General features: G+C 39.6%; 7 gene segments (V, D, J or C); all 7 read right to left on the bottom strand.

The window, feature by feature from the left end:
• Positions 1-2,100: 2,100 nt before the first annotated feature.
• Positions 2,101-2,945, bottom strand: LOC102396860. The segment is given in 2 exon segments: positions 2,101-2,658; positions 2,854-2,945. Coding segments are annotated over 2 exon segments (462 nt in total).
• Positions 2,946-13,625: 10,680 nt separating this feature from the next.
• On the bottom strand, positions 13,626-14,263 carry LOC102397563. The segment is given in 2 exon segments: positions 13,626-13,984; positions 14,151-14,263. Coding segments are annotated over 2 exon segments (414 nt in total).
• Positions 14,264-19,629: 5,366 nt separating this feature from the next.
• LOC112588021 lies at positions 19,630-20,316 on the bottom strand. The segment is given in 2 exon segments: positions 19,630-19,982; positions 20,202-20,316. Coding segments are annotated over 2 exon segments (378 nt in total).
• An 11,909-nt stretch (positions 20,317-32,225) lies between these two features.
• On the bottom strand, positions 32,226-33,549 carry LOC112588020. The segment is given in 2 exon segments: positions 32,226-33,342; positions 33,457-33,549. Coding segments are annotated over 2 exon segments (573 nt in total).
• A 10,107-nt stretch (positions 33,550-43,656) lies between these two features.
• Positions 43,657-45,161, bottom strand: LOC112577821. The segment is given in 2 exon segments: positions 43,657-44,072; positions 45,026-45,161. Coding segments are annotated over 2 exon segments (456 nt in total).
• A 17,210-nt stretch (positions 45,162-62,371) lies between these two features.
• LOC112577820 lies at positions 62,372-63,196 on the bottom strand. The segment is given in 2 exon segments: positions 62,372-62,957; positions 63,100-63,196. Coding segments are annotated over 2 exon segments (606 nt in total).
• An 8,782-nt stretch (positions 63,197-71,978) lies between these two features.
• LOC112577819 overlaps positions 71,979-72,089 on the bottom strand; it is a 534-nt gene continuing 423 nt past the window's right edge. Inside the window, 1 exon segment of the V gene segment in view lies at positions 71,979-72,089. This exon segment is cut by the window's right edge and continues 209 nt beyond it. Within this exon segment, the coding sequence occupies positions 71,979-72,089 (111 nt within the window).

Here is a 72,089-nt window from a genome sequence, read left to right as displayed (position 1 = left end):
TGAACTCATCCTCTGTTGTCCCCTTTTTTTCCTGCCCTCAATCTTTCCCAGCATCAGGGTCTTTATCAATGAATCAGTTTCTTTGCATCAGGTGGCCCAAGTATTGGAGTTTCAGCTTCAGCATTAGTCCTTCAAATGAATATTCAAGACTAACTTCCTTTAGAACTGAATTAAGTTAAGAAACTTAATTCAACAATTTATTAAAGAATGATATATCATGGCCAAGTGGGATATAGTCTAGGTGTACAAGGATGGTTCAGTATTTGCAAATCAATCAACATGATATACATTAATAGCATAAAGGATAAAAACTTATATAATTATCTCAATAGACAAAGAAAAAGTATTTGACAAAATACAGCATCCATTCATGTTTAAAACTCTTAATAAACTTGCTATAATGGGAACACATCTCAAAATAATACAGGCCATTTACAACAAACACACAATTAATATCATATTTGATGGTAAAAACTGAAAGCTTTTCTCCAAGATGAGGAACAAGACAAGGATGCCTACTCTCACCATTTCCGTTTAACATAGTACTTGAAGTCCTTGTCACAGCAGTCACATAGGAAAAAGAAATAGAAGGCATCCAAATTGGAATAAAACTATTAAAATGCAAAAAGCCTATCAAACAGAAGATACTTGCAAATAATTAGTCAATAAGGGGTTAATGTCCAAAATATATAAAGAAATTTATATGCAATATGAAAACTGTAAATAAACTGATTTTTAAAAAGGCAGAGGCCCTAAATAAACATTTTTCCAAAGAAACATACGGATGGGCAACAGACACATGAAAAGACATTCAACATCTCTAATCATCAGGTAAATGCAAATCAAAACCCAATGAGATCTCACCTCACCCCAATCAGAAAACTATCATCAAAAGCCAAGAAGTAATGAGTGTTGCTGAGGATGTGAAGAAAAGGGACCCTTTGGGCACCCTTGTTGGGAAAGTAAACTGGTGCAGCCACTATTTAAAACAGCATAAAAGTTCTTCAAAAATTAAAAATATAAATACTATATCATTCAGCAATTCCATTCCTGGATATCTATCAGAAGAAAACAAAAACACTAATTTGAAAATATATATGCACCCTAATATTCACAGAAGCATTATTTCTAATCACCAAGATATGGAAGCAATCAGTATTCATCCATATGAATAGATAGAGAATATATGTACATATATATATATATACACACACACAATGAAATATTACTTAATCATAAAAAGGATAAAATCTCATCATATGAGACAACATGGAAAACCTGGAGGGTATTATACTTAGCAAAATAAGTCAGACAGAGAAAGACAGATGCTGTATGTTTTCACTTATATATGGATTCTAAAATGCAAAACTAACAGAACAGAAACAGACTCATAGATATAGGGAATAAACTACCGGTTACTACAGGGGAAAGGGGTGGGTGTAGGAGTGAAATCGGTGAAGAGGATTAAGAGGTACAAAAATTATGTGTATTTTTCCATACTTATAAAATAAATAAAATTATGTAATGCACAGTAAGGAAAGGAATCGACCCTGCCAATACCTTAACTGTAGCCTGTGAAACTGATTTCAGACTTCTTGCATCCAGAATTGAAAGAGGATAAATTTGTTTTAATTAAACGACCAAGTTCATATTAACCATTGAGCATATGTGTGTTTTTTGTTTGCGCTGCTGCAAGAGTAGGATGAGATGTATCTGCAGTTGTCCATTGGGATGCATCATGGTGAGGCAGGTTTGGATGGACATTCTTGGAACAGCCAACTTAGCTGAATAACATCTTCCTGGAGTCACTTTTCTCTTCTTTTAGTTCCTTTCACTTCTTCCCATTTTGAAGTAGAGCATATTGTAGCTAAATATTTATTTTGATAGGGCTTCCCTCATAGGTGAGTTGGTAAGGAATCCGCCGGTAATGCAGGAGACCCCGGTTCCATTTGTGGGTCGGGAAGATTCCCTGGAGAAGGGAAAGGCTACCCACTCCAGTATTCTTGGGCTTCCCTTGTGGGTCAGCTGGTTAAAAAGATCCCCTGGAGAAGGGAAAGGCTACCCACTTCAGTGATCTGGCCTGGAGAACTCCATGGGCTCTATAGTCCATGGGGTCGCAAAGAGTCGGACCCGACTGAGCGCCTTTCACTTTCACTTTCTTATCTATCAATAGACCTCTCCTAGCTACAAGTTTGAGACTCTAGCGCAGAAGAAGATACAGATTGAGAGGAAGATAAAGACCAAAGTCTCAAATCTGTAAGGCCAATAAGAAGCACTGCAAATGCCCTGTGGTGGCCTCACAGTGTGACTGTGGCTGGAGGAGGGGCTGAGCCCCGCGGAGGGTTTGAGTACAGGCTGCAGGTGCCCGGGGAGCACAGTGCTGCACAGCACAGAAGTAAGTGCCTGAGTCTGTGGTCCGCAAAGAGGAAACGTGCAGTGAGCTGCGGCGTTCTTTAAGGACTGTCGTGGCATTTAATCTTCCTTCCTGCCTCGTTCCTGAAGGAATGTAAATGAGGTGGATGAGGCGGCCCCGGGGCTTCTGAAGATACCACCGCACACTGTCTGCCAAGGTGGAGAAATTACACCACAGTGTAGAGCTGGCTCCCTCCTGTGGAGTCAGGGCTGGGGGACTCTGCTCCACATCCACCCCTCTCACACCTGATGAGAAAGAGACAGACAGTCACAGGTGAGGCTCACTGTAACTCTGAAAAAACCCTGAACTTATCCCTCCATCTCCCATCGATGTTGAGGATAGGAAGTGTGCAGGACTTGTCAACTCTTTCTACTCCCTCCCTCAACAGTACAGCAGCTGCTCATTTCTTCAGATTCCCCTGCAGGGCAGCCCCAACTCACAGCAAACCCAGGCAAACCAAAGCCCCAGCACAGTGCCCACCAGCCTCTTCATGATGCCTTGACTTGCTGCTGAGAAATTTTCACCTTAAAATACACAGCTAAACCCGTAAGTGGTGTGTCACTTCTTGTCTGGAAATGTTCCTGCTCCTGCAACCAATCAGCTCACCCAACAAACCCTGCTCAGGTGACACTCTGTGACAGGAAGCCCCACCAAACAGTCAACTCCACCAAGAACACTGAACTTGAGAAAACAAATCCTTTCTTTGCAAATTGAAAAAGAAAAAATCTAAGATGCCCATAGGAATGAAACATTTGCAATACTCTATATTTTCTGTACTATTTGCCTTCACAGAACATGCCAACTTCCTGAAAATAACACAGGCTGAAACTGTAAGTCCTTTAAGCTACCAGATCTCAGGGGTTTGCAGATAGCTCCCCCTACAGTCCTAGTCACCATGTCACTCAGAGCATAGAAGTACTTGGTCAAATTACTTCAGTGGGCTTTTTCCTCAGGTGAAAGGAAGTTTCACTCTTCCTAAATTCAGATGAAAAACTTTGATGCCTGAAACAAGATTGTTTCCAGACATGTACTTCAGGAGAAGCTGCAGTCCTTGGTTGGGGTACTGCACATACCAGTAGAGATTAGGTTGAAGAGAAAATGAGTAGTTGCACCTCAGCCCCAGAGGGGCTCCTTCAGAGACAGTGATGTGGCCATGGGGCTGGGTCACTGACTGGGCTCCTGAACCATTAATACTGAATCAGTGAACTCAGCTAAACAAAAGTCTCTCTTCAAAGTCAAACCAGAGCAATGTTCCATGTGTGGACAAGAGAGTAAAATGGAACAGTACTCATTCAGCAGCAGGAGTGCCTCAAGCATCAAGGTGAACACCAAGGTCATGGTGGAGCAGTGAAGAGGCAGTGAGCTGCTTTCCAGGTGATTCCCCACAGACAGAAGTCTCATGACTGGGGGGACTGAATCCAAGTTGCTCTGCGGTTGAGGAGGAATGACAGGTGATATTGATTTCTTATTCTGATGGAGACTGTAGAGGGAGCTAGGAAGAGAGGCTGTCTTAAAACTTCCTATCTCTAGTGTCTGAGATGCTTTACATGTCATTGTGTAAAAAATGGTGTCAGAATATCTCTTTAAATTGTAAGGAAGGAAGGGTTTTTTTGAGTTTATTCTGATCTTTCCCAATTTTCACAACAGTGCCCTCCAGGAGTCAGATAGAGAAATAAAGACAAATTCATAATTTTTGTTCACCCCCTTGCTGGCTTTGTATGGTTGAATTTTAAAGCATTATAATTATGTACAGAGAGGGAGGAGCCAAGATGGCAGAGGAGTAGGACCGGGAGAACACTTTCTCCCCCACAAATTCATCAAAAGAGCATTTAAACGTCGAGTAAATTCCACAAAACAACTTCTGAATGCCGGCAGAGGACATCAGGCACCCAGAAAAGCAACCCAACTCTTCTAAAGGAGGTAGGAAAAAATATAAAAGACAAAAAAAGAGACAAAAGAGGGAGGGATGGAGTTCTGTCCTGGGAAGGGAGTCTTGAAAAGAGAGAAGTTTCCAAACACCAGGAAACTTTCTCACTGCCGAATCTGTGCCGAGCCTTGGAAGCACAGAGGGCAACATAACAGGGAGAAAAAATAAATAAACAATTAAAACTCTCAGATTGTGAGCCCTACGGTAACTCCCCCAGCGGAGAAGCAGTGCAGACGCCTGCACACGCCATTAGCAAGCGGGGGCTGGGCAGGGAGGCGCCGCACGGGCTGCATCGCTTTGAGTAAGAACCTGGCCTGAATACCCTGAGCGCTATCTGAGCAAAATAATTTGGGCTAGCAAACCAGACTGTGGGATATCTACCACGCGAAAAGCCAGCCCTAACCTAAGACACCACCAGGCCCGCGCACAGAACAAAGGACTGAACAGAGATAGCCGGCTGCAGACCTTCCCCCTCTGGTGACAGGCAGCCAGAGCCGTAAGGGGGCAATCGCAGCCCCAGAGAGACATTATCTATAAAACTGTAAGCTGGTTTCTTTGCTAACTAAAACTTCTTGGGGGTCTGGACAGTCAACATCTGCCTGAGAAGGTGTACCGGTTTTACACCCAGATAACTGAGTGGTGGGGAGGTGATAAGTCGCAGCAATGGCGCTCGCCAAAACCTCAACACCTGAGCTGCTCGGACCTGGGAAGAGCACAAAATGCAGGCCCAACTGAGTCTGCGCCTCTGAGGACTACCCGAGTGCCTGAACCTGAGCGGCTTGGACCTGGGAGGTGCATGCAGCCCAGGGCCGGCCTCGGATGATTCCCGGCAGAACAACCTAGAGCCCGAGCAGTGTGGGCAGGGAGGCTACACGTGCCGTGAGCGGGGCAGACCCAGTGTGGCTGAGGCACTGCGAGCGCACGCCAGTGTTATTTGTTTGCAGCATCCCTCCCTTCCTCCCCACAGCAGGACTGAACAAGTGAGCCTAAAAAAAAAAAAAAAAAAAAAAGTGTCCTCCACCATCCCCTTTGTGTCAGGGCGGAAACCAGACACTGAAGAGACCAGCAAACAGAAGAAGCTATAACAGAGGGAAACGCCTTGGAAGCTACAGGCAATAGATTAAAACCCTGTGGTTACTACGGACTACATAGGAAGGGGCCTATAGATCTTGAGAAATATAAGTCAGACCAAGGAACTAGCCAAAAATGAACTGAACCCACAATACTCACAACAAAACCAGAGAAAGTCCTAGATATATTTTTACTATTTTTACAATCATTCTTTCTTATTTTTTAATTTTTTAAAATAAAAATTAAAAAAAAATAAAAATAAAAATAAAAAAAAAAATTTTAAGTCCTTTATTGTTCCTTTAATTTTCACTTTTATAACCTATTACTTTGCAAAAAAAAAAAAAAAAAAAAAAAACCCTATTTTTTTCTTCTTCAGCAAACTTCATATATATATTTTTGATAATTTTTTGATCTTGTTTTTTTTTCTTCTTCTTCTTCTTTTCTTTAACATTGTATTTTTGAAATTCCAAACTCTACTCTAGATTTTTAATTTTAGCTTTTTGGTATATGTTATCAATTTTGTACCTATAGTTTTTTTATAATTTCTGTGACTTTTTTTTTCTCTGTTTCTTTCTCTTCTTCTTTTATATAACATTGTATATCTGAAATTCCAAACTCTACTCTAGATTTTTAATTTGTGCTTTTTGGTATTTGATATCAATTATGTATCTGTGTTTTCTTTATAACTTTTGCTACATTGTTTGTTTTTGTTTGTTTGTTTGTTTTCTCTCTTTATTTTTCTTCTCCTTTTTTTAACATTGCATTTTTGAAATTCCAAACTCTACTCTAGATTTTTAACTTTTGCTTTTTGGTATTAGTTATCAATTTTGTACATATATTTTCTTTATAATTTTCGCAACCTTGTTTGTTTTTGTTTGTTCATTTTTTCTCTTTCTTTTCCTTCTTCTTGTCTTTAACATTGTAGTTTTGAAATTCCAAACTCTACTCTAGATTTTTAATTTTTGCTTTTATGTATTTGTTACCAATTTTGTACCTTTAGGAACCCAATCTTCAGTACCCATTTTTCACTAGGGAGCAAGATTACTGGCTTGACTGCTCTCTCTCCCTTTGGACTCTCCTTTTTCTCCACCAGGTCGCCTGTGTCTCCTCCCTAACCCCTCTCTACTCTACCCAACTCTGTGAATTTCTGTGTGTTCCAGACAGTGGAGAACACTTAGGGAACTGATTACTGGCTGGATCTGTCTCGCTCCTTTTCATTCCCCTCTTTTATCCTTCTGGCCACCTCTGTCTCCTTCCTCCTTCTTCTCTTCTATGTATAACTCCGTGAACATCTCTGAGCGGTCCAATTGTGGAGTGCACATAAGGAAGTGATTACTGGCTAGCCCACTCTCTCCTCTATTGATTCCACCTCATCTCATTTGGGTCACCTCTAACTCCCTCCTCCCTCTTCTCTTCTCCATGTAATGCTGTGAACCTCTCTGAGTGACCCTCACAGTAGAGAAACTTTTCATCTTTAACATAGATGTTTTATCAATGGTGCTGTATAGAAGGAGAAGTTTTGAAACTACTGTAAAAATAAGACCAATAACTGGAAGCAGGAGGCTTAAGTCCAAACCCTGACTCCAAGGAACTCCTGACTCCAAGGAACATTAATTGACAGGAGCTCATCAAACGCCTCCATACCGACACTGAAACCAAGCACCACACAAGGGCCAACAAGTTCCAGGGCAAGACATACCAAGCAAATTCTCCAGCAACAAAGGAACACAGCCCTGAGCTTCAAGATACAGGCGGCCCAAAGTCACCCCAAAACCATAGACATCTCATAACTCATTACTGAACATTTCATTGCACTCCAGAGAGAAGATATACAGCTCCACCCACCAGAACACCGACACAAGCTTCCCTAACCAGGAAACCTTGACAAGCCATCTGTACAAACCCACACACAGCAAGGAAACGCCACAATAAAGAGAACTTCACAAACTGCCAGAATACAGAAAGGACACCCCAAACTCAGCAATTTAAACAAGATGAAGAGACAGAGGAATACCCAGCAGATAAAGGAACAGGATAAATGCCCACTAAACCAAACAAAAGAGGAAGAGATAGGGAATCTACCTGATAAAGAATTCCGAATAATGATAGGGAAATTGATCCAAAATCTTGAAATCAAAATGGAATCACAGATAAATAGCCTGGAGACAAGGATTGAGAAGATGCAAGAAAGGTTTAACAAGGACCTATAAGAAATAAAAAAGAGTCAATAAAAAATGAATAATGCAATAAATGAAATTAAAAACATGCTGGAGGCAACAAATAGTAGAACAACAGAGGCAGAAGATAGGATTAGTGAATTAGAAGATAGAATGGTAGAAATACATGAATCAGAGAGGATAAAAGAAAAACGAATTAAAAGAAATTAGGACAATCTCAGAGACCTCCAGGACAATATTAAATGCTACAACATTTGAATCATAGGTGTCCCAGAAGAAGAAGACAAAAAGAAAGACCATGAGAAAATATTTGAGGAGATAATAGTTGAAAACTTCCCTAAAATGGGGAAGGAAATAATCACCTAAGTCCAAGAAACCCAGAGAGTCCCAAACAGGATAAACCCAAGGCGAAACACCCCAAGACACATATTAATCAAATTAACAAAGATCAAACACAAAGAACAAATATTAAAAGCAGCAAGGGAAAAACAACAAATTTTTTTTTGTTGTTTTGTTGAAAAAAACAAAAAACAAGGGAATTCCCATAAAGATAACAGCTGATCTTTCAATAGAAACTCTTCAAGCCAGGAGGGAATGGCAAGACATACTTAAAATGATGAAAGAAAATAACCTACAGCCCAGATTATTATACCCAGCAAGGATCTCATTCAAGTATGAAGGAGAAATCAAAAGCTTTTCAGACAAGCAAAAGCCGAGAGAATTCAGCACCACCAAACCAGCTCTCCAACAAATACTAAAGGATATTCTCTAGACAAGAAACACAAAAATGGTGTATAAATTTGAACCCAAAACAATAAAGTAAATGGCAACAGGATCATACTTATCAGCAATTACCTTAAATGTAAATGGGTTGAATGCCCCAACCAAAAGACAAAGACTGGCTGAATGGATACAAAAACAAGACCCCTACATATGTTGTCTACAAGAGACCTACCTCAAAACAGGGGACACATACAGACTGAAAGTGAAGGGCTGGAAAAAGATTTTCCATGCAAATACGGACCAAAAGAAAGCAGGAGTAGCAATACTCATATCAGAGAAAATAGACTTTAAAACAAAGGCTGTGAAAAGAGACAAAGAAGGTCACTACATAATGATCAAAGGATCAATCCAAGAAGAAGAGATAACAATTATAAATATATATGCACCCAACACGGGAGCACCACAGTATGTAAGACAAATGCTAACAAGTATGAAAGGAGAAATTAACAATAACACAATAATAGTGGGAGACTTTAATACCCCACTCACACCTATGGATAGATCAACTAAACAGAAAATTAACAAAGAAACACAAACTTTAAACGATACAATAGACCAGTTAGACCTAATTGATATCTATAGGACATTTCATCCCAAAACAATGAATTTCACCTTTTTCTCAAGTGCACATGGAACCTTCTCCAGGATAGATCACATCCTGGGCCATAAAGCTAGCCTAGGTAAATTAAAAAAAAAAAAAAAATAGAAATCATTCCAAGCATCTTTTCTGACCACAATGCAGTAAGATTAGATCTCAATTACAGGAGAAAAACTATTAAAAATTCCAACCTATGGAGGCTGAACAACACGTTGCTGAATAACCAACAAATCACAGAAGAAATCAAAAAAGAAATCAAAATTTGCATGGAAACGAATGAAAATGAAAACACAACAACCCAAAACCTGTGGGACACTCTAAAAGCAGTTCTAAGGGGAAAGTTCATAGCAATACAGGCACACCTCAAGAAACAAGAAAAAAGTCAAATAAATAACCTAATTCTACACCTAAAGCAACTAGAAAAGGAAGAAATGAAGAACCCCAGGGTTAGTAGAAGGAAAGAAATCTTAAAAATTAGAGCAGAAATAAATGCAAAAGAAACAAAAGAGACAATAGCAAAAATCAACAAAGCCAAAAGCTGGTTCTTTGAAAGGATAAATAAAATTGACAAACCATTAGCCAGACTCATCAAGAAACAAAGGGAGAAAAATCAAATCAATAAAATTAGAAATGAAAATGGAGAGATCACAACAGACAACACAGAAATACAAAGGATCATAAGAGACTACTATCAACAATTATATGCCAATAAAATGGACAACGTGGAAGAAATGGACAAATTCTTAGAAAAGTACAACTTTCCAAAACTCGACCAGGAAGAAATAGAAAATCTTAACAGACCCATCACAAGCTCGGAAATTGAAACTGTAATCAGAAATCTTCCAGCAAACAAAAGCCCAGGTCCAGATGGCTTCACAGCTGAATTCTACCAAAAATTTAGAGAAGAGCTAACACCTATCCTGCTCAAACTCTTCCAGAAAATTGCAGAGGAAGATAAACTTCCAAACTCATTCTGAGGCCACCATCACCCTAATACCAAAACCTGACAAAGATCCCACAAAAAAAGAAAACTACAGGCCAATATCACTGATAAACATAGATGCAAAAATCCTTAACAAATTCTAGCAATCAGAATCCAACAACACATTAAAAAGATCATACACCATGACCAAGTGGGCTTTATCCCAGGGATGCAAGGATTCTTCAGTATCCACAAATCGATCAATGTAATACACCACATTAACAAATTGAAAAATAAAAACCATATGATTATCTCAATAGATGCAGAGAAAGCCTTTGACAAAATTCAACATCCATTTATGATAAAAACTCTCCAGAAAGCAGGAATAGAAGGAACATACCTCAACATAATAAAAGCTATATATGACAAAACCACAGCAAACATTATCCTCAGTGGTGAAAAATTGAAAGCATTTCCCCTAAAGTCAGGAACAAGACAAGGGTGCCCACTTTCACCATTACTATTCAACATAGTTTTGGAAGTTTGGGCCACAGCAGTCAGAGCAGAAAAAGAAATAAAAGGAATCCACATTGGAAAAGAAGAAGTAAAACTCTCAGTATTTGCAGATGACATGATCCTCTACATAGAAAACCCTAAAGACTCCACCAGAAAATTACTAGAACTAATCAATGACTATAGTAAAGTTGCAGGATATAAAATCAACACCCAGAAATCCCTTGCATTCCTATACATTAATAATGAGAAAACAGAAAGAGAAATTAAGGAAACAATTCCATTCACCATTGCAACGGAAAGAATAAAATACTTAGGAATATATCTACCTAAAGAAACTAAAGACCTATATATAGAAAACTATAAAACACTAGTGAAAGAAATCAAAGAGGACACTAATAGATGGAGAAAAATACCATGTTCATGGACTGGAAGTATCAATATAGTGAAGATGAGTATACTACCCAAAGCAATTTATAGATTCAATTCAATCCCTATCAAGCTACCAATAGTATTCTTCACAGAGCTAGAACAAATAATTTCACAATTTGTATGGAAATACAAAAAGACCTCGAATAGCCACAGCCATCTTGAGAAAGAAGAATGGAACAGGAGGAATCAACCTACCTGACTTCAGGCTCTACTACAAAGCCACAGTTATCAAGACAGTATGGTACTGGCACAAAGACAGAAATATAGATCAATGGAACAAAATAGAAAGCCCAGAGATAAATCCACACACATATGGACACCTTATCTTTGACAAAGGAGGCAAGAATATACAATCGAGAAAAGACAATCTCTTTAACAAGTGGTGCTGGGAAACCTGGTCAACCACTTGTAAAAGAATGAAACTAGAACACTTTCTAACACCATACACAAAAATAAACTCAAAATGGATTAAAGATCTAAATGTAAGACCAGAAACTATAAAACTCCTAGAGGAGAACATAGGCAAAACACTCTCTGACACACATCACAGCAGGATCCTCTATGACCCACCTCCCAGAATATTGTAAATAAAAGCAGAAATAAACAAATGGGACCTAATTAACCTTAAAAGCTTCTGCACATCAAAGGAAACTATTAGCAAGGTGAAAAGACAGCCTTCAGAATGGGAGAGAATAATAGCAAATGAAGCAACTGACAAACAACAAATCTCAAAAATATACAAGCAACTCCTACAGCTCAACTCCAGAAAAATAAATGACCCAATCAAAAAATGGGCCAAAGAACTAAATAGACATTTCTCCAAAGAAGACATACAGATGGGTAACAAACACATGAAAAGATGCTCAACATCACTCATTATCAGAGAAATGCAAATCAAAACCACTATGAGGTACCATTTCACGCCAGTCAGAATGGCTGTGATCCAAAATTCTACAAGCAATAAATGCTAGAGAGGGTGTGGAGAAAAGGGAACCCTCTTACACTGTTGGTGGGAATGCAAACTAGTACAGCCACTATGGAGAACAGTGTGGAGATTCCTTAAAAAACTGGAAATAGAACTGCCTTATGATCCAGCAATCCCACTGCTGGGCATACACACTGAGGAAACCAGAAGGGAAAGAGACACATGTACCCCAATGTTCATCGCGGCACTGTTTATAATAGCCAGGACATGGAAGCAACCTAGATGTCCATCAGCAGATGAATGGATAAGAAAGCAGTGGTACATATACACAATGGAGTATTATTCATCCATTAAAAAGAATACATTTGAATCAGTTCTAATGAGGTGGATGAAACTGGAGCCTATTATACAGAGTGAAGTAAGCCAGAAAGAAAAACACCAATACAGTATACTAACGCATATATATGGAATTTAGAAAGATGGTAACAATAACCCTGTGTACGAGACAGCAAAAGAGACACTGATGTATAGAACAGTCTTATGGACTCTGTGAGAGAGGGAGAGGGTGGGAAGATTTGGGAGAATGGCATTGAAACATGTAAAATATCATGTATGAAACGAGTTGCCAGTCCAGGTTGGATGCACGATACTGGATGCTTGGGACTGGTGCACTGGGACGACCCAGAGGGATGGAATGGGGAGGGAGGAGGGAGGAGGGTTCAGGATGGGGAACACGTGTATACCTGTGGCAGATTCATTTTGATATTTGGCAAAACTAATACAGTTATGTAATGTTTAAAAATAAAATTAAATTAAAATTTTCCAGGAAAAAAAAAAAAAAAACTCTGGGCTATGCTTTGTAATATTAGTCTCTGTAGATAATAAAAATTCAAAGTAGAAGAATTGAAAAAAAAATAAAAAAAATAAAGTGTTAGTCACTCAGTCGTGTCCAACTCTTTGTGACCCCATGGACTATAGCCCACCAGGCTCCTCTGTCCATGGAATTATCCAGGCAAGCATATGGGTAGCCATTCCCTCCTCCAGAGGATCTTCCTGACCCAGGGATCAAACATGGCTCTCTTGCATTGTAGGCAGATTCTTTACCATCTGAGCCATCAGAGAAGCCCAATATGGTATTAAACTGGTGGGTTATTTGGAAATATGCAAAATGAGACAGGATCAGATAATTGATCAGCTTCATATACCTGGAAATTACTAAGTAAGAAACTCAGATCCTAGAGTTCGCTTACTTATTCATTAATCACAATTACAATATAAACTGGAGGAGAGACCAAGTTTAGTAGTGAATTTCCCCTATCAATGCTTCTTCCAGATATCACAGCAATTTTTAAAAATGCAAACAGCCACATAGTAAAGAAATGACATACAGAAGTCCATGTAGTGGGAAGTTTGAACTAAAACAAAACCAAAATCTCCAATGAGTTAAATGAGACAGAATTGACTGTTCTGGTATAAAACATGCAGACTTCCATGCCAGGTGTGTGAGACAGCATATCCCCGTATTACATTCATGCACATAAGGAAATACCATAAAGACTAGTTCTTAGGATGTAGCAATAGTGAGGGGTAAATATTACCCAGGTATAACCACCTTATTTTAGATAGGTTTGAAAACTATCTAGTTTACTTGGAATCACAGGGAAAGAGGAGGCTAGGAACTGGAATTAATGATATGGCCAGTATACTGGTGGCAGTGGAGATTAGTGATGTTTAGGAACTGTCCAGTTGGTTGAGGGAGCTACAGTGATTGGAATGCCTGTTTATCTATGTCTGCATTTCCCCCTGATTACAAAAACACTGTCATTCATTGAATTTCCCTTTTCCTCCTGACAATGGCTCTTCGTCAATGCCAGTCCCAGAGCAGCAGCAGGCACGTGTTTGGGTATGGGCTGCAGAGGGCTGAGGGGCACTGTGTGGAGGCACAGAGGTATGTAGCCGAGTCTTCAGGCTGGGATCCTCTGATGCACATGGAGCTGTAGTCCTCCTTAGTATTCAGAGTGACTCTCACTCGTCCTTGCTTCTTTTCATCCCCATTTACACTTATTACAAACAAGTTTTTGGTGCTCTTTGCAGGTTCCCATCTGTACCCGTGTAAAGCATAGAAAGAGCTGGAAGGGAAACTGCAGGTGAAATTGGTGCTGTCTTCTTCCTGAACCCACAGCAAGGGAGGACGCTGTTCCACAGTCAAGAGGCTGCTCACTCCTGTTCAGAAAGACAAGGTCACACATAGAAACTGATTTCTCTACAGAGTGTTCATTGCCTTCACACATTCCCAAATATTAGAATCTTGAGGTGCCTGACTGCATCTCCCTCCTTCCCCATCACCACCCAGACTGTTCAGAATGTCTTCAGCAGCCCCAGGACTTACGGCCAAGATGAAGCCACAGGATCAGCCATGAGGCTGGCAAAGTGTTCCTCTCCATTTATCCTGATCAAGTATCCTCAGCAGAGGAACAATCTGCAGCCTAGATCTGTGAAACATGCTGCTTCAAAAAATAGGTTTCTGTACCTGGTTGCCCAACCAATCAGAGACAAGACCACATACGTGTGCTAGAAACACACCAACCATCTCTGCCCTAGAATCAGTTTCCTGTGATTCAAAATGAGGGATCAAACACTGCTTTCTTGAGACCAACTTCACAAACATTGAGATGAGCAAAAACTTTCCAATTCCCCAAATAGAAATGTTCACCCACGTAATGTGCTGAATTTTCTTTTGCTTCATGTACATTATTCTAATATGAAAGTAACACAATACAGTTACTATTATTCCTAATTTACAAATAACAAATAGCTCAAAGAGTTTGGGTGATTAACTCAAGGTGAAATATCAGGGAAGTGGCATAGTAAGAATTAGAACACTTATCTATCTGGTATGGAGCATATCGTGTTTGGAATTTGTCATGCCCCTACGTTAATGATATTCTGTAAATGTTTTCAATGTCAGAGGTTATATGTTTTAAAAATAATAGGAGTCTACTTGTTGATTTTCTTTGTTTTTTTAAAAAGAATTTTCTTGATGTCAATCATTTTTAAAGACTTTATTGAATTTGTTATAATATTGCTTCTGGATTTTTTTTAATTTTGGGGGGTGGGTGGGGACAAGGCATGTGGGATCTTGGCTCCCCGATCAAGAATCAAACCAGCACAGCACCCACTGCACTGGATAAGCACTTCAAGGACAACACAATACTGTATTAAGATAGAGAGTTACTCTTGGGATGAGGAAAGGCCTGTGCTCTAAGTAAGGTATGGAGGGAGGGCTCCACTCTGACCCTTACTCTGCAACACCAGGCAAGGTATTGAACCTCTCTCATGTTCAATTTCCATTTCTGTGAATAGTCAGCATCCTTCTGCTGGGCACTGGGCTCACATTGGCATTAATCATCTCATTCACTTCTCCTAAGAACCCTGCATGGTAGATTCTATCAATATCTACCTTGCAGATATGAAGAAACTGATGCATAAAAATAATTAAGTGATACTCCCAAGATCACTCAACTAATGAGTGGTAGGTCTGGAAACATAATCCAAGTCTTCCATCTCAAGCACTGTTACACTGCCTCCCTAAAGTAATGTGGGCCCAACTTGAAGGGTTAGGATAGGAGCTGAGTGAGAACACACCTGAAAACTGCCTCGCACAGCACTTCCCCAGCGTGGGCTCTCAGTCAGCTACAGGCAACACACAGAACGCTGAGGACTGGGAGCCAGACTCTCAAATTGCAAATGTGTCTATCCACAAGATAGAGCTTAATATTTTTTGAGGTATATTTGGCAGTTTAAATCGTAGATTTCATGTATTTTCATAAGTTTCCATGGTCTATCATGTTCTTACTGTTCAGGGAAAATCAGTTCATTAGGGTGTTATATTGAGAGATTGAGATATTGTTGTTGGAGTGAGTATACCAAGCAGTGTTTGCCATGATTGCTTAGTTTTTTCCCCATTATTGAGTCTTGCTCCCATTCTCAGAATATTTCTGTACTATACTACAAGAAAGGACAAAGCAGTAGAAACTATTTCACTTACCAGAAGAAGAAGGGAAAAAGAAAACAACCCTTTGTGCAATAATTCTGAGCTTCCTTTCCAAGGTAGCCTATTACTTGCCAGCCAAAATCATCGCATGTAAGATGTTACAAGAAAACATGAAGATACTTTTTGGCCAACCCAATATTTGTCATTTGAAGTCAATCATTTCACATCTGGCCAGTAATCTTGCCTGGAAAATCCCATGGATGGAGGAGCCTGGTAGGCTGCAGTCCATGGGGTCGCTAAGAGTCGGACACGACTGAGTGACTTCATTTTCTCTTTTCACTTTCATGCATTGGAGAAGGAAATGGCAACCCACTCCAGTATTCTTTCCTGGAGAATCCCAGGGACGGGGGAGCCTGATGGGCTGCCGTTTATGGGGTCGCACGGAGTCTGACACGACTGAAGCGACTTAGCAGCAGCAGCAGCAAGCAGCAGCAGCAGCAGCAGCAGCAGCAGCAGCAGCAGCAGGCAAAGATTAAAAACCAGCCAGTTGTCCCGAATCTTCTCTCTCCTATGATTTCTGCATTGAGACGTTTACTGACTTTGGTTGAACAATGGCAGCCCCTATTGTGACTAGCGTGCATGCGTACATGCTTAGCCTCTCAGTCTTTGAAATCTTTGGACTGTAGCCACTCAGGTTCTTCAGTCCATGGGATTCTCCAGGCACATAGTACAAGTGACTGGGTTTGCCCGCAGTTTAACCCATGACCAAGAGAGGGCAGCAAGGTGCCCAGTGTCAGCCTCACAAAATATTCAGCAGGACACCAGGTGGCAGTGCTTCAGCTTTCACTCTTGCTACGCAGTCGCTGGAGCCTGATTCTCTGGGAATGCAAATAGTAACATTAAGATAAAGCAGTCATAAAGGTGTGACATTTGAGTTTTCAGAGGTGCACCATGTAAATGTTGTGAGGGATAGCGTCACAGCAGAGAGGGCAAAGGCAAGGGACACAGGTCTTGATATACAATATACTTGGAGTGTTTAAGGAGTGATATCTCTTCTTTTTCTGTAGCCTCTGTTTTTCCAGGCACACTACAACTAACAAACTTGCTAAAGCATTTAGCACCTAAGTGGATAGTGGATGATTTCCTCATCTACTGATCCTGGGGCAATTTGTACCTAGGTTTACCATCTTCTTTCCTAGTTGCCTTTAGTTTCAAGTTTAAACTAGTATAATGTCACCATCACTGAGACATCCAGCTGCCCTGTCTTAGATCCAAGTGCTTCTCCATACCCAAACTTTCTCTTTAGGAGCCCTCTAAGATGGTACACTCTGGAAGACAATAAAAGTTTGGGACACTCTTCACAGTTAGAAAAGTTATGTCTCACTTCTCAAAGATTAAAAGAAATAGAACAATAAAATCTGTCTCATAGGGTTTTAACACTTAAATTAGATAATGGATTGTAAATTCATCCCATGCCTTACTATATTATAGTAAGCTCAATAAATATCAACTTTCTTTATTCTACTAAAGAATACCTTTCCTTCAAAGTCCGCTTTGTGACTTACTTTCCCCGCCGCCCCCCCACCCACCCACCCACGCACATCAGTTCAGTAATGGAAGTTTCCAGGATATTTACTTAATCACTTCCTTTCTTGGAGACAGTCATTATTTTTCCTTATCCTTTTGGTGTCATATACATATAGCTCCATTGATACATTCAGGCTGAAAGGACACGGATGGAACAGATGAGATTTGATTTTGGTTTCCGTAAAAACAGTAAAATCAAGGTCATATTGCATGTTTACTACCTATTGGATATAATATTTCTGATTGGATCTCTAAGATTTTGCTATTCTTATTGCTATTTTCTCTTCTTATTGATTAATGCGCTTTTAATATATCCTGCATTTGAGTCCTTTTTCAGGACTGTGTATTGCACACATAGCCTTCCAGTTGGGCCTTGACTTTTCCCTCTCTTTGCAGTGATTTTTAACAAACAAAAACAATTTTAAAATATACTTTCATGCTCATAAGAAGCTCTTGAAACTTTTATGTTTTGTTTTCTTTAGAAATGCTTACGTTTTGTGACTGTTGTTGCCTGTGATAAGTCAAGTATCATTATTAATGATGTTTCCCAGAATACAGCATATCAATTTCCCCTGAGTATTAGTAAGAGTTTTACCCACTAAAATAGACACTTGGATTTGTCTTCAATGCTTTGCAAACTTCTGCCAAAACCACAGAGGTGAACTTGCAGAATTCCTTACTCCTCTTTATTACTTTCCATATAGCGTTGTTCCTGAATAAGGAGCTTGTTTTATATGAAGTTAAGTACAACAGTGAGTGGAGATTCTTGCTATGAGCAGAGATTACAGAATAGGTAATGCAGGAGGTAGTTATAAATACCAGTTACAACCTTGTGGCCATTTGCAGTAACAAAAAATATAATAGTTATGAAATTACTTTCATTTTATATGAATATATTTATGTATACATTAACCATTTTTAACTTCCATCTCCAGTTTTCCTGCCTGTAGTAGCATAAAATGTGTTACTGTAAGTTAATTTTTATCTCTTTGTATCTCAGTAGTCAAGTTAAAGAATTCAATGGATCCTCTGATTCAGCTATCAGAGGAAAGAGCATCACCCCTAAATGGATAAATGAACTTGATATTCTCTTTGAGGGGGATAGGTTGCTTTGGTTGATTGAAGAAATAATTACATCATGTTAACAGGAAGCATAATTTTCCTGTTGTCCTTATTAAAAAGTAGTGTTGTTTAAGGAGGTACTGATGAATACTTAGTTAACAAGGAGGGAAGTTAACTAGTTAAGGTATTATGGTAGCTTTGTACTGTTTCACCTTAACTATCTGGAAATCTATTTCCTTGAATTTGCTTCCCTTTTCTGTTCTGGGTTAGGATTGGCCATGAAAGAGATTTGTGTAAGTTTTGGAAGGTACTTGCGATGAAGTAGCCATATTTTTATGTTCCGTGGGTTGGTGCAGAGCTCCAGGGACTGGCAATACATAATGCTGCTGATGATCTGATAGTTAAACTTATTATTGACTCATAACTCTTCTACCTCCCATCACATCTCTTACTCATGTTCTCTTTGTATTGGACCAAGTATGCATGTAGCATGATGGCAAATGGCATCCACTTCTCCTGAAGGCCACCCACCACTGTGTGATGAAGGAGGTAAGAGACGGACAAGTTTTAGTGTGTCTTGTGGGTTCCATTGTCCTCATACACTTCCATACATGTCACAGTTTCTCCATGCTTATGCCCACATCCAACTTTCCTTCACAAATGTTACTCTAGTTGACTTACAGTGAATTAAACTCAACACCAAATACAAATATAACCATTTTATGGACTCTTCCACCAGCTCTACCTGTTGCCTGTGTTCTAATCCTTATAACTTTATCTCTTACTTTACATCACTGGTGGTTCTCTTTCTCTAATTGTGCCCCAACACAAAATCTGAGAGGAGAGGACTTAAGGAAATTATTTTCATGACGATTTCAGCTTGTAGACCCAGATTTGTGATGTGAGGATCTTTAGGTGAAACTGCCATTTTATATTCTTATGGGGCAAGTTTTCAAATTTAGACAACTTTACACATGCTCTGGATGGTTGACTTAGAAGTCAAAAATTCAAGATGAAAATATAGCAGTAGAAAGTTACCCTGGACACCTGCTTCCAAATGACATGGAAGGAGCTTTTTTTTAGTATTAAATCTTCTGATCCAGACCACAGATGAAATAGGCACAGAACTATCATCTCTTGTCTGGGGTCTGCAGGTGTGTATTTTGGCGGTAGTCCTGCAGCGGGGGTGGGAGGGGGTGGGGTTGTGGGGGAGGGGGGTCTTCTCTCTTATCCAGCTCAGGAGTTTTTGTTAAGCTTTTCCTATCACTTCAACCACTGTGAGTTCCCAGAGAGCACAGAAGTACTTTGCAGAGTCTTCCAGCTTTAAGGCTGAGATAATGAGGCTGATGGCTTTAAGTGATTTCTGAAAATTTATGGAGTAGCGGCCATCCCTTGCATTCGGGCTGTAAGAATTCTGAGCAATAAGGTAAATCATCTCTCCAGTGGGAAGCTGCTTATACCAAAAAATGTTATATCTGTTCCAATTTGTCTCATACTGACAGTTCATGGTGGCTGACTCCCCAACTTGAATGGATATGTCTGGCTGGTCTTGAGTAACTTTCTGGGCCACACCAGATCCTGTGGAAAAAATCAGAAAACAGAGATGAAGCAGTGAAAAAAATAGTGTAGGAATTAGACTCATTTAGGTCTCCAAAAAGAAAAACCCCAAACTGAAATCATAAGGTGCTTGCTTTTCCCCAGTCCCCCTTTCCTCCCCAAGTCCCTGTGAAGCACCGCACGCCTGTGTGCAGGCCTTTCACCCTGAACACGCACACCCAGGCTTGGAAGCATCCCTACCAGAGAAGGTGAAGGCCAGGAGCACCCAGAGCAGGCTGGAGAGCGGCATGAGGCATGGAATCCCCTGCACAAATGTGCCTACTTCTGCCTCAAGCTGAGAGTTCAGTGTCTTTGAGTGCCTGGCAGCGCATATACATAGTAACTGCTTCCTGTGTGACACCAAACAGGAAGTGGGGTTTGTCATGTTCATAGGTGACATGGTCTGTGCACAGATGGGAAAAAAAGTGTGATTCACCACAAACCTTTACTTTGTCTATTTTTCTTTCACCATAATTAAGTTACACTGAGTCTGAAAAAATGGCTTCCCTGATAACTTAGTTGGTAAAGAATCTGCCTGCAATGCAGGAGACCCTGCTTCAGTTCGAGCCTGAAAGAGGACTTTGCAAAAGCAGTTATTAGCAAAGATTTGAGCTGAGAGGTATTGAAGAACAAACAAGATGACATTCATTGATGATTATTCAACAGAATAATTTTGCCATCTCATCTAAAGTAGGATTTGTTTTTTAAATTATTATTGGACTATAGTTGATTTACAATGTTGTGTTACAGTAAAATGAAATGTCCATGGACAGAGGAATGGATAAACATGTGGCACATATGTACAATGAAATTATTGTTGCTCTTTAGTTGCCAGTCCTGTCAGACTCTGTGACCCCATGGACTCTAGCCCATTAGGCTCCTTTGTTCATGGAATTTCTCAAGCAAAAATAATGGAGTGGGGTGCCATTTCCTTCTCCCAGGGGCTATACCTGACCCAGGGATTGAACCCATGTCTCCAGCTTAGCAAGCAGATTCTTTACCACAGACCTACCAGGAAAAACCCACAATGAAAGCACTCAGCCATGAAAAAGAACAAAATAATGCCATCTATAGCAACATGAACAGACCTAAAATAAGATGTAGTATAAGCTGTGAACCCTTCTTGTAATCTACTTACTTACTGGTCATTCATTTAGCCTATGCTTACATTTCTCCATCCAAAATCTAAATACTCTATTTAAAAATTCACAGACTTTGGCCTTGGAGAAAGGCAGTCTTATCCAAAATTTTTAACGAAATTTTTTCTGGGTTTTAGAGCTCTAAAATATTGTTAAAATACAAATGATAGCCTGATACCTCAACTTTCTATGCACTCTTTTTTATGCGTAACTCTGTGAAATTTTGTCACAGGTGCAGGTTTTTGTACCACCACTAAAATCATGATACAGAATTTTTCTGTCTCTCTAAAGATAACCATTTTCACACCACCTCCATCCTGCAGCTGGTGATGACCCCTAGCAGATGCTGATCTTTTCATCTCTATATTTTGTCTTTATGAGAACTCTATGTAAGTAAACTCATACAGTATGTATACAATCATACAAATATGTTAAGTGTAATCATCTACCATGTAGTCTTCTGAGACTGACTTTTTTTTCACTCAGCATTGAGATCCATCTAGGCTATTGAGTGTATCAATACTCGGTTTCTTTTAATCACAAGAGACGGTTCTAACTTATAATGAATCAACTTAGGATTTTTGACTTCTGGTTTAGAGAAAGCTATGTATGCATTCGCTAGAAATCATACTTTGATTTTTGAATTTTGATCTTTCCCCATGCTAGCAACATGCTGTATTACATCCTCTGATGGTTCTTGGTAGCAACCATGAACTGAGCTCTCAGTCAGACCCAGGAACAGGAAGGTAAACAACCGATACACTTACAACCATTCTGTACCCATACAACCATTACATTTTTCACTTTCAGTATAATACCTTTAAGGTAGGCCAGGCGAAGCTCTGACTCACAGTAGGTTAAGTATATTAAATGCATTTTCCACTTACTGATATTTTCAACTTAAAATGGTTTATTGAGACTTAACCCTATTGCAAGTTGAAATAGATCTATAAATTATACTTTATTGTATGAATGTTCAGTTCAGTCACTCAGTCATGTCTGACTCTGTGACCCCATGGGCTGCAGCAGGCCAGGCTTTCCTGTCCATCACCAACCCTTGGAACTTACTCAAACTCATGTCCATAGAGTTGGTGATGCCATGCAACCATCTCATCCTCTGTCATCCCCTTCTCCTCCCGCCTTCAATCCTTCCCAGCATCAGGGTCTTTTCCAATGAATCAGCTCTTCCCATCAGGTGGCCAAAGTATTGGAGCTTCAGTTTCAACATTAACCCTTCCAATGAATATTCAGGACTGATTTCCTTTAGGACTGACTGGTTGGATCTCCTTGCAGTCCAAGGGACTCTCAAGAGTCTTCTCAAGCACCACAGTTCAAAAGCATCAATTCTTTGGCGCTCAGCTTTCCGTATAGTCCAACTCTCACATCCATACATGACCACTGGAAAAACCATCACGTTGACTAGATGGACCTTTGTGGGCAAAGGAATGTCTCTACTTTTTAGTATGCTGTCTAGGTTAGTCATAGCTTTTCTTCCAAGGAGCAAGTGTCTTTTAATTTCATGGCTGCAATCACCATCTGCAGTGATTTTGAAGCCCAAGAAAATAAAGTCTGTCACAGTTTCTACTATTTCCCCATCTATTTGCCATGAAGTGATGGGACTGGATGCCATGATCTTAGTTTTCTGAATGCTGTTTTAAGCCAACTTTTCATTCTCCTCTTTCACTTTCATCAAGAGGCTCTTTAGTTCTTCTTCGCTTTCTGCCATAAGGGTGGTGTCATCTGCATATCTGAGGTTGTTGATATTTCTCCTGGCAATCTTGATTCTAGTTTGTGCTTCATTTAGTCCATCATTTCTCATAATGTACTCTGCATATAAGTTAAATAAACAGGGTGACAATATACAGCCTTGATGTACTCCTTTCCCGATTTGAATCAGTCCATGTCCAGTTCCATGTCTAGTTCTGTTGCTTCTTGACCCGCATACAGGTTCCTCAGGAGGGAGGTCAGGTGTCTCATATTCCCATCTCTTTCAGAATTTCCCACAGTTTGCTGTGATCCACACAGTCAAAGGCTTTGACATTGTCAATAAAGCAGAAGTAGATGTTTTTATAGAACTCCCTTCCTTTTTCCAGGATCCAGTGGATGTTGGCAATTTGATCTCTGGTTCTTCTGCCTTTTCTAAATCCAGCTTGAACATCTGGAAGTTCATGGTTCACATACTGTTGAAGCCTGGCTTGGAGAATTTTGAGCATTACTTTGCTAGCATGTGAGATGAGTGCAATTGTGCAGTAGTTTGAACATTCTTTGGCATTGCTTCTCTTTAGGATTGGAATGAAAACTGACCTTTTCCAGTCCTGTGGCCAATGCTGAGTTTTCAAAATTTGCTGGTATATTGAATGCAGCACTTTTCCAGTATCATCTTTTAGGATCTGAAATAGCTCAACTGGAATTCCATCACCTCCACCAAGTTTGTTCGTAGTGATGCTTCCTAAGGCCCACTTGACTTCCTATTCCAGGATGTCAGGCTCTAGTTGAGTGATTATGGTTGTCTGTGTCATGAAGATCATTTCTTATATAGTTTTTCTGTGTATTCTTCCCACCTCTTTACATCTTCTACTTCTGTTAGATCTATACCATTTCTGTCCTTTATTCTGTTCATCTTTGCATGAAATGTTCCCTTGGTATCTCTAATTTTCTTGAAGAGATTTCTAGTCTCTCCCATTCTATTGTTTTCCTCTATTTCTTTGCACTGATCACTGAGGAAGGCTTTTTTTTATCTCTCCTTGCTATTCTTTGGAACTCTGTGTGACCAGTAAAATGACTATCAACAAAGTTTATTCAGATTTTATGAAAAATACTGGCATTTCTCAATTTTTAGAGGATGCAAACTGCACCTTTTCCTTGTTAGCTGAAATATAATTGTTTATACCACATGAATGGCAAGTTGTCACTTTCTCAAAAATATTTTAAAAGCTCCTTGTTTTGTGAATAGCCATTCTAGTTTCAGACATTACATTATAATAGAGATGTCCCCATAGATACAAAAATGAATTACAAAGATATATAAAGACAACACTCTTTATGATACCACAGCAATGGAAACAATTGTTTATTAATGGAAAGGCAATTAATGACAGAATGTCTCAGAGTACTATATGGGCATTGTAAAGAATGAACTGGACCTCTTCCCAGGTGGCACAGTGGTAAATAATCTGCCTGCAGTGCTGGAGACAAAAAAGACCACGTTTGATCCCTGGGTCAGGATGATCCCATGGAGGAGGAAATGGCAACCCACTCCAGTATTCTTGCCTGAAAAATCCCTTGGACAGAGGAGCCTGGCAGGCTACAGTTCTTGAGGCCTCACACAAAAGCCTTTGGAACAGGAGAATTATTTGTACTTTCCTCACTTGTAGGTTGAAACTAACACACTGGAACCAACATTTTATTGATACAAGGAAGAACCATGACAAATTGTTAGTGCTTCTCACTTTATTTCTGTATTGCAATTAGGATTCTTAGCAGCCATATAATTCTTCTCAGCCACATCAACCAATGAAGCACCACTTCCTTGTCCTCCTTTTTATCTTTTCTTTATGCATCTTCTCCCCTTTTCCTTCCCTTCATTTTCTTCATCTCTTACTGCTCTCTGACTTTCTTTCCAGATGACTCTAGATTTGCTCTCATGACTGCTCCGCTGCTGTGTCCCCTCTTCCTCCCACCAGAGAAACACTGCACAGGTGCAGCCCCATCTGTCCCAGTGTGCCTCTCTCAGGATGCAGTAGTACACCGCGGTGTCTCTCAGGGTGACCTGGGGCAGGACCAAGGTGCTGCACTTTCTTTCTGAAGTTGTGGTCAGAGAGGCCATGCTGCTGTTCACGGTGCTTCATAAGCCATGAATGACATACTGTGGACTCTGATTGGGATTTTGCTGATATGAATGTATATAATCATTTCTACCAATGGTATAGTTATTACAAGGCAGGTTTACATCTTCTCCTTCAACACAATCCATGGAGCTGGACTGGGTGGTCTTAGCATCAGTCACATTCCCTATGGGGTTAAGAAATCAAATTAGCTCCAGAGCACAAATCAGTGTAATTCTATGGATCAAAGTCACAACCCTCGCATAATCCCTACTCCACTAACCCCTACTCCACTGTTCTGTTTATGTCCTGCAAAAAATATTATTGGTGTTCATTATTGGACTGCAAGGAGATCAAGCCAGTCAATCTAAAAGAAATGAACCCTAAATATTCATTGGAAGGACTGATGCTGAAACTGAAGCTCCAATACTTTGTTCACTTGATGACAAGACCTGACTCATTGGAAAATATCCTGATTCTGAGAAAGATCGAAGGCAAAAGGAGAAGGGGGTGGTAGAGGATGAGATGGTTAAACAGCATTACCGTCTCAGTGGACATGAATTTGAGTGTACTCCAGAAGACAGTAGAGGACAGCGGAGCCTGGCATACTGCCATCCATGTATGTAAAAAGTTGTATACAACTTAGTGACTGAACGACAACTTCGGTCTTAGAGACCGAAGATGTGGCAAGAATCAGAGATCCATAGGCTTTGTTCCATGGGTGGTTGGCTCAATAGACACAGAGATTTCCTACAATCTGCTTACTGCTAAGGACTCGTCCCGAATCATGGCCATTATTTAACCTGTCATGTAGATACCTGTCCTCTTTAGCAAATCCACAGATAATTTCTCAGTTCCATCATTATAATGCTGAATAAAGCACAGGGAGAGGAGTAGAAAGCAAATAACTTTGTGGCTTTTTGCCCTCAAGTCATCCCTTGTAGACAGAGAACACTCACCCAAGGTCAGAAACACAGTTACTCCAGTCACCAGCCTCATACTTCAAGGACAAGCTAGGACCACGGGCTCAGAGCTCAGGTTTGTGTCTGAGACTTGGCTTAAGGAGGTTACAGAGAACAGAGGCAACAGCTGTTAGTAAAGACTTACAATGAGTGCAGATACCACTGTGTTGTTGCCAGAACCTTCTCAGCCAATGATCAAGCATTTCCTTATCTAGGTCTTCCTCCCCTGTTTTAGTCATGTCCCCAAAAGATGGTGAAACGTTCCCAGCTCACTGTGCAATCATCTGTGAAGTTTAACATCTGGCTCTGGCAAAGGAACACCAATCGCAGTGATGTGTCTATGCACAACCATTGGTCTATCATTTGTTTCCTAAGAAACTGGCTGATGCTCCAAGAAGCTTGTGGAATGCAGTATTTAATCCCAGAAAAATGCACTGAGCTCCGTGTTGTAAGATGATGAAAATTCCCATCCACGTTTCAGAAAATCTTTGGGAGATTCAAAAGTAGGATGTGGTCTGGGAGATGGAAAGATTAACATTGAGACTAAAAGCTACACATCCTGGAACTCAGAGCTTTTGTAAGTGTTCTTGGAATCATGCATCTATCACCATCTAGGTAGACATTTTTCATACATCTGTTCTTAATATACTAACTGATTGACATAGATGGTGTTCACCTCATTCTCCTTGAACAGTGGTCCTTAATCCTCATGTTCCCTATGCCAATGCTTGTGGCTGCTGTGCAGCAAGGATGCTAAGGCAGAGGAATAGAGAGAAAGAAAGGCAAACCAAGTGGGGTTCGAGCAGAGAAGAGTATGAATGGTAAAAAAAAAAAAAAAAAAAAAGCTGGAGGTGGGGAAAAAGATTTTAAGGAATAAAAAGGTGAAGGGATAATCAGAGCAGGGAAATGGGAAAGCAGTGTTTAGGGCGGTACATGGAAAGGGCTTAGGCTATTGGGCTAAGAGCCCCTGAATCCTTGACCACACACATTGAACAAGGGATAATAAAGCACAAGTTGTCTAAAGAAGATGAAAGCATATCATTTTTCCTTTCTTTGGCACATCAATGGAAAACAAATTTCCCTTCCTTTCTCCCAGAAACAGTTTTCAGATGAAGCAGCCCCCTCTTGTGACTGAATAAAAGAACTGGAGAGCTAAACCCAGACTCAAAGTCAGCAAGCAAGTATTCGAAAAGTTCCTCAGGTTTGAAGGTAAATAGGCTTCTCAGGTAACTCCCTGATGGTTCAGTTGGTAAAACCCGCCTGCAGTGTTGGAGACCCTGGTTCGATTCCTGGATTGGGAAGATACACTAGAGAAGGGGTAGGCTACCCACTTCTGCCATGGAGAAGTATGCTGCCCTGGAGAATTCCATGGACTACGGTCCATGGGTTCACAAAGAGTCAGACATGACTGAGTGGCTTTCACTTTCACTTCAGGTGACTCTAGTAAAGAACTCACCTGCCAATACAGGAGACTTAAGAGACACAGTTTCAATCCCTGGATTGAGAAGATCCCCTGGAGAAGGACATGGCAACCCACTCCAATATTTGTGCCTGGAGAATACTTTTGACAAGGGAGCCTGCTGGGCTATAGACCATGCATTCACAGAGTCAGACATGACTGAAGTAACTTACCACACAGCACACACATCTTACTTGTAATACCTCTGTACTCATCTGTATTTTCTTGGTCCTAAACACTCTATAGAAGGGTTTAACTATCTTTGACTGCTTTATTGCAGTCATATGATTCTCACTTTTTGATCTCTTTAGTTTTCATTTGTATCCAACATTCCCATATTTAAAATTTACTCAAAAGCCCATATAATTCAAATGTTTATAAGAGAGGTTGATACAGACTAGGCACTCAAGAATTATCTGTTTGCTGAATGAGCCAATGGATTTATTGAATTTAATGAAAATGTTATGTTGAATACTGTTCAAATTATTTAAATTAAGGGATTTGATTTAGGTTGTACCTGAATGGCCTATTGGTTCTCCAGCCTTTCTTCATTTTAAACCTGAATTTTAAAATAAGTAGCCCATGATCTGACCACAGTCAGCTCCAGATCTTGTTTTTGCTGACTGTAAAGGCTCATCTCACATGCTAGTAAAGTGATGCTTAAAATTCTCCAAGCCAGGCTTTAGCAATACGTGAACCATGAACTTCCAAATGTTCAAGCTGGCTTTAGAAAAGGCAGAGGAACCAGAGATCAAATTGCCAACATCCGCTGGATCGTCGAAAAAGCAAGAGAGTTCCAGAAAACATCTACTTCTGCTTAATTGACAATGCCAAAGCCTTTGACTGTGTGGATCACAACAAACTGTGGGAAATTCCGAAAGAGATGGGAATACCAGACCACCTGACCTGCCTCTTAAGGAACCTATATGCAGGTCAGGAAGCAACAGTTAGAACTGGACATGGAACAACAGACTGGTTCCAAATAGGAAAAGGAGTATGTCAAGGCTGTATACTGTCACCGTGCTTATTTAACTTATATGCAGAGTACATCATGTGAAATGCTGGGCTGGATGAAGCACAAACTGGAATCAAGCTTGCTGGGAGAAATATCAATAACCTCAAATATGCAGATGACACCACCCTTATGGCAGAAAGTGAAGAAGAACTAAAGAGCCTCTTGATGAAAGTGAAAGAGAAGAGTGAAAATATTGGCTTAAAGCTCAACATTCAGGAAACTAAGATCATGGCATCCAGTCCCACCACTTCATGGCAAATAGATGGGGAAACAGTGGAAACAGTGTCAGACTTTATTTTTCTGGGCTCCAAAATCACTGCAGATGGTGACTGCAGCCATGAAATTAAAAGATGCTTAGTTATGCTTAGTATTAAAAGATGGAAAGTTATGACCAACCTAGGTAACATATTGAAAAGCAGAGACATTACATTGCCAACAAAGGTCCGTCTAATCAAGGCTATGGTTTTTCCTGTGGTCATGTATGGATGTGAGTTGGACTGTGAAAAAAGCTGAGTGCCAGTGAATTGATGCTTTTAAACTGTGGTATTGAGAAGACTCTTGAGAGTCCCTTGGACTGCAAGGAGATCCAACCAGTCCATCCTAAAGGAGATCAGTCCTGGGTGTTCATTGGAAGGACTGAAGTTGAAGCTGAAACTCCAGTACTTTGGCCACCTGATGCAAAGAGCTGACTCATTTGAAAAGACCCTGATACTGGGAGGGATTGAGGGCAGGAGGAGAAGGGGCCTACAGAGCATGAGATGGCTGGATGTCATCACTGACTCAATGGATATGGGTTTAGGTGGACTCCGGGAGTTGATGATGGACAGGGAGGCCTGGAGTGCTGCGATTCATGGGTTCGCAAAGAGTCGGACATGACTGAGCGGCTGAACTGAACTGAAAGAGTTTGTCCATCCTCGACTGCAAAGAGTATAACCAATCTTATTTCTTTATTAACCATCTGATGATATTCAAGTGTAGATGGTTTCTTGTGTTGTTGTAAGAGGGTATTTGCTATGACCAGTGTGTTTTCTTGACAAAACTGTATTAGCCTTTGCCCTGCTTCATTTTGTACTCCAAGTTCAAATTTGCTGAGATAAGTTTGCATTGCCTGCTGAGTTTGCATTCTAATCTCCTGTGATGAAAAGAACATCTTTTTTGGGTGTCAATTCTAGAAGGTACTACAGATTTTAATAGAACCGTTCTTCATAGATCTCTTTAGGTTCCATTTTAACCATAGTGCCACCATCACTGAAACATCCATTCATCCTGTTCTGGGTCAAGTGATTCCTCATACCCAAATCTTCTCCAAGGAGCCCTCTAAATGGTACACTCTAGATGACAATAAAAGTTTGAGACATTTTTCACAGTTTGGAAAGTTATGTATGTCTCATTTCCCAAAGATTACAAGCATTGGAACAATAAAACCTGTCTCATAGGGTTTTGATATTTAGATTAGATAATGAATTGGAAATGCTTCTGCAGTTCCTGACATATAGTAAGTTCAGTAATTATTAACTTTCTTTATTCTACTAAAACTTGCCTTTCCTTCAGTGTCCAAATCTGTGATCTGCTTTCCCCCCACCCGACCCAAGCTTCTAGAACATTTACTTAATCTCTTATTTTCCTGGAGACAGTCATTATTTTTCCTTTATCCTTTTGATATCATATACAACTAGCTACATTGATACATTGATCCACTCAGGGTGCTGAGAGGACACAGATGGAATGAGGTGAGGTTTGATTTTGGTTTTCCTAAAAATAGTAAAATCAAGGTCATCTTGATGTTTACTACCTATTGGATATAATATTTTTGATTTGGATCTCTAAGATTTTGCCACTCTGGTTAACTGTTTTCTCTTCTTCTTGATTTATGAGCTTTTAATATATTCTGCATTTGATTCCTTTTTCAGAAATTTCTTTTTCATATATTGCTTTCCACACTGGCATTGACTTTCCACTCTCTTAGCAGTAATTTTCAACAATGACAAAAAAAAAAGGCAATTTAAAAATATACTTTCATGCTCATAAGAATCTCCCTTGCAAGTTTCATTTGTTTGGTTTCTTTAGAAAATTTATAAATTCTTTCCTTTGTGACTTCTCTTGCTTGTGATGATAGTCAGGTATCACTCTTAATGATATTTCTCAGAATACAATGCATCAATTTCCCATGAGTATTAGCAATATTTTTTTCCCACTAAAATAGACGCTTGGATTTGTCTTCAGTGCCTTGCAAACTTCTGCTAAAACCATACTGGTTGACTTGCAGAACTTCTTATTCATCTTTATGACTTTCCACATAGCAATGCTCCTGAATAAGCAGCTTGCTTTATAGGAAGTCAAGTACAATAGTGAGTGGGTTCTTGCTATGACAGCAAGTGGTTCTTGCTATGATAAAGAGCTTATGGAATGGGTAATGGATTGAGATAGTTATAAATCCTAGTTACAATCATGTCGTCATTTGCAGTAACAAAATCTATAGTAGTTATAAAATTATTTTCATTTTATATGACTATATTTATGTATACATTAACCATTTTTAACTTCCCTCTCCTGTTTGTCTGCCTGTCATAACATAAAATATGCCACTACAAATTAATCTTTATCTCGTTGTATCTCAGTAGTTAAGAATCAGGATTCAGTGGGAGAGTGTGATTTAGCTAGAAGAGGAAAGAATCTGAAACGGATAAATGAATTTGGTATTCTGTTTGAAGGAGACAGCTTGTTTTGGTTGAATGAAGAATAATTGCATTATATTAACAGGAAGCATAGTTTTCCTGTGGTATTTATTAGAAAGTTGAGGTATTCAAAGAGGTACTGATGAATGCCTAGTTAACAAAGAGGGAAGTTAACCAGTTAAGCTGGTAGGTTTCTACTGTGTCAACTTAACAATATGAAAATTTATTTCCCAGGATTTGCTTCCCTGTATTGTTCTGGGTTAGGGTTGGCCATGAAAGAGATTCATTTACGTTTTGGAAGGTACTTATGATGAAGTAGCATGTTTCTATGTTCCTCAGGTTGGTGCAGGGCTCCAGGCACTATGGCAATACATACTGTTGCTGCTGCTCTGATAGTTCAATTTACTGTTGACTTAAAACCCCTTGACCTTCCACCTGAAAGGTTGTTGTTGAATCACTCGAATACACCAGGATTCTTGGCTCCCGGAGGAGAAGAATTCAATCCGGGGCCAGAGACAAGGCTTGATAGCTCAGAGCTTTTGTGTAATAAAGTTTTATTAAAGTATAAAGGAGATAGAGAAAGCTTCTGACATAGGCATCAGAAGGGGGCAAAAAGAGTACCCCCTTGCTAGTCTTCAGCTGGATGTTATATAGTCACTAGCAGTCTGTTAATGAAAGAAAGGAATGTCTTAAAATTTAGAATGGCACCAAATGGTTTATCTTGGGCCATAAAATAATTAACTTGAATCTTAAAGAAGGACAGACCACCATACAAATAGTTTCATTTACATAGATTAGGGGAACAATATCTGAGTATAACATACTGGTTTGTCAAGTAGGTTTTGGGCCAAGAGGCGGAACCGACTTGGAGACAGAGTTTGGGGTAAAGGCGTAGTACATTAGCATAGCTTAAGACAAACATTTCCATAAGAAAAAGGCATTGGTTATCTCTAGGCTCAAGAATAGCTAACTTCAGGTGAAACCAGGTGTCATTATGGCAACACAGTATTTTAAGAGAAACCTCTCTTTAAATTTGTATAGAGAAGGAAAAAAATATTGTTAGTTTGTTTCCTCTTGCGGCTTAAGAGAGATAAAAATGTCTGACACTTGCAGGCTATTTCCTCCATTTGGAGACCCCTGGCCTTCCTGCCTGTTACCCTCTCACACCAGATATCTTACTCATGTTCTCTTTGTATTAGACCAAGTATGCATGTAGCATGATGGCAAATGACATCCACTTCTCCTGAAGTTCACCCACTACTGTGAGCCCTAAGGAGGTTAGAGACAGACAAGTTTTAGAGTGTCCTGTGGGTTCCATTGTCCTCATATATTTCCATATATGCCACAGTTTCTCCATGCTTATGTCCACATCCAACTTTCCTTCACAAATGTTACTCTAGTTGACTTACAGTGAATTCAACTCAATACCAAATGCAAATGTAACAATTTTTATGAACTCTTCCACCAGCTCTACCTGTTGCCTGTGTTCTAATCCTTATAACTTATCTCTTACTCTACATCACTGGTGGTTCTCCTCCGATTTTGCCCCAACACGAAGTCTGAGGGGAAAGGACTAAGGAGATGATTTTCATGACAATTTCAGCTTCTAGATCCAGATTTGTGATGTGAGCCTCTTTAGGTAAAACTGCCATTCTATATTTTTATGGGACAAGTTTTCAAATTTAGACTTTTGCACATGTTCTGTGTAGCTGATTTAAAGTCAAAAATTCAGGAGGAGAATATATCAGTAGAAAGTTACTCTAGGCACCTGCTTCCAAATGACATAGAAGGAGCTTTTATTTAGAATTAAATCTTCTGATCCAGACCACAGATGAAGCAACCGCAGAACTACCATTTCTTGTCTGGGGTCTGCAGGTGTGTATTTCAGCCTGGGTCCCACAGCAGCAGGGCTCTCTCTTATTAAGCTCTGGGGTTTTTGTTCAGCTTTTCCTATTACTTCAAGCACTGTGAGTTCCCAGAGAGCGCAGAAGTACTTTGCAGAGTCTTCCAGCTCTAAGTCTGAAATCGTGAGGCTGATGGATTTACGTGAGCTCTTAAAATTTACAGAGTAGCGGCCATACCTTGCATTCTGTCTAGAAGAACCCAAACCAATAAGGTAAATTATCTCTCCACTAGGAAGTTGTTTGTACCAAAAAATGTTGTAACTGCTCTGAGTTGTCTCATATCGACAGCTCAGTGTGACTATCTCCCCAACTGGACTGGAAATGTATGGCTGGTCTTGAGTAACTATCTGGGCTACACTGGATCCTGTGGGGAAAATCAGAAAACAGAGATGGAGCAGTGAATAAATAGTATAGGAATTAGACTAAAAAAATCCAAGCTGAAATCATAAGATATTTGCTTCTCTTTTAGAATACCTACCAGAGAAGATGAAGGCCAGGAACACCCAGGGCAGACTGGAGAGCAGCATGAGGCATGGATTCCCCTGCACAAATGTGCCTAGTTCTGCCTCAAACTGAGAGTTCAATGTCTGAGTGCCTGGCAGCGCATATACATAGTATCTGCTTCCTGTGTGACCCTTCAAACAGGAAGTGGGATTTGTTGTGTTCATAGGTGACATGGTCTGTGCACAGACAGGAAAAAAAGTCTAGCTCGCCACAAACCTTTCTTTGTCAATTTTTTCCTTCACAGGTAATTAAAGTAGGCTGTGCCTGAAAGGGGGCTTTGCAAAAGCAATTATTTTAAAGGTTTGAACTGAGTGGAACTAAAGAACAAACAAGTTGATTTTCACTTATAATTATTCCACAGAATAATTTTGCCATCCCATTTAATATAGGATTTTTGTTTGTTTGTTTTATGTTTTTATTGGTGTTTGGTTACAGAAAAATGAAATGTGCTTTGACAGTGCAGTTCAGTCGCTCAGTTATGTCCGACTCTTTGCGACCCCATGAACCGCAGCACGCCAGGCCTCCCTGTCCATCACCAACTCCCGGAGTCCACCCTAACCCATGTCCATTGACTTGGTGATGCCATCCAACCATCTCATCCTCTGTTGTCCCCTTCTCCTCCTGCCCTCAATCTTTCCCAGCATCAGGGTCTTTTCAAATGACAGAGGAATGAATAAAATGTGTTACTTATGTACAATTTTATTATAGTTGTTCTTTAGTCACTAAGTAGTGTCTGACTCTTTGGGATCCATGGACTGTATCCTGCTAGGCTCCTCTTTCCAGGGGATTTCCCAGGCAAGATACTGGAGTGGGATGCCATTTCCTTTTCCAGGGATCTTCCTGAGCCAGGAATCGAACCCATGTGTCCTGCTTGGCAGGTGGATTCTTTACCACAGAGCCACTGGGGAAACCCCACAGTGAAATTGCTGATCCATGAAAAAGAACAAAATAATGCTGTTTGTAACAAAATGAGCAGACCTAAAATAAGATTTAGTATAAGCAATGAACCCTTCTTATAATCTACTTATTTATTAGTCATTCATTTAGCCTATACTTTCATTTCTCCATCCAAAATCTAAATACTCTATATAAAAACTCACATACTTTTGGCGAAAGGCAGTCTTATCCAAAATTTTTAACATATTTTTTATAGGTTTTAGGGCTCTATTTGTTTTTTTCAATACATAAAATCATTTTGACATAAAATGAAAAAATATCAGTCCTTCTAACTTTCAGAATCTATTCTCTTTTTTACGTTTGTATGAATTTATAACAAGAATAAAATAATTATTCTTTTGAAACTTGATATTGAACCTTATTTATCAGACTTTAAGGAGGATCAGGATATTCAGTCCCATTCCTTCTATAAGTAGAATTGTACTTCTTAGATCATGTGTCTTAGAATTGTCCTCATGTTATTTTTTCTGTCCCACTGGCCCAAAGTGTTCAGTCTCACTAGTTAGTTGCTTGTTACTTTTTGGTTTTGTTAAGAAAAATTAAGATAAGCATGTCAGTTCTTTCTGTGCCAGAATACTATAATGCACTCCAACAAAACTTGGTATCTACAGACTCCAAGCACATACTATATGTCTACAGCACAGAAGGTGATGACTGAAATTTTGTAAACTGTTACCTGTTCATTTGAATGTAGCTGTCAACTTTCCATTTGGTTTTACCATTTTAATGGATGAATTAATATAAAAGAACCTAAGGCAAAAAACCAAAGAAAAGAAAGTACAGACAAGGTCTCTAAAACAGTGCCAACTCCTTGCCTTTAAGTTGCTTGAGTGGTGTTGTTAATGACTGATGCACGGAGGAGAGTGCACGATTAGTTGAGACATCTCCTCTGTCCCATTTCACCTCTGAGTGCTGACAGGCAGCTAATGCCCTGGTTTGCATTACCAAACCTACTTGTATTTAAGTAGAAGAGATCACGAATGTCCACAGCAACTGGGCAGCAGCATGGTATTGTATATGTAGGCATATATAATTATAGATTTATATATATACCACAAAATTGATATTGATAAAGTATTACTAAAATACAGATGATAATCTGATATATTAGCTTTATATGCACTCTTTTTTTATGCTTAGCTCTGAAATTTTATCACAGGTACAGGTTTTTGTACCATCACTAAAGTCATGATGCAGAATTGTTCCATCTCTCTAGAGCAAACCACTTTAACACTGCCTCCACCCCTGCAACTCATGATAACTCCTAGCAACTATTGATCTTTTCATCTCTATATTTTGTCCATTCTCAATATATATTGAGAATGCTGTATAAGTAAATTCATACATTATGCATGCAATTGTAATAATATGGTGTGTAAGCATGTATCATGTAGTCTTCTGAGATACTTTTTTTCACTCAGCATTGAGATCCATCTAGGCTGTTGCATGAAACAATAGTAAGTTTCTTTTAATCACTACAGACCGTCCCCAACTTGTGATGAATCAGCTTAGGATTTTTCAAGGTACAGTAGTGAGAAACCTACATATGCACTCACTAGAAACCATGCTTTGCATTTTTAATTTTTTCTTTTACCATGCTAGCAACATGCTGTATGACCTCCTCTAGTGATGCTGGGCAGCAACAGCAAGCTGAGCTCTCAGTCAACCCTGGGATCATGAGGGTAAACAACTGATCCTCTTGCAACCATTCTGTACCCATACAGCCATTCTGGTTTTCACTTTCAGTACAACACCTTTAGGATTAGGCCAAGCAAAACTCTGATGCACAGTAGGTTAAGTATATTATATGCCTTTTCCACTTACAACATTTTCAACTTAAAATGGTTTATTTAGACTTAACCTTATCAAAGTTGAGATAGATCTATGAATAACATTGTACTGAATGGATGTACCACAGCATATCTATTCACACAATGAAGAACGTTTGGCTGGGTTCCAGTTTTTGGCCATCACATATATAGTTTCCATGAATATTCAAGTACAAATTTTGTGTGAGCATAAGTTTTTCATTATTCCATTATAAATGCCCATAAAGGAGTGTGATTGCTGAATTGTAAGGTGAGTGAATATTTAAGTTTATGTGGAACTGCTAAGCTGTCTTCCAGAATGACTGTTCCATTTACCTACCAGCAATGTATGAGTGATCCAATTTCTCTACATCATTGCTAGAACTTGGTATCATCATTATTTTTCATTTTAGCCATTAAGAAAGATGTGGAATGATATTTCATTATGGTTTTAATTTGCATTTCCCTGATGGTTAATGATGTTGAACATCTGTTTACATGCTTATTTCCCTAACACATGGCTTTTCCACGAAATGTCTGGGTGAACCATTTTCCATTTGGACTACTTTTTTCCTGCTGAGTTTAGACAGTCATTGTATTCTAAATACCATCCTTTGATGAAAATACATTGTGAAAATATTTCCTGCCATTCTGTGGCTTGTCTTTTCCATTCGTTAATAGTATCTTTCACAAAGCAAGCATTTTTACTCTTGATGAAATATTTTATTTTTATGGGTTGTGCTTTGATGTCATGACAAAAATCATTTTGTCCAGCACTTGGTCCTGAAGATTTTTTTTTCAAAAAGATTTATAGTTTTAGATTTTACACATGGATGTATGGTCCATTTTGCGATTTTCCTCAAATTTTTGTATAAGGTGTGAAATTTAGGCCAAGATTCAGTTATTTGCCTAGGAATATCCAATTGTCCCTAAATCACTTGCTCATAAGACTATCATTTCTCCATTGAATAGTCATTGCACCTTTGCCAAAAAAATCAGATTTCCCCACTTTCTTATATTCCCACTTGGGATGAATAGTAGCATTATCCTGTTAATGATATTTTTATTATCTCTTTTTATTGAACTTTTTGTCTTGTATTGGAGTATAGCCACTTAGCAATGTTGTGATAGTTTCAGGTGGATAGCAGAGGGACTCTATACTTTTAACACTGTAGCGCCTATTGTTTACTTTTTCATTTTTTATATTTAACGATAAAGATGTTGGCTAATAAATCTCATTGACTGCATAGCATGCCACAGTGTTTCAGGAGCCCTTTAATATTTAAGGATATGACAGGTACTGTTCATTGTCTACAAGTAGATTTACTTCTTCATCCTTACCAGATTCCCAATATTCTGTTTGTAGCAACGTTCCTAGAGAAAAATGTGTAACTTCCCCAGACTTTCATTGCTTGGGATCAGCTTGAACTCTGTTGTAATCAATAAGCTGTAAGCATCTTGAGCGATTTATCGCCCTTTCCTATTCACTAGAGTTTTCTACTTTTCCTAATAATGCCAAATGTCAACATGTTGGTACCTTGATACTACATGCGTTTCATGTGTGCGAAGTCACTTCAGTCATGTCTGACTCTTTCTGACCCTATGTACTGTAGCCCTCCAGGTTCCTCTGTCCATGGGATTCTCCAGGCAAGAATACTGGAGTGGATTGTCATGCACTCCTCTGGGGGATCTTCCTGACCCAGGGATCGAACCCGAGGCTCCTGCGGTTCCTGCATTGCAGGCGGATTCTTTACCACTGAGCCACAAGTCCTGATACTAAAGATCAAAATCACACATTTGTACCTCAGATAGATGAAAAAGACAAATGACACATTTCTCATCTATGATCTATTAATAGAAAGTCAATGCTTACACATGGTCAGAAGTCATGCTTGTTTCACAAATGTGTTCTTACTTAAATATTTCAGTAGCAGTAAAGGAAAACTAGAATGAAAGCACCTGGAAATTTTAGTTTTAGTTTATTGTCACCTTATAACTAAGAATTAATAAGAGGTCATCATGTATCATTTTAGTTTTTATTGGAGTTTTATATTCATATAAGAAAATGTAATATAAGGGTCAGTTCACACAGCATGGTAAATTTTCACATAAGCAACACCCTTATAACCAGCACTCAGATCAAGAAACAGAGCATAACCAGCCCTTCAGAGCTCCCTTTATGATATTGACCCATTTATAATAGTATTCTGATTTCTACCAGTGTAAATTAGCTATATCAGCTTATGCACCTTATGGGAATGACATGTTTATTGACCATTTGAATATCTTTTATTGTCAAATGCCTACTTCAGACTTTTGTCTTTTATATCAGTTTGTTTGTTTTATTGTTGATTTGAAGGAGATATTTTGAAATCAAAATGAGCCCTTTGATAGTATGATAATATATTTTATAGCTAATCTTTGCTAATATAATATTTTTATAATTAATAATATTAACTTTGATAACATAATAGTACTGTAAATATATTCACTGCTGCTGCTGCTAAGTCGCTTCAGTTGTGTCCAACTCTGTGCAACCCCATAAAGGGCAGCCCACTAATTACCCTTTAATAGATTTTCTAGCTATCCTTTTAACTCTTGAATACTTTTAATGGCAATTTTAATATACATCAGTTTTTAAAGGGTGGTTGGTTTACAATGTTGTGCCCATCTCTGCTATACAGAAAGTGACACGAAAAATGAATGTATATATGAATATAGACTTCAAAGAAGGCAATGGCACCCCACTCCAGTACTCTTGCCTGGAAAATCCCATGGACGGAGGAGCCTGGTAGGCTGCAGTCCATGGGGTCGCTAAGAGTCGGACACAACTGAGCGACTTCACTTTCACTTTTCACTTTCATGCACTGGAGGAGGAAATGGCAACCTACTCCAATGTTCTTGCTTGGAGAATCCCAGGGACGGGGGAGCCTGGTGGGCTGCCGTCTATGAGGTCGCATAGAGTCGGACACAACTGAAGCGACTTAGCAGCAGAAGCAGCATGAATATAGACTAGTTTTGATACTTAGCCATGTTTGTGTCCTGTTTAAGAAATGTGTACCTAACACAAAGTAATGAATAAGTTTTGTATTTTTTCCATTAACTTCATACATTATTCTTATATTCAGATCTGCATTCTGACTGCTATTTATATATGATCTGAAGGCCATAATACACTTTTCCATAGGAAAAATGATGGAATGTCACTTATTGAAATGAAAGTCCTTTATCCTTGGTGCATAAAGGCAAATGTTTTCCAATTTTTAGTGTAACACAATTTCAGTATTAATTTTACCACAAAATTTTACTTTGTCACTCTCTCCATCTGCTTATATCGTTCTTCTTTATTTCAGTTTTTCTTCTGTTTGTAGAATTTTTTAAAACGTTTTATAGTTATCACATATTTATTACTTGGATGATGCAGTTTTCTAAACTTTCGTTCTAGTTACTAAAATGAATTATTTTCAGAGGTTTTCTGCTCCTCTTTGTGCCCAGGATGCTTTCTTTTCCATGTGCTGTATTGTGTGTACACTTGTTATTAGTTAATTTGAGAATCACTTAGTATGTTGCCTGTTTTATGCAATTCTGGTGTAACAAATGAATTAGATATTCTTCTTACTTTAGATTCAGTCCCTGGGATGCCCAAACAGGTAGAATTTGTGAAACATTAGAATCCTCAGTGTGCACTGCTAACAGTCTCTTCCTGATTCAATTTACTAACATATTAGCTGTAGGGGAAAACAGTTAAAAGACACAGTGAGCCAATGGAGATCCAAGTTCCTAACTCGGTTCTTTTTCTCGTGAGATCATCTGCTCATGGTGAATCTCTATTGGTAGAATTAGTGATAGAACTAATGACAGTTCTATTAAACAGCACTCATTAATTCTGTGGTTTCTAAAGATACATTTCCTAGAAGGTTTTAAAGCAGGACACATTTGGTATAAAGATAGCATATGATTTTTTTTTTTTTTTGGTAAGGATTATTTCTGAATGAAGATGAAAAAACGGGAATGAGAAAGACTTTCTAAAATCTGTTCACCATGTTTGGGTTGGCAAGCACTGTGTTTCCAATGGCCATGGGTTGCTGAAATGCCATATGGACTTTTTACACCTTTGTTGGCTTATAGTTATGGAAGATGACGTGAATGAGAATACCAGTTGATATCCAAATAACTATTTTTTAATCCATTTTTATAAAATTAGGAGAATTCCCTGCCTCATTGGGGGAATGAGTTAAGCACAATTTACATCTTTCAAAATATCTGGTGTCAACCACTTTATGAGAAATGCAATGTATTGGTAATTTTAATGGAAGAAAGAATATTGTGTTGGAATAAACTAAAGTTTCACAGGAAGACCTTAGCAAAGTACTCGGGGGCCTATTTCACTAACAATGATAGGAAAGAGTGAAGAGAGGAAAGAAGGAAAAGAGAGAGGGAGGGTGAAAGGAAAAGAAATGGAAATAAAAGGATAGGATTAACGAGTTTATGAATGAATAAGTATTTTCAAATATATCCCTGTCTTCATTGTGAAATCCGTGTGATGTTGACTCTCTCTTCTATTTTTAAAAAGATATAACTCACCCTTTCAATATTTTATTGCATCTCTAGCAATAAGCGCCAAAGAATTGATGCTTTTGAACTGTGGTTTTGGAGAAGACTCTTGAGAGTCCCTTGGACTGCAAGGAGATCCAACCAGTCCATCCTAAAGGAAATCAGTCCTGGGTGTTCATTGGTAGGACTAATTCTGAAACTGAAACTCCAATACTTTGGGCACCTGATGCGAAGAGCTGACTCATTTGAAAAGACCCTGATGCTGGGAAAGATTGAGGGCAGGAGGAGAAGGGGACAACAGAGGATGAGATGGTTGGATGGCATCACCGACTCGATGGACATGGGTTTGGGTGGACTTCGGGAGTTGGTGATGGACAGGGAGGCCTGGCGTGCTGCAGTTCATGGGGTCGCAAAGAGTCGGACACGACTGAGCGACTGAACTTAACTGAACTAGCAATTATTAGTAACATCAGTCATAAATATGTCTTTAATCAATAAATATTTGTTGAACACTTACTATTTGTTAGGTACTTTGCTGATTACTGAGAATACTTCAATAAACAAAAGGAATGAAAAGATACATTTCAGGAAAAGTGAAGTAAGGAAACAGAAAGTGAGCTCAAAGGCCATGAAGAGGAGGAAATGAGTGAAAAAGTGACTGGAGGGATAGGCTGATTTGGAAAATGCTACAGCACCTCTTATTGTACTTTCCAAGATTGAGTACAAGTATCTGTTCCTTCATCTCTGACTCACAAATCAAAGCAATTTCCAAAGCATAAACACAGCAATATATGTTTAGGTACACATCCTATGCAGCAGGATAGATTTCTCAGTCTTTTTGATGATCCAAGAATATTATGTTAGTGATGCTGCTCACATCAAGGGCCAGAATGCCTCCCTATTACTTTCTCTGTCTTGTGCTCTAATTTCTCTATACCTTTTCTCTTGGGGAAAATGTGTGGCTAATAAGGAGCTAAGGATGTTTCAGAATCTCGCTACAATCAGTAAAAGATATTTATACTGCTATTTGGATATTTAGAAGACTAGCATGTCTCTTTACAGAATTAAGGATTATTGCTTTTCTTGAGTCACAACATATGCCTTTTGTTCTAACACTTGACATTTTGCCCTAAAACGTGTGTCACCTTCAGCTATGAGAATTGTGATTCATTCCACTGACTTTCCAGTTGACTCACTATTTCAGGGCTTTCTTCTTACTGTTGCTTCCAGGAAGGCCAGATTGAATTACACATGCTGAGATTTTAGAGCTTGACATTGGCAGATTTAAAAATAAATATAACAGTTGGTCTAAGACATATTAAGACAAAAATAGGCAACTTTTAAAATCTCTTTGAGGCTTAGCTTTCTGAGAGGTACCATAGATCTCAGAATAACTCCCTAAATGGTAACGAGGATTAAAAGATACATTTGTTGCTGCTGCTAAGTCATTTCAGTCGTGTCTGACTCTGTGCGACCCCATAGACGGCAGCCCAATAGGCTCCCCCGTCCTTGGGATTCTCCAGGCAAGAACACTGGAGTGGGTTGCTATTTCCTCCTCCAGTGCATGAAAGTGAAAAGTGAAAGTGAAGTCACTCAGTCGTGTCCAACTCTGTGCGACCCCATAGACAGCAGCCCACCAGGCTCCTCCACCCATGGGCTTTTCCAGGCAAGAGTACTGGAGTGGGGTGCCATTGCCTTCTCCAAAAGATACATTTAGGGCTTTCTAAAAGACATTGATTTTAAAGCTAAAAAGAAATAAATTTTTGATAGATTTGACAGTGTAAGAAATAAAGACAACATCATTGAAAAAATAAAGGTGGTATGTTAGAATAAAACATATAAGTAAATATGAAAGTCAAAATATCATGTAAGATATTAGAATAATTCTAGCAAATAAAAATAAAGCTAACTTAATGGAAAAAATGGTCAAAATATAGGAACAAGCATATGAACAAGGTTGAATGACAATATACAGAGAAAAAGTTGCTTGAAAACACTAGAGACCAGTAAAATGTCTATAGATAAAGTACATTTGGATTGTTAAAATGAAAAAGGCTGGTAATTCTCAATTTTTAGAGGATGCGAAGTACACCTTCTCACTCCCTGTTGGTTGAAGTATAATTGTTTATACCATTTGAATGGTAAGTTGTCACTTTAAAAAAAATTGTAAGTGCACCTTATTTTGAAAATAGCCATTCAAGTTCAGAAATTTCATTACAATAGACATGTCCCCATATATACAAAAGTCAATCTACAAAGTTGTATAAAGATAATACTCTTTAGGATAGCACAGTAATAGAAACAAATACTTACTAAGGTAAACATAATTAATAATAGAACGCTTCAGGGTACTACACAAACATTATAAAGAATGAATTGGACCACTTCCCAGGTGGCACAGTGGTAAAGAATCCTCCTACAATGCAGGAGACAAAGGAGACAAGATTTGATCCCTGGATCTGGAAGATCTTCTGGAGAAGGAAATGGCAACCCACTCCAGTATTCTTCCCTGTAAAACCCCAAGGACAGAGGAGCCTGGCAGGCTACAATTCTTGAGGTAGCAAAGAGTGGGACATGAAAGAAAACTTTGGAACAGGAGAATTATTTGTATTTTTCTCACTTTTAGGTTGAGACTAACACACTAGAACCAACATTTTATTGACATGAGAAAGAACCATGAAAAATTGCTAATGCTTCTCACTTTATTTCTATGTTGCAATTGGGATTCTTAGTATTCCCATAATTCCCAAAATTGCTCTCAGCTGCATCAACCAATGACGCACTTCTTCTTTGTCCTTTTCTTCTTTTCTTTATGCATCTTCTCCCCTTCTCCTTCCCTTCATTTTCCTCATCTCTTACTGCTCTCTGACTCTCCTTCCAGATGACTCTAGATTTGCTCTCGTGACTGCTCCCCCTACTGTGTCCCCCTCTTCTTCCCACAAGAGAGATACTGCACAGGTGCAGCCCTGTCTGTCCCAGTGTGCCTCTCTCGGGACGCAGTAGAACACAGCAGTGTCTCTCAGGGTGACCTGGGGCAGGACTAAGGTGCTGCACTTTCTATCTGAAGCTATGTGCAGAGAGGCCATGCTTCTGTTCACTGTGCCTCGTAAGCCATGAATGACACACTGTGGACTCTGATTGGGATTTTGCCGATACCAATGTATATAGTCATCTCCACCAATGGTAGAGTGGCTACAAGGCAGATTTACATCCTCTCCTTCAGGACGATCCATGGAGCTGGGCTGGGTGGTCTTAGCATCAATCACAGTCCCTGGGGGTTTAAGAAATCAAATTAGCTCCAGAGCACAAATAAGCGTAATTCTATGGATCAAGGGCATAACCCTCTCATAACTGTCTGGCCCTAACCCCTACTCCTGTGTTTCTATTTATGTCCTGGAAAAATATTATTGGTGTTCAGTATTGGACTGCAAGGAGATCAAACCAGTTATCCTAAAGGAAATAATCCTAAATATTCATTGGAAGGACTGATGCTGAAACTGCTGCTGCTGCTCAGTCACTTCAGTCGTGTCTGACTCTATGGGACCCCATAGATGGCAGCCCACCAGGCTTCCCCGTCCCTGGGATCCTCCAGGCAAGAACACTGGAGTGGGTTTCCATTTCCTTCTCCAATGCATGAAAGTGAAAAGTGAAAGTGAAGTCGCTCAGTTTTGTCTGACACTGGAGCTCCAATAATTTGTACACCTGATAAGAAGAGCTGACTCATTGAAAATACCCTGATGCTGGGAAAAATTGAAGACAAAGGGAGAAGGGGTGGTAGAGGATGAGGTGGTTAAAAAGTGTCACTGTCCCAGTGGACATGAATTTGAGCATATTCCAGGAGATAATAGAGGACAGAGGAGCCTGGCATACTGCCTGTTACTTGGTTGTAAAAGTGGATACAACTTAGTGACTGAAAAACAACAAAATTATGGAGACTGAAAACACGTGGCAATAATCAGCAATCCATAGACTTTGTTCCATGGGTCCTTGGCTCACTAAACCCAGAGATTTCCTACAACCTGTTTACTGCTAAGGACTCTTCTGGAATCATAGCCATGGTTTAACCTGTCATGTAGAAGTTTGTGTTCCCTAGCAAATCCATAGATCAGTTCTCAATTGCATCACTATAATGCTGAATAAAGCACAGGGAGAGGAGTAGAGAGCAAATAACTCTTTGTGGTCCTTTGCCCTCAAAGTCAATGCTTGTAGACACAGAACACTTACCCAAGGTCAGAAACACTGTTACTCCAGTCACCAGCCTCATACTTCAGGGACAAACCAGGATCGTGGGCTCAGAGCTCAGGCTTGGGTCTGATCCTTGGCTTAAGGAGGTTCCAGAGAACAGAGGCAACAGCTGTTAGTAAAGACTTACAACCAGTGCAGATATCGCTGTGTTGTTGCCAGGACTTTCTCAGCCAATGATCAAGCAACCCCTTAACTAGGTCTTCCTCCCCTGTTTTAGTCATGTCCCAAAAGATGGTAAAACATCCCCAGCTCACAGTGCAATCATCTCCGAAGTTTAATGTCTGCCTCAGGAAAAGGAATACCGATCACAATGATGTGTCTATGCACAACCACTGGTCTATCATTTGTTTCTTAAGAAATTGGCTGATGCTTCATGAAGCTTGCAGAGCGTAATATTTAATCACAGAAAAATGTACTGAGCTCTGTGTAGTAAGATAATGAAAATTTCCATCCACATTCCAGAAAACGTATGGGAGATTCAAAGTAGGCAGCGATGTGCTCTGGGAGATGGAAAACTAAATAACATTGAGACTAAAAGCTAAACATCCTGGAGCTTGGAGCTCTTGTATATGTTCTTGGAATCATGCATCTATTGCCATCTAGGTAGACATTTTTCACGCATCTGTTCTTATTGACATAGATGGTGTTCACCTCATCCTCCTTGAACAGTGGTCCATAATCCTCGTGTCCCCAATGCCTATGCTTGTGGGTGTTGTATAGCAAGGATGCTAAGGTAGAGGAATAGACAGAAAAAAAAAGGCAAAGTAGGTGGGGGTGGGGTGGAGGTGGGTGTGAGTGGTATAAAAAGTCAGAGGAGGGAAAAAAGGGTATAAGGAATAGAAAAGAGAAGAGATAATCAGAGCAGAGAAATGGGAAAGCAGCGTTTAGGGAGGTACATGGAAAGGGCTTAGGCTATTCGGCTAAGATCCCCTAAATCCTTGAACACACATTCAACAAGGGATAAAAAGCTCAAGTTGTCTAAAGAGGATGAAAGCATGTCATTTTTCCTTTTTTTGGCACATCAATGGAAAACAAATTTCCATCCCTTTCTCCCAGAAAGAAGCACTGTTTTCAGATGAATCAGCCCCCTCTTGTGACTGAATAGAAAAACTGCAGAGCTAAACCCACACCAAAGTCAGCAAGCAACTTTTTGAAAAGCTCCTCAGATTTGAAGGTAAATGGGCTTCCCAATGGCACCCCACTCCAGTACTGTTGCCTGGAAAATCCCATGGATGGAGGAGTCTGCAGTCCATGATGGTAGGCTGCAGTCCATGGGGTCGCTAAGAGTCGGACACGACTGAGCGACTTCACTTTCACTTTTCACTTTCATGCATTGGAGAAGGAAATGGCAACCCACTCCAGTGTTCTTGCCTGGAGAATCCCATGGACGGAGAGGCCTGGTGGGCTGCAGTCCATGGGGTCTCACAGAGTTGGACACGACTGAAGTGACTTAGCAGCAGTGCTTCCCAAGTGGCACGAGTGGTAAAGACCACACCTGCCAATGCAGAAGACTTAAGAGACCCATGTTCAATCCCTGCATCAGGAAGATCTCCTAGAGAAGGGCTTAGCAACCCACTTCAATATTCTTGCCTGGAGAATCCATTGGACAGAGGAGCCTGGTGGGCTACAGTCCATGACTCGCAGAGTTAGACACGATTGAAGCAACTTACCACACAGTACACACATCTTACTTGTAATACCTCTGTACTCATCTGTATTTTCTTGGTCCTAAATACCCCATTCTGCTAAGTCACTTCAGTCATGTCCGAGTCTGTGTGACCACATAGACATCAGCCCATCAGGCTCTCCTGCCCCTGGGATTCTCCAGGCAAGAACACTGGAGTGGGTTGCCATTTCCTTCTCCAATGCATCAGAGTGAAAAAGTGAAAGTGAAGTCACTCAGTCGTGTCCGACTCTTAGCGACCCCACGGACTGCAGCCTACCAGGCTCCTCCATCCATGGGATTTTCCAGGCAAGAATACTGGAGTGGGGTGCCATTGCCTTCTCCACAGAAGGTTTTAATTATCTTTGACTGCTTTCAGTTCAGTTCTGTTCAGTCGCTCAGTCATGTCCAACTCTTTGTGACCCCATGAACCGCAGCACACCAGGCCTCTGCAGTCATATGATTCTTATTTGTTGATCTCTTTTTCATTTGTCTCTAACCTTCCTATATTTAAAATTTACTTCAAAGCCCATGTAATTCAATATTTATAAGAGTTTGATACATAGTAGGCACTCAAGAATTACATGGTTTCTGAGTGAGCTGATGAATCATTATTCATGAATTTGATGAGAAATTACGTTAAACAACTGTTTAAATTACTCTGAAAACAATCTTCCAACTTTATGGGATGCATGCCAAATAAAAGACTCCGGTAGTATAAACAGAGGGTTATTATTGTGAACAATGAACAATAGAATATAAACAATAAATCCAAGTCTAGCATGGAGGAAAATTATACTGAAGACATAGGAGTAATGTTACACTAGTCATGCTTTGTTCATTTAACAAATATTCATAAATACTCGCTGGAAGCATTGTTGTTCAGTCTCTAAGTCATGTCTGACTCTTTGCAACCCCATGAACTGCAGCACACCACAATTTCTTGCCCTTCTCTATCTCCAGGAGTTTGTTCAAGCCCATGTCCATTGTGTGGATGCTGCCATCCAATCATCTCATCCTCTGTCACCCCCTTCTCTTCCTGTCCTCAATCTTTCCCAGCATCAGGGTCCTTTCCAATGAGTCGGCTCTTCACATCAAGTGGCCAAAGTATTGGAACTTCAGCTTCAGCATCAGTCTTTTTGATGAATATTCTGGGTTGATTTCCTTTAGGATTGACTGGTTTGATCTCTTTGCTGTCCAAGAAACTCTCAAAGGTCTTCTGCATCACCACAATTAGAAAGTCTCAATTCTTTGGCACTCAGCCTTCTTTAGGGTCCAACTCTCACATCAGTATGACTACTGGAAAACCATAGCTTCAACTCTGTGGAACTTTGTTGGCAAAGTGATGTCTCTGCTTTTTAATATGCTGTCTAGGTTTGTCATAGCTTTCCTTCCAAGGAGCAAGTGTCTTTTAATATCATTGTTGCAGACATCTTCTGCAGTGATTTGGGAGCCAAAGAAAATAAATCTGTCACTGCTTCCACTTTTCCCCCATCTATTGGCATTAAGTGTTGGGACCCCAGAGGCCATGATCTTAGTTTTTTTAAAATTTGAGTTTGTCACTGTCCTTCTTTACTCTCATCAAGAAGCTCTTTAGTTACTCTTCTCTTTCTGCCATTAGAGTGGTATCATCTGCATATGTGAGGTTGTTGGTATTTCTCCTGGCAATCTTGATTCCAGCTTGTGATTCATCCAACCCAGCATTTCACATGATGTACTCTGCAGATAATTTAAATAAGCAGGGTGACAGTATACAGCCTTGATGCATTCCTTTCCCAATTTTGAATCAGTTTGTTGTTCTGCCAGGAGCCAGCACGGGAGTTCCCACCCATGACAAAGGTCATACGGAGAGGCCTGATATGCAAAGGTGAGTCTGGGCTCAAGGGGCCCCCCTGGACCTGCCCGAGCATCTACCCCAAAACCAAAATCTGTCTGTTTTACTATTTCACGACTTTCACCAACTCTTCTGACATTAACAGGGGGCTATCCCTGACCACTTTTCTCTGTAAGAAAATCAACTTAAAACTCTCGTTAATAAGTATCCTGGGCCTAATAGGTGTGTTTCAATTCAAACCCCTCTGATGACTTTCTAGCTTGCCTGAAAGGTTTGTTCAGATTCACAGCCTCCCAACCATGAGAGGCATGGGAAGCTTAAGATATGCTAACAATGCGGAGCTTCTCAAAGAGTTAAATTTGTTAAAATAGAACTAGTAGAGGATTTTTTTGTAGAGCTAATGCTTGCTGCCAAGTTTCCATATCCCTTGCCTACTGTGTCCCTGGGAGTGTATTGATTAATATAGTTGGTGTATAGAAATGTAAGTAGTAGCTTTAATGTTTGTAACCTTGGATACTTGAGTTAATTCTTTTCTTGTTATAGCCCACCACACTTTTGCCCTATAGAAATGCAACTTTGTCTAATGCTTTCGGAGGGTGGTGCCTGACTTTAGAATAATCACCTTTAGAGAAAAATAAGTTTTCTGAAGAAAGGGTCATAAAAATGTTAACAGGCCTCCTGGCCAGAAGATGATGTAAATCACCTAAAGCTTTTGCATATGATAAGTTTGCAGAAAGAAAGCCTGGCTTCGATAAGGATCAAGGACTGCTGACCTTGCATGACTCTACCCCTTCCCCCTTTATCCTCTATACACAACTTAAGGTATAAAAACTACTTTGGAAAATAAAGTACGGGCCTTGCTCAAAGCTTGGTCTCCCCATGTCATTCTTTCTCTTTCCTTTTCCTTTTCAGGCTGATCCCCTGGAGTGCAGGGGCTCTCTGCATTCACTTTCCTGCCTGGGCTTCTAAGACCCACTCGAGAAGGTGCCTAAGGTGGGGCATCTTCCGCGATTCGAGAGGGCGCCTGCAGCCTACATGAACAGAGCAAGTCCCGTGCTGGGGCTTTATTGGCTTTCTGCATAAACCAAGGAATATCAGCCTCTTTTCTCTCCTCTATTTTCTCAATTGCAAAATTCTTTCCCTATCTCTTCTCTATTTCTATCCTTTTCGCTAACACCGTCCTCCTGAGGGAATCCCTGGATCCAACCGGGACTGGACCCCGGCATTGTTCCATGTCTGGTTCTAACTGTTGTTTCTTGACCTGCATACAGGTTTCTCAGGAGGCAGGTAAGGTGATCTGGTATTCCTATCTATTTATGAATTTTCCAGTTTCTTTCGATCCACACAGTTAAAGGCTTTAGCATAGTCAACGAAGCAGAAGTAGATGTTTTCTGGAATTCCCTTGCTTTTTCTATGATCCAGTGAGTTGTCTAGTGGTTTTCCCTACTTTCTTCAGCTTAAGCCTGAATTTTGCAATAATGAACTCATGATCTGAGCCACGGTCAGCTCCAGATCTTGTTTTTGCTGACTGTGTAGAGTTTCTCCATCTTTGGCTGCAAAGTATATAATCAATTTGATTTCTGTATTAACTCTCTGGTGATATTCATGTGTAGGGTGGGCTCTTGTGTTGTTGGAAGAGGCTGTTTTCTATGACCAGTGTGTTTTCTTGGCAAAACTCTATGACCAGTGTATTTTCTTGGCCCTTCCCTGCTTCAGTTTGTACTCCAAGGCCAAACTTGCCTGTTACTCCGGTATCTCTTGACTTCCTATGTTTCCATTCCAATCCCCTATGATGAAAAGGACATCTATTTTTGGTGGTATTTCTAGAAGGTCTTGTAGTTCTTCATGGAACTGTTCTTCATAGATCCATTTAGGTTCCAGTTTAAACCCATCATGTCACCATCACTGAGACATCCAGTCACCCTGTTCTGGGTCAAGTGCTTCCTCATACCCAAATCTTCCCCAAGGAGCCCTCTAAATGGTACACTCAGGATGACAATAAAAGTTTAAGATGTTTTTCACAGTTAGAAAAGTTATGTCTCATTTCTCAAAGATTAAAAAATTGGAACAGTAAAATCTGTCTCATAGGGTTTTAATATTTAACTTAGATAATCAATCAGAAATGCATCCTACAGTGCCTGACATATAGTAAGCTCAATAAATACCAACTTTCTATATTTTACTAAAACCTCCTTTCCATTAATGTTCAGGTCTGACCTGATTTTTCACCTCCACATCAGTTCAGTAGTGGACTCTTCTAGGAAATTTATTTAATCACTTGTTTTCCTGGAGATAGTCATTATTTTTCCTTATCCTTTTGGTGTGATAGCCAGCTAGTTACATTGATACACTCAGGGTGCTGAAAAGACACAGATGGAACAGGTGAGTTTGACTTTTATTTCCATAAAAATAGTGAAATCAAGGACACCTTGAATGTTTACTAGCTGTTGCTGCTGCTGCTGCTGCTAAGTCACTTCAGTAGTGTCTGACTCTGTGCGACCCCAGACACTTAGCCCACCAGGCTCCCCCATCCCTTGGATTCTCCAGGCAAGAACACTGGAGTGGGTTGCCATTTCCTTCTCCAATGCATGAAAGTGAAAAGTGAAAGTGAAGTCGCTCAGTTGTGTCCAATGCTTAGCGACCTCATGTACTGCAGCCTACCAGGCTCCTCCATCCATGGGATTTTCCAGGCAAGAGTACTGGAATGGGTTGCCATTGCCTTCTCTGTGTTTACTAGCTATTGGATATAATATTTCTGAATTGGATCTCCAAGATTTTGCCATTCTTATTAATGACTAAGAAGTGACTATTTTCAGTTCTTTTTGATTTATGAGCTTTTAATATATTGTGCATTTGATTCCTTTTTCAGTAATGTGTATTGCATATATAGCCTTCCAGGCTGGCACTGCCTTTCCACTCTCTTAGCAGTGTTTTTTAACAAAAAAGACAATTTAAAAATATGCTTTCATGCTCATTAGAAGCTTCCTTGAAAGTTTTATTTGTTTGCTTTCTTTAAAAACTTTATAAATGCCTTCCTTTTTTCACTGCTATTGCTTGTAATGAGAAGACAAGTATCATTCTTTATGATGTTTCCCAGAATACAACATATCAATTTCCCCTGCCTATTAACACGATTTTTCTCCACTAAAATAGACTCTTGAATTTGTCTTCAATACCTTGCAAACTTTGCAAAACCACCGAGGTCAACTTACAGAATTCCTTATTCATCTTTATGACTTTCCACATAGCATTGCTCCTGAATAAGGAGCTTGTTTTATAGGAAGTCAATTACAACAGTGAGTAGAGGTTCTTGCTATGTTAAATAGGTTATGGAATGGGTAATGGATGAGGTAGTTATAAATACCAGTTACAATCTTGTGGTCATATGCAGTAACAAAACCTAGAATATTTATGAATTTTTTCAATTTTATATGAATATATTTATGTATACATTAGCCATTTTTAGCTTCCCTCTCCTCTTTGACTGCCTCTGGTAACAGAAAGTGTGCTGCTACAAGTTAATCTTATATCTCATTGTATCTCTGTAATAAAAATACAGGGTCAATTGGACAGTGTGATTCAGCTAGAAGAGGAAAGAATGTCATCCTTAAATAGATAAATGAACTTGGTATTCTCTTTGAAGGAGAGAGCTTCTTTTGGATGAATAAAGAATAATTGCATCATATTAACAGGAAGTATAGTTTTGCTGTGGTCCTTATTCAAAGTTGTGGTGTTCAAGAGGTAATGATGAATGCTTAGTTAATTAACAAGGAGGGAAGTTAACTAGTTAAGCTATTATGGTGGATTTGTACTGTCTCAACTTAATCTATTTCCCAGAATTTGCTTCTTTGTATTGTTCTGGGTTATGGTTGGCCATGAAAGAGATTTGTGTAAGATTTGGGAGGTACTTGTGACGAAGTAGTCATGTTTCTAGGTTCTGCAGTTTGGTTCAGGGCTCCAGAGACTATGGCAACTCATAATGTTGCTGCTGGCCTGATCGTTCAACTTATTGTTGACTCACAACTCCTCGACCTCCCACCAGATCTCTTACTCATGTTCTCTTTGTCTTTGACCAAGTATGCTTGTAGCATGATGGCAAACTTCTGAAGTTCGCCCATTACTGTGAGCCTGAAGGAGGTAAGAGAAAGATGAGTTTTAGTGTGTCTTGTGGGTTCCACTGTCCTCATGTACATGTCACAGCTTGTCCATGCTTTTTCCAGTTTGTCCACAGCTGGTCCTGTTGCCACATCCAACTTTCCTTCATAGATGGTACTTTAGTTGACTTACAGTGATCTCAAGCTCAAACCAAATACAAATATAATAGCTTTTATAGACTCTTCCACCAGCTCTAGCCCTGCCTGTGAATAATCCTTATAACTCATCTCTTACTCTACATCACTGGTGGGTCTCCTCTGAATATGCCCTGACACGATGTCTAAGATGAAAGGACTGTATGATAAGTCACTTCAGTCGTGTCTGACTCTTTGCAACCCCATGTACTGTAGCCCACCAACTTCCTCTGTCCAAGGGATTCTCCAGGCAAGAATATTAGAATGAGTGGCCTTGCCCTCCTCCGGGGGATCTTCCCAAACCAGGGACCAAATCTGTGTCTCTAATGTCTCCTGCATTGGCAAGCGAGTTCTTTACCCCTAGTGCCTAGGAAGCCCTAAAATGAAAGGACTAAGGAAAAAATTTTCATGATGATTTCAGATTCTAGACCCAGATTTGTGATGTGAGGATCTTTAGGTGAAACTACCAATTTATATTATTGTGGAGCAAGTCTTCAAATTTATACAACTTTACACATATTTTGTATGGTTGATTTAAAGCCAAAAATTCAAGAGGAGAATGTTATCAGTAGAGAGTTACTCTGGACACCTGTTTCCATATGTCATGGAAGGAAATTTTATTTGGAATTAAATCCTCTGATGCAGACCACAGATGAAGTAATCGCAGGACTACCATTTCTTGTCTAGGATCTAAAGGTGTGTATCTCAGCTGTGGTCCTGCAGCAGAGGGCTTCTCTCTTATTAAGCTCTGGGGTTTTTGTTCAGCTTTTCCTATTACTTTGAGCACTGTGAGTTCAAAGAGAGCACAGAAGTACTTTGCAGAATCTTCCAGTTGTAAGGTTGAAATGGTGAGGCTGGAGGATTTAAGTGATCTCTGAAAATTTAGAGAGTAGCGGCCATCCCTTGTAAGGAAAATCATCTCTCCACTAGGAGGTTGCTTATACCAAAAAAAATGTTGTAACTGCTCCAAATTGTTTCACACCGACAGTTCATGGTGATGGCCTCTGCAATCTGAGTGAATATGTCTGGTTGATCCTGAGTAGCTTTCTCGGCTATACCAGAGCCTGTGGAAAAAATCAGAAAACAGAGATGAAGCAGTGAATAAAATAGTGTAGGAATTAGCCTCATTTCAGATCACACCCCCAAAAAACAAACTGAAATCATAAGACTCTTGCTTTTCTCCAGTCCTCCTTTCCTCCCCAAATCCCTCTGAAGCTCCACTTGCCTGTGTGCAGTCCTTTCACCCTGAACACGCACACCTGTGCTTGGAAGCATCCCTACCATTGAAGGTGAAGACCAGGAACACCCAGAGCAGATTGGAGAGCGGCATGAGGCATGGATTCCACTATACAAATCTGCTCAGTTCTGCCTCAAGGTGAGAGTTCAGTGTTTTTGTGCGCCTGGTAGCACATATACATAGTACCTGTTCCTGTGTGACTCCTTCAAACAGGAAGTGGTGTTTGTCATATTCATACGTCATGTGGTCTGTGTACAGATGAGAAAAAACGTTTGGTTCACCACAAACTTTTACTTTGTCTATTTTTTTCACTGGCAATTAAGTTAGGCTGATCCTGAAAGGTTGGGGGGGCAGTCAAAAAAGCAGGTAGTAATAAAGGTTTGAGCTAAGGGAATTGAGAAACAAACTAGGTGTCATTCACTGATACATATGCAGGACGATTATTTTGCCATCCCATTTAAAACACCATTTGCTTTCTGTTTTTAAACTTTTTATTAGAGTATAGGCAAAATGTTTGTCTGAGGAGGCCTTACAAATAGCTGAGAAAAGAAGAGAAGAGAAAGGCAAAGAAGAAAAGAAGCAATATACCCATTTGAATGCAGAGTTCCAAAGAATAGCAAAGAGAGATAAGAAAGGCCTCCTCAGCGATCAATGCAAAGAAATAGAGGAAAACAATAGAATGGGAAAGACTAGAGATCTCTTCAACAAAATTAGAGATACCAAGGGAACATTTCATGCAAAGATGGGCACAATAAAGGACAGAAATGGTATAGACCTAACAGAAGCAGAAGATATTAACAAGAGGTAGAAAGAATACATAGATGAGCTATACAGAAAAGATCTTCATGATGCAGAAAGCCATGATGGTGTGATCACTCACCTAGAGCCAGACATTCTGGAATGCAAAGTCAAGTGGGCCTTAGGAAGCATCACTACAAACAAAGCCAGTGGAGGTGATGGAATTCCAGTTGAGCTATTTCAAATCCTAAAAGATGATGCTGGGAAAGTGCTGCACTCAATATGCCAGCAAATTTGGAAAACTCAGCATTGGCCACAGGACTGGAAAAGGTCAGTTTTCATTCCAATCCCAAAGAAAGGCAATGCTGAAGAATGTTCGAACTATTGCACAATTGCACTCATCTCACATGCTAGCAAAGTAATGCTCCAAATTCTCCAATCCAGGTTTCAACAATATGTGAACCATGAATTTTCAGATGTTCAAGCTGGATTTAGAAAAGGCAGAGGAGCCAGAGATCAAATTGCCAACATCATTTGAAACATCAAAAAAGAAAGAGAGTTCCAGGAAAAAATCTACTTCTGCTTTATTGACTATGCCAAAGCCTTTGACTGTGTGGATCACAACAAACTGTGGAAAATTCTTAAAGAGATGGGAATACCAGACCACCTGACCTGCCTCTTGAGAAATCTGTATGCAGGTCAAGAAGCAACAGTTAGAACTGGACATGGAACAATAGACTGGTTCCAAATTGGGAAAGGAGTATGTCAAGGCTGTCTATTGTCACCCCGCTTATTTAACTAGGCAGAGTACATCATGAGAAATGCTGGACTGGATGAATCACAAGCTAGAATCAAGATTGCTGGGAGAAATATCAGTAACCTCAAATATGCAGATGACACCACCCTTCTGGCAGAAAGTGAAGAGGAACTAAAGAGCCTCTTGATGAAAGTGAAAGAGGAGAGTGAAAAAGTTGGCTTAAAACTCAACATTCAGAAAACTAAGATCATGGCATCCAGTCCCATCACTTCATGGCAGATAAATAGGGAAATAGTGGAAACACTGGCTGACTTTATTTTCTTGGGCTCCAAAATCACTGCAGACATGAAATTAAAAGATACTTGTTTCTTGGAAGAAAAGTTATGACCAACCTAGACAGCTTATTAAAAATCAGAGACATTACTTTGCCGACAAAGGTCTGTCTAGTCAAAGATATGGTTTTTCCAGTAGTCGTGTATGGATATGAGAGTTGGACTACAAAGAAAGCTGAGCACCAAAGAATTGATGCTTTTGTATTTTGGTATAGGAGAAGACTCTTGAGAGTCTCTTGGACTGCAAGGGGGTCCAACCAGTCCATCCTAAAGGACATCAGTCCTGAATATTCATTGAAAGGACTGATGCTGAAGCTGAAACTCCAATACTTTGGCTGCCTGATGTGAAGAACTGACTCATCTGAAAAGACCCTGAAGCTGGGAAAGATTGAAGTTGGGAGGAGAAGGGGATGACAGAGATGGATGGACATCTGTCATCCATCCATCTCTGGATGGATGACAGATTGGATGGCATCACTGACTCATGAGTTGGAGTAAGCTCCAGGAGTTCATGATGGATAGGGAGGCTTCATGTTCTGCAGTCCACAGTGTCTCAAAGAGTTGGACACAACTGAGCAACTAAAGTGAACTGAGGGAAACTGTAGGCACAAAATCACTGTTTAAATAAATATGTGCATGTTTAATAGCACTACTCCTGGACTGTGACACTCGTAAGACAGAACAAAGTCTTATTTATTTTGAGCAACTCTACTGAGGTATAAATGACATTCCATAAAGTTCATCCATTTTGAAATTCCAGTTTAATAATTTTAATAAATAATCCTTCATCCTCAATTATAGTTATTCTCTATTTCCATGCCTGGCAGGATAGAGGAGCCTAGTGTGCCACAGTCCATGGGATCACATAGAATCAGACACAATTTAGTGACTGAACAGCAACAACAACATTAGCAGGAAGCATAGTTTGGCTATGGTCTTTATTCAAAAGCTGTTAAAGAGTACAGGTGGATGCCAAGTTAACAAAAAGGGTACTGTAGTAGCTTTGATCTATCTTAACTAACTGGAAGTATCTTTCCCAGAATGTGCTTCCCATATTGTTCTGGCTTAGGGTTGGCCACAAAAGAAATTTGTGTGACATTTGGAAGGTCATGGTGATGAAGCAGCCACAGTTTTTATGTTTGGGTTGGTGCAGGGCTCCAGGGACTGTGGTTACTCACAGGTGTTCCTCCTGATCTGATAGCTCATTGTTGACTCACAGCCCCTCCACTTCCCACCAAACCTCCTCCTCATCTTCTGTTTGTCTTGGGCCAAGTATGTATGCAGTATGATGCCAAATGACACCCACTTCTCCTAAGCTTACCCTCTACTGTGAGACTGAAGGAGGTGAGACATAGACAAGTTTTAGTGTGTCTATGTGGGTTCCATTACCCTCATGGTTCTAGTATGTCCTTATGAGTCAGTTTGTCTATGCCTCAGTCTCTCCCTAACTTTGCTCTAGCTGATTAACAGTGAATTCAGTCTCAACACCAGATACGAAGATAACAGCTTTGTATACACTCTTCCACCAGATCTAGCAATTGCCTGAGTTCTAATCTTCATCACTAATTTCTTATTTGATACCACTGGTGACCTGCTTCTCTGATTGTACCTTAAGTGACACAAGTCTAAGAAGAAAGGACTAAGGAAATGATTTTCATGATGATTCCAGATAACTATACCCAGATATGTGATGTTAGTGTATTTTAGTGAAACTGTCACTTTTAGTTAACTTTGGAGTAGGTTTAGACAACTTTACACATGTTCTGTATGATTAATTTTGTCAAAAATTCAAGAGGAGAATGTAAACAGTAGAAAGTTACTCTGGACATAGAAGAAGCTTTAATTTAGAATTAAATTCTCTGATTCAGGCCACACATTAAGCAATAACATGATTACCATTTCTTGTCTGGGGTCTGCAGGTGTGCATTTCAGCTGGAGTCCTGCAGCAGAGGAGCTCTCTTACTAAGCTCTGGGATTTTTGTACAGCTTTTCCCATTACTTCAAGCACTGTGAACTTCCTTTATTTTTCTTGAGAGCTCCCTTAGAGCACAGAAATATTTTGCAGAGTCTTCCAGCTGTAAGGCTGAAATGGTGAGGCTGATGAATTTATATATTTCTGGAAGTTTACAGAGTAGCGGCCATTCCGTGCATTCCCATGTTCTGAATTTTGATGAATAAGGAGAGTCATCTGTCCCCTGGGAAGCTGCTTGTACCAATAAATGGAGCAGTAGTATGTGAACCAACCTATTCCATACTGACAGTTAAAAATGACTTACTGCCCCACCTGGCTGATTATGTCTGACTGGTCTTGAGTAACTTTCTGGGACACACAAGATCCTGTGGAAAATGTGAGAAAACAGAGCTGAAATAGTGAACAAAATAATGCAGAAATTAATTTTGGACCTATTCAAATATTTATAACCCAAATTGAAATCCTAAGACGCTTGCTTTTCCCCAATCCTCCTTTCCTCCCCAAGTCCCTGTGAAGCTCCACGCGCCTGTGTGCAGTCCTTTCACCCTGAACACGCGCACCCACGTTTGGAAGCATCCCTACCAGAGAAGGTGAAGGCCAGGAACACTCAGAGCAGGCTGGAGAGCGGCATGAGGATGGATTCTCTACATGAATGTGTTTAATTCTGCCTCAAGCTAAGAATTCAGCATCTTTAAGTGCCTGACAGCACATATACATGGCACCTGGTTCCTGTGTGACTCCTCCCCCAGACAGGAAGTGGGGTTTGTCATGTTCATAGACCAGCTTGTCCGTGCCCAGATGGGGAAAAGTCTGGCTCACTACAAACCTTTACGTTGTCTACTTGTCTCCCTGGTCATTAAGTTTGGCAGATCCTGAAAAGGGGCATGAAGAAAGCGATTAATATTAAAGGTTTGAACTGAGGGAAACTGCAGGTTAAACAAGTTGACATACATTGGTATTTACTCAGTAAAATAATTTTGCCATCCTGTTTAAGATATAATTTAGAATAGCCCCTGAAACATTCTTGTAATCTACTGATTGGTCATTCATTTAACCTATACTTACCATTCTCCACCCAGAATCTAGTGACTATTTTAAAACTTTCACAGATCTTAGGCCTTCTGAGTGAAAAGCAATCTTAACCAAAGTAATTAATGTCTCATCTTTTTTTTTTTTTTTTTTTTACTGAATTCCAGGACTTTACTTAGATTTTTCAATAAATAAAACTACTTCAACATGAAGTGATTTAAAAACATCAGTTCATCTGAATTTCAGAGTATATTTGGTGGTTTATATTTAAATGAAATTATAACTGGAATAAAATATTATTCATTTGAAATCTGATATTGAGTCTTATGTATTAGAATTTGAGGGAAATCAGGCTATTCAATCCTGTTGCCTCTACATGTAGAATTGTACTTATTAGATCATGTGTACTAGAATCATCCAAATGTCACATTTTCTATCTCATTGGTCCAGAGTATTCAGTCTAACTTCTCAGTCACTCATTATTATTTCTCTTTGTGAAATAAAGTTAAGATAAACATGCCAGATCTTTCTCTGATGTACTGCTATAATGCACTCCTACAAAACTCAATATCTACAGACTGCAGACACTTAGTACCTGTCAACACCATAGAAGTTGGTGACTGCAGTTCTCTGCACTGTTTCATGTTCATGTGGAATGTAGCTGTCAATCTTCCATTTGGTTTCAGTGTTGTAATGGATGAATTAATGTAAAAGAATGAAAGGCAAATAGACAAGTAGCAAAGAAAAATACAGGCAAGGTCTAAAACAGTGCCAGTTCATGGAATTTAAGATCAAAATGACTCATGAATGAGTGAAGCAGGGAGGCGAGTTTGTGTTTATCTGAGACATCTACTCTTCCGTCCCTTTCACTTCTGAGCGCTGGCAGGTAACTAATGCCTGGGCTTGAAATTATTTGTAACTAAGCAGAGGAGATGATGAATGACTGCATCAGCCTGTGAAGCAGCACGATGTTATAAAATATAGATATATAGTAATATAATAATCACATAAATATTAGTAAATTGACATTGATGACATTTTTATCAAAATACAGGCCATAATCTTATACATCAGTTTTTATATGTGCTCTTTGGTTTTGATATAAAGCTCTATGAAGGTTTATCACATATATAGGTTCTTGTACCACCACCAAAATCATGACACATCTCTCTAAACAAACCTTTTTTCCATACCCTCCCTGCCCCTGCAACTCTTTATAATCCCAGTAACTACTAGTATCCTTTTTATCTCTATATTTTATCCTTTTAAGAATGTTGTATAAGTAGAATCACATGATATATATACAATCATAATATCCAATAAGTGTAAACATACATCATGTAACCTCTGAGATTGATTTTTATTTCATTCAGCATAACATCCTGGGATCCATCCTGGCTATTGTTGTTTAGTTGCTAAGTCATGTCGTACTCTTTTTAGACCCCGTGTACTGTAGACTGCCAGGCCCCTCTGTCCTCAGGGAAGAATACTGGCGGGGGTTGCCATTTTCTTCTCCAGGGGATCTTCCTGACCCAGGCATCAAACTTGGGTCTTCTGCATTGCAGGCAGAATCTTTACCACTGATCCATCTAGGAATCCCCATCTAGGCTATTGCAAGTATCAATAGTCTGTTTCTTTTCATCACTACAGACTCACCAACTTATGATGTTTTGACTTCAGATTTTTAACTTTACATTGGTAAGAAAGTGATACACATTCAGTAGTAACCATACTTTGAATTTTTAAATTTGATCTTTTCCCATGCTAACAAGATGTGGTGTAATATTCTCTGGTGATTCTGGGCAGCAGCAGTGAGCTGAGCTCCTGGCCACCCTGAGATCATGACGATAAACAAGCAGCCCACTTACACTCATTCTGTACTCACACAATCACTCTGTTTTTCACTTTTAGTGTATGTGTGCCCAGTCACTGCAGTCACGTCTGACTCTTTGCAACCCTATGGACTGAAGCCCACTGGGCTCCTCTGTCCATGAAATTCTCCAGGCAAGAATTCTAGAGTGGCCTGCCGTGTCCTCCTCCAGGGCATCTTCCTGATCCAGGGATTGAACCCAAGTCTGTTACGTTACCTGCATTGGCAGGCCAGCTCTTTACCATGAGTGCCACCTGGGAAGCCCCACTTTCGGTTCAGTTCAGTTCAGTTCAGTCGCTCAGTAATGTCTGACTCTGAGACCCCATGCAGCACGGCAATTTTAGTACAGTACTCAAGGAATTGCATGAGATTTTCAACACTCTAGTATAAAATAGACTTTGTGTTAGATAATTTCTTCCAACTGTACACTACTGTAAATGTTGAGCACCTTTAAGTTAGGCTGGGTTAGGAATACGGACCTTTGTCGATACATGGTATAGAACAAAGGTCTGTCTAGTCAAAGCTATGGTTTTTCCACCAGTCATGTATTGATGTGAGAGTTGGACCATAAAAAAAGCTGAGTGCTGAATAATTGATGCTTTTGAACTATGGTGTTGGAGAAAACTCTTGAGAGCCCCTTAGACATCAAGGAGATCAAAACAGTCAACCCTAAAAGAAATGAACCTGAATATTTGTTGAAAGGACTGATGATGAAGCTGAAGTTACAATACTTTGGCCACCTGATGCAAAGAACTGACTCATTGGAAAAGACCCTGATGCTGGGAAAGACTGAAGGCAGGAGGAGAAAGGGATGACAGAGGATGAGATTGTTGGATGGCATCATCAACCTGATGGACATGAATTTGAGCAGGCTCGGGGAGTTGGTGATGGACAGGGAAAATTGGTGTGCTGCAGTTCATGGTTGCAAAGAGACAGACATGATTGAGCAACTGAACTGAACTGAACTGATGGTCCATTTTGAGACTGTGCTCAAAATTTTGTATACGATGTGATATTTAGGCCAAGTTTCAATTATTTCCCAAGAATATTCAGTTATCCCAACCTCATTTGCTCATGAGACTATGTCACCTCTATTGAGTTGTCTTTGCACTTTTTCAAAATATAAATTTTCCCAACCTGTGTAGATCTACCTCTGTACACTTACAAAGTGACATAAACTTAATGATATTCATTCATTGCCCTTCGAACATTATAGAACCTGCAGAATAGTTTTCTTTTTTATTATTAATATTTATAATTTGTGTTTTTTCTTTTTTCCATGGATAATTCTACATAGGAATATATCAATTTTATTAATCTTTTTAACAAAGTTGACTTTGTATTTCATGGTTATCTTCATAGCATTCTTTGTATTTCACCAATCCAACATTTTATTATTTACTTCTTTCAGTTGGTGTTGAGTTTAATTTGCTTTTCCATCATCTTTTGCTGCAAGTCTTGATAATAGTTTTTCAGCTTTTTTCTTTAGTGATATAAGTATTTAAAAAGATAAATTTCCTTCTATGTATTATTTTACCTGCACCTCATACGTGTTTATATCATGTGCTCTCACAATATTTACTTTCAAAATATTTTCTAAAGTCATTGTAATTGTTTCTGTAACCCATGGTTATTTTTAAGTTAGTGCATGTATTCCAAATGTTTGGGAGCTTTTAGAGACATCTTTTAACAACTGATTTTCTGTATCAATTCCATTTTGATGAAAGAATAAATTCTGTATAATTTCAGTAGTCTTAAATATATTAAGACTTTTATGCACAAACAAATTGTGTGTGTGTTTCATCTGCACAGCAGGGTGTGTCTGGAGCCTCGGCTGCAGGTTTGGGTACAGGCTGCAGGTGCCTGGGGAGCACTGTGCACTTGCTGCACAGAAGTAGGTGGCTGAGTCTCCAGGCTGGGGAGTTGCGAGGTGCAATGAGAGCTGTTTGGCACTCTTATTAAGGAAAACTGTGAGTCTTCCATCCTTCATTTCATTCACAACTGAACGTATGGCCATCAAGAATGCAGGGCCTTTACCAGGATATTGTTGGTACCACAGGAAGTAGTCAAACCAACTGTTCTCATAACTACAGTTCAGAATGGAAATCTCTCCTTCCTGGACTGGCAAAGACTGAGGGCTCTGTTTCACCTGCTGTTGGTCACTTGTTTCCTTCTGTTGTCCATTCACCCCTGCTTAAGGAGATAAAAGCCATTAACTCCATAAAATATATTTCTTTTTTAAAGTTTCTATCTGCATGAACTTGTTTGTAATCCAATTGTCTCAGTCCCCCTAATTAATGAAATATCCTAGGTTTTCTCCTCCACAACTTACAGACTAGCTGAAGCCACAGAATCAAAAATGATGCTCCCAGTATCTTGTCCATTGTTTCTGGCGCCAGTGCTCAGTGGCAACTCAAGTTCCTCTTCTGCTCTTCTCGGTCAGCTGGAACTCTGACTTGAAGTTCACACCTGCTTTTATTCTTTCAGTGAGCCTCACTCTCTCACAATTGCTTTCACTTAAACCTCTCTCTCTCAAAAGTACTAGTTCTCATTTGGTGCTAATTTAGAATCACCAAAAATCAAATTAATTGGGAATCAGAAATGTGTTCCCCCAACTTAAATGGATAAAGAGCATGTTAGAATTTCTCCCACACTATACCCATCTTTCTTTCCTTACACCTCCTAGAAGTTTAAAAATCATATATCAGGACAACTTGATGTATTAATAGGGAATAATGTTATATTACAATGGGGAAGAGAGGGACTCCCAAGAAGTCACAAGATTAGTATGTAGGGGGCACTTATTTCTCTCTCTCTCTCTCTTTTTTTTTTATTTTGCAAACTTAAAGTCTATTGAGAGTACACAAGGGACAAAATATATCATAACTAGCTAAGCTTCCCTGGTGGCTCAGATGGTAAAGAATCTGCCTGCCAAGCAGGAGACCTGGGTTTGTTCCCTAGGCCAGGAAGATCCCCTGGAGAAAGAAATGGCAATCCACCCCAGTATTCTTGCCTGGAGAATCCCACAGACAGAGGGAGCCTGGCAGGATCCTAATGTCAGAAACTACTGAGTAACTAACACTTTCACTTTCACAAGCTAAGCTTATGCATTAGAACATAAAGAATATATAGTCTTTTTGCCTTGGTGGAACTTAAATTTTAACACCATTGTTCAGATGTTTCCACACTTCACATGACCTTAAGAAGTAGAAAAAAAAAGATAATTAAATCAGTTTCAATTTATATTTCTTCTAAAATATAAATCAGGCAAATAAAATATTTCCAGGAATAGGCATGGAGAAAATAAACTGAGAAGCACTGGAATAATTTATTCTGGAGGATCTTTGACCTCCAAAGGATAAAATTGACTAGAAAAATTTTGCAGAATTCAGTTATGGGACCATGATCATTCAGTAATGAAACATTTTTGGTAGTTCTTATCCGGAGTTACATCTTAACCTCACATGTAAAATACAAAACTGTGAAGAATCAGTTTGGCTTTTGAGGTCAACACATCAGGGTATAGAGACAGAAATTAAGGACTGCCTCCTCCAGCACAGCGGGTGAGAAAGATCTGAAACAGGGGCGAGCACCTAATGAAGAGATAGACATTTAATTTGGCAAATGGGGAGTCAGGGGGCCCTCTTTCTCTCCATGGCAGGAAGACAAAATGGCTCCTTTCAGCCCACACTTTTATTGGCAGAAGACACATGAGATCATTAGGGAATAGTTATACTGGAGGGTTTGATTAGCACACCATAAAGAGGGAGTAAAGCTAAGGCTCTGCTGTTGATCAGGAACATCTTGTTTTGTTTCCATGGGGACGGAGGCAGGTGTAGGCAGTGAAGCAGAGCAGAGAGCAAGTCCACCCAAGAATGTCCCTTCGGCATGCTTACTAGGACAATCACAAGGGCACAGTTTGCTGCACCCTCCAGTCATGGGGTAGGTTCTGGTCTCTGCTCCTCCAGGCTGCAACAAAGGAGCTCATGTTTTTGAAGCACAGAGAAGAGTTTGCGATCTCTGCATTGATGTGATCTCAGATACTATCCAAGAAAAACATCTTCACGGTTCAACAGAAAATAATGATAACCATTCCCACCGCTCAATCTAATCCCATCTACTCCAGCTCTCTAAGGGGATTTTTTATTGTTTGCTAAATTTTGGTGTGTTTTCTTTTTTATTCATTTTTTTGTTAACACATGTCTTCAGTATATATTTACTAGCGATACTAAGTGCCTACTAAATGGTCATTCTTGGGTCTCATTTAACAAAGAGAGAGAAATAACAATCTTCAGTCAACCCACTCCCAATACTCAAGTACATTCAGATAAAAACTACTAAAGAGAAATGTGTTTCTATGTGATGCACCCAAGAAAAGGATAATGGACTCGCTTCTGGGCTCAGTCAGAGAGTAGTTGTGACGGAGGAGCTGCTTGAACTGGAACTTACACCACCTCTAGATTTAGTAAAGAATGGGGTAAGGGAATTCTGGCACTGATTAACTCAGTATGATTGCAGTTTGGGATGTATCTGGGTGAAAACATTATAAATTTATATTAGAGAAACTAATGTGGCCTTAATCTTAAAGGACAACATATATTATTTACAGAGATATTAAATTTCAAAGTCATACTTTTCAAACTGTTAGACAAATATACACAGATACTATTTAGGAAGATAGATGGATACATACATACACACAAGAATGATAGATGTAAATTGAAGCAAAGTTGGAGATAAACATGTGATAGATATTTAAAGGATCCTTTCTGGCTCCTTGAAGAATCTGTGTATGTGAGACAAAAGTTAATCTTCTCTGAAGCAGTGTTGCCCCTCTGTGGCCATACAGAGATATTACTCTGAATGACTTTATCCAGCTTCTTAAAAAGGGGAAAAGACAAGTTTCTTCTTCAGTAAGTGGTGTTGACCATACTGAACACCTACAAGGAAAAGACCAAAAGTAGAGCATTTTCTCACAACATATATAAATATACACTCAAAATGGATTAAAGACTGAAATGTAAGACCTGAAACCTTAAAACTCATAAAGAAAATATAGACAGTATGTTCATTGACATTTCTCTTTGCAATATTTATTTGTCTCAAAGGCAATGGCAACAAAAGGAAAACTAAATAAACGGGACCTAATCAAACTAAAATCTAATGCACAGCAAAGAAACCATCAACAAAAGTAAAAGGCAAACTACTAAATGGGAGCAGATATTTACAATGAGGGGTTAATATCCAAAATACATAAAGACATCATATACCTCAATATCAAAAACACAATCTGATTGAAGAATAGGCATAGGATCTGAGTAATCATTTTTCCAAAGAGATAGCCAACAGGTACATGAAAAGATGCCCAAAGTAATATTCAGAAAAAGAGCAAATCTATGTCAAAATGAGGTGTCACCTCACATCTATCACTATGGTTATCATCAAAAGAAAAAAAATAACAAATGTTGTGAGGATGCAGAGGAGAGGAAACTCTAGTGTACTGCTGCTGGGTTGGAAATTGCTGCAGCTACTATAGAAAACATTACGGAGATTCCTCTCAAAACACTAAAAATATAATTACCATATAATCCAGCAATTCCACTCCTGGGTATTTATCCAAAGAAAACAAAAACTCTTCAAAATTTTATCCGCACCCAAATGTTTATAGCAGTATTATTTACAATAACCAAGATCCAGAACCAAGCTAAGTGTTCATTTATAGATAAATGGGTAGAGAAAATACTGATCTTTCATCTAACTATCTATACACATACACACACACACACACACACCCCACAATGGAACATTGATCAAATATAAAAAAAGAATGTAATCATGCCAAATGGAACAACATGGATAGATACGGAATGTATTATACTTAGTGAAATAAGTCAGACAGAAAAAGACAAATACTGTGTGTTTTTACTTATATATGATATATAAAAGCAAAGCAAAACAAAGGAACAAATAGAACAAAAACAGAATCACAGGAACAAGCAGCAGACTGCCAGGTATTTCCCCATAAAAGGTGATTTTATTGGAGATCACCAAAGGACTGCAGTCCTGATCAGCAACCATGAGGAGCCACATGCAAGTCCCCACTGGACAAGGAAAGGAAATGCTTTTATAGAGAAGACAAGGAAATTAGGAGGGTTATAGTAAACAGAGTGCCCTTGACTTTCTATTGACTGTGTCCTGACCAGGGAAGAAGAGGCTTCTTTCATCTTCCCTTTGCCCTCTGTGATGTCCACAGGTCGGGAGAGCTCCCCCTCTTCTGCCAGCTCTATTTAATTGAGATTTCTCTGCATTAATTTTTTAAAATTTTATTTAATTATTTAACTTTACAATATTATATTGGTTTTGCCATATATCAACATGAATCCGCCACAGGTATACACGTGTTCCCCATCCTGAACCCTCCTCCCTCCTCCCTTCCCATACCATCCCTCTGGGTCATCCCAGTGCACCAGCCCCAAGCATCCAGTATTGTTCATCGAACCTGGACTGGTGACTCGTTTCATATATGACGTTATACATGTTTCAATGCCATTCTCCCAAATCATCCCACCCTCTCCCTGTCCCACAGAGTCCAAAAGACTGTTCTATACATCAGTGACTCTTTTGCTGTCTTGTATACAGAGTTATTGCATTAAATTTTTATATCTTATAGGACAGAGTCAGAAAGATATCTGATTCCAGGAGATGAGGGAGCCATGGTGGTGGAAGTAAGATGTTGGAGTGATTCAAGAATGGGTCTTGAGCCAAGGAATCCAAGTGGCTTCCAAGCTACAAAATGAAAGGAAACAGATTCTTCCTCAGAGAATCTGGAAGGAATCAACCCTGCCAAGACCTTGATGTAGACAGCAAAACGGATTTTAGATTTCTTGCCTCCAGAACTATAAGAAATATTTTGTAAGTGATCAAGTTCATACTAAATATTGAGCAAATATTTTCTCTTCACTTGGCCGCACTCGTAGGATGGGATACCAGTGCCTGCAGTTGCCTGTTGGGACACATCATGGTGAGACAGACCTGAACATTCTTGAGACACCCAACCAAGCTGGGTAGTATCTTTACTGGAGAGATTTCTCTCTTCTTTTAGTTGCTTTCAATGTTTACCATTTTGGAGTCTGGCTTAGTGTGGGAAATATTTATTTTAATTCTGTCATCTTATCAGCTATTTTTTTAGTTATAAGTTAGAGACTCTAGGGTGAAAGGAGATACAGATTGAGAAGGGAGACGATCAAATCCCAAATCTGTAGGGCTAAAGAGTGTTTGCGGTTGTAACTACACCAATGTAGGTAAGAAATACTAAGTACTGCTAATGCCTTATGGTGACCTCACGGAGGCCTCATGGTGTGACTGTGGCTGGAGGAGGGGCTGAGCCCCACGAAGGGTTTGTGTATGGGCTCCCTGTTTATTTTGCAACTTCCAGTTATTTATCTATTTTACACAAAATACATTTTAACTATTAACTATTGTTATTTGTATTCTGGTTTTTGCCTCTAGTAGGTTATTTTAAAAGAAAAATAAGGGTTTGTTTTTTTTTTTTTTTATTTTTAAACTTTACATAACTGTATTAGTTTTGCCAACTATCAAAATGAATCCGCCACAGGTATACATGTGTTCCCCATCCTGAACCCTCCTCCCTCCTCCCTCCCCATTCCATCCCTCTGGGTCGTCCTAGTGCACCAGACCCAAGCATCCAGTAAAAGAAAAATAAGGGTTTTTAAAACATATGAGAGGCAAGTCTTTGCTTTTTCTCAGACTGTATGAATAATAATGGTTTTATGTATATGGATTTTGAGGTAAAAAGGATGGAAAATGAGGACCTGTTTATTTTCACTGAGGTAAAATTGAAGTGATCTGTAGGCACGGGGATCAGATGGACAGTTTGAGATTATTGCAAATGTTTACTAAAGGAACTGCGAGAAATGGTGTATAAAATAAAGCTGATTAGGAATCAATAATTGTTATTGTGCACACAGTGGGTATTAGAGAAGTTAAATAGAAGAGAGAAAAGAGGTGAGGAGCAACCTGAGTGGGTCACTTGGAACTTTGCCAAAGCAGTGTGTTTAACCTAGAATGCCTGTTTTAGGCCACTGCTAGATAAAGAAAGCTTTTTTTATTTTCATACTCTATTGTCTAGACATACAAGAAGAGATAAGGAAGTTCACTACAGGTAGGTATAGTTGCACCTCCACTTCAGGGGGCCTCTTAGAGCCAGTGATGTGGCTGTCAGGCAGGTCACTAACTGGCCTCCAGTTCTTCCTGCAGCATCAGTGCTGAATCAGTGAGACCAGGACAGACCTGCCTGTAGTGAGACAATGTCTCTATTCAGATTTCAGTCAGAATGCTGTTTGTTCTATAAACACAGGAGCATGCAATATAATGTTACTGATTCCCTATGAAGAGCATTCCCAACATGAGAAGGGTAGTGGAAAACATGGCTATGCAGGAAGGAAGTTGAGATCCATTTTGTGGAAGATCTCCCCTGAGGATCAGGAAGGAATGTGTCAGAGGGTGCTGAGTCTTTATTACAGGGAAATCTGAGATTCAAAGGATCCCAATGTAAGCAAGTTCTAGTGACTATCAGGAAGAAATGCACCCTTGACAATTACTGCTGCTGGTGCTGAGCCTGTTCAAATGTACACCTCAGTGAGCTGTGAGGTACAGAAGCTCAGAGGAGTGAAATGGAGCTTTTATTAAAGGTGACATTTAAAGTTTCTGCAACATCACCTGGAGGTCAACAACTGGAACAAATCCTTTCTTGAGTATTTCATGCTCTGTTTCCTCCCTGTTCTTACCAGGGTTGAATTCCCTCCCACTGTAATCTGATAAGAGTGTTTTCAGGGTTTCCCATATTAAATTGTTGTTGTTGTTGTTGTTGTTGTTGTTCAGTTGCTAAGTTGTGTCCAACTGTTTGCGACCTCATGGACTGCAGCATGCCAGGCTTCCCTGTCCTTCACTATCTCCCAGAATATGCTCAAACTCACGTCTCCTGGTAGCTCAACTGGTAAAGAATCCACCTGCAATTCGGGAGACTCCATATGGATTCCTGGGTTGGGAAGATCCACTGGAGAAGGAATAGGTTACCCACTCCAGGATTCTTGGGCTTCCCTGGTGGCTCAGCTGGTAAAGAATCCACCTGCAATGTGGGAGACCTGGGTTCAATCCCTGGGTTGGGAAGATCCCCTGGAGAAGGGAAAGGCTACTCACTTCAGTATTCTGGCCTGGAGAATTCCATGGACTGTATAGGCCATGGGTTTGCAAAGATTTGGACACAGCTGAGTAACTTTCACTCACATGTTCATTGAGTCGATGATGCCATCCAACTATATCATCCTCTGTTGCCATCTTCTCCTGCCCTTGATTTTTCCCAGATCAAGATCTTGATTTTTCCCAGATCATGAGGTCATTTGCAGAAATAAGAACAATAATACTAATGAAAATTTGTTTTTCAATTCGATATATTTATGTATTACTTAACCAATTTTAACTCCCTTCTCCAATTTGCCTACATGTAGTAACATAAGACATGCCAATATAAGTCAATGTTATATGTTATTATATCTCAGTAGTGAAGATACAGGATTCAGTGGGAGGGTATGTCTTAGGTAGAAAAGAAAATAACATCACCCACAAAGGGATAAATGAACTTGCTATAGTCTTCCAGGATATGTTCACAATGTTTTGGGTTGAATGAGGAATTACTGCATAATATTAGCAAGAAGTGTGGTGCTGGAGAAGACTCTTGAGAGTCCCTTGGATTGCAAAGAGATCAATCCAGTAAATCCTAAAGGAAATCAACCCTGAATATTTATTGGAAGGACTGATACTGAAGCTGAAACTTCAATACTTTGGCCACTTGGTGAGAAAAGCCAACTCATTGGCTCAAAAGACCCTGATGCTGGGAAAGATTGAAGGCAAAATAAGAAGACAACAGCAGAGGCTGAGGCGGTTGGATGGTATCACCAATTCAGTGGACATGAATTTGAGCAAACTCCAAAAGATAGTGGGAGATAGAGGACCCTGCAGTCCATGGGATCACAAAGAGTCAGACACGACTTAGTGACTGAACAGCAACAACAACACTAGCAGGAAGCATAGTTTTGCTATGGTCTTTATTCAAAAGCTGTTAAAGAGCACAGATGGATGCCAAGTTAACAAAGAGGATACTGTAGCAGCTTTGTACTATCTTAACTAACTGGAAATATCTTTCCCAGAATGTGCTTCCCGCATTTTTCTGGGTTAGGGTTGGCCACAAAAGAAATTTGTGTGACATATGGAAGGTCGTTTTGATGAAGCAGCCACAGTTTTTATGTTTTGTGGGTTGGTGCAGGGCTCCAGAGATTATGGTTACTCACTTATGTTGCTGCTGATCTAATAGCTCATCTTATCATTGATTCACAACCCTTCCACTTCCCACCAAACCTCCTCATCATCTTCTCTTTGTCTTGGACCAAGTAGGTATGTTAGCATGATGCCAAATGACACCCACTTCTCCTAAGGTCACTCACTACTGTGGAACTGAAGGAGGTGAGACATAGACAAGTTGATTCCATTATCCTCATGGTTCTAGTATATCCTTATGAGTCACAGTTTGACTGTGCTTTGGTCTATATCCAATTTGTTCTACAAATACTACTCCAGCTGATTAGCAATGAATTCAGTCTCAGCACCACATACAAAGATAGCAGCTTTGTATACACTCTTCCACCAGATCTAGCAATTGCCTGAGTTCTAATCTTCGTAACCAATTTCTTATTCGACACCACTGGTGATCTGCTTCTCTGATTGTATCTTAAGTGACACAAGTCTAAGAAGAAAGGATTAAGGAAATAATTTGCATGATGATTCCAGATAACTAGACCCAGGTTTGGGATGTGAGTGGAGTTTAGTGAAACTGTCACTTTACATTATTATAGAGAAAGTTTGCAATCTTAGACAAGGTTACACATGCTCTGCATGATTGATTTAAAGTCAAGAATTCAAGAGGAGAATATTAGTAGAAAGTCACTCAGGACACCTGCTTCCAAATTACATAGAAGAAGCTTTTATTTAGAATTAAATCTTCTGATCCAGGTCACAGATTAAGGAACCACAGGACTACTATTTCTTGTCTGGCATCTGCAGCTGTACATTTCAACCTGGGTCCCACAGCAGGGAGGCTCTCTCTTATTAAGCTCTCGGGTTTTTGTTCAGCTTTTCCTATTCAAGCACTGTGCGTTCCCAGAGAGCACATAAGTATTTTCCAGAATGTTCCAGCTTTAAGGATGAAATGGTGAGGCTGATGAATTTATGTGCTTTCTGAAAGTTTAC

Source organism: Bubalus bubalis, chromosome 11, assembly GCF_019923935.1.
Source record: "Bubalus bubalis isolate 160015118507 breed Murrah chromosome 11, NDDB_SH_1, whole genome shotgun sequence".
In the NCBI taxonomy this organism is placed as follows: Eukaryota; Metazoa; Chordata; class Mammalia; order Artiodactyla; family Bovidae; genus Bubalus; species Bubalus bubalis.
The sequence above is the reverse complement of the archived record's forward strand: the minus strand, read 5'-3'. Positions and strand labels throughout refer to the sequence as shown.